A 72,089-nucleotide genomic window follows, 5' to 3' on the forward strand; every position below is an offset into this window, starting at 1 on the left:
TCCCAAGTTCCTCTTCTTCTTCTTCTCATTTCTCATGAATAATTTGACTAAAGTTCAGGAAACCGTGAAACCTTCAAAACAAGAGCACCCCATGTGTTTCAGTGTGTGTGTGTGTGTGTGTGTGTGTGTGTGTGTGTTGATAAGCATGAACACTCATTGCTCACCTCTCTGGCATTGTGTCTCTCTCCATCTCTGAATCTTTCAGCATCTCCAGGTCTCTTTGCCACTCCATAGTAGGTCTTTATGACTGTGTCTCCCTTATCTCTCCTGCTATCTTTGTGTTTCTCTTCATCCCTTTGCATATTTTCCCATCTTCTTCCTTTCTGTTTTTCTGTGTCTGTGTCTGATTCTCCCTTTGCCTCTCTCCATCTGTCTCCATCTTATCTGTTTTTTCACTGTATTCATTCAAATAGTAGGGCTTCTTTCTGTCCACCATCCTGGCCATCCCTATTCTCCTTCCCTGGACCTTGAAAATTTTTCTTGAAGCAACAGAAAATTGTCAGACTGGAAGCTTTCTGTCAGTGGCTAAGATTGATTCTTTGTGCACATGTCTTGAAAGGGTTGGAGTCCTACCCTTTCTCCCTAACTTTGGGCCTGGCCCTCTCCTGTCAACCTTTCTGAGGTTCAGACTCTCCTTTCCCTGCCCTGCCCCACCCCACCCCTGCCACACATACATTGGGCAAACCAGGTATTGCTGACCAGTAAGAACAGGAGTGTCCCTGGGGCTGGAACTGCCTTAAATGGGCCCTATGTCCTGGGTGGGGATGATGCAGCCGCTCTGAGCCAATTAAGGAGAAGCCTGTTTCCTTTGTATATTTCTTACAATAAACATCAACCCAAACTGGTCCTGTTGTCTGAATTGGACAAGGAAAGAGAAATGGGAAGCAGTGCATATGAGAGGGGAGGGATAAAAGGGTAACAGGGAAGATGGGGATAAGATCATTAATTTAAAGCTGAAAGGCCATCATCCAGTCTAACCCCTATTTTACAAATACATACCCAGGGAAAATAATTGATTTTCCCAAGCTCACACAAATAAATAGCAAAAAGGAGATGTGGATTTAGATCTTTTGGTCCCAAACCCAGTGTTCTTTTCCTTACAACACATAAATCAGAAGAGGGCAAAGATTTAAAAAAAAAAAAAAAAAAAAAAAAAAAAAAAGGGCAGTGAGTCAGTACAGTGCTTAGGGTGCTGAGTCTGGAGTCAAGAAGACTCGTCTTGATGAGTTCAGATCAAAACTTATTAGCTGTGTGCTCCCTGGTAAGTCATTTCCCCCTATTACCCTTAGTTTCCTCATCTGTTAAATGAGCTGGAGAAGGAAATGGCAGACTATTCAGACTAATAGTATTTCTGCCCAAAAAAATCCCAAATGGAGTCACAAAGAGTAAGACATGACTGAAAAATCAAAGGAGGGTGGAGGAAAAAGGCAAAGACTGTAGCCATATGACCAAGCCAGAAAAGACCAGGGTTCAACTTCTATTCCTTGACCATCCCTTCTAAGAAAGGTAGTGTAGTAGTATAGTGTTAGATCTGGAATCAGGGATCAATCAATCAATAAACACTTAAAATGTGTTTAAATCCTGCTTCTGATGCATGTTAGCAATGGGTCCCCAGATAAATCACAACCTCTAATTAAATTACAGCTTTAAAAAAAATGACCACTCTGTGGGACAGCTCCTGCTTTCATCCCTAGAGTATGGTGGATATTGACTAATACTTGTTGAGTGAATAACTAAATCCCCTCCTCCTGCCTGTGTCATATCTGTATGGCCCCTCAGGTTTAGATGTCCTTCCCGTGTAAATCTCTGTTTGTATTTAAACCCAGTCTCCCAGATAAACTGAGCACCTTTTCTGTCCAAAGCCCTGGGAATAGGAAGGGGAAAATCAGAGGAAGGAAGATCCGATAAGGTTCCTCCTAGCCCTCTGGGACAATTGTACCCCTTTCAACTTTTTTTAGGCTCCACCCCATTTATCCCCCAGCCCTATAGAGGAAATAAGCATTCTCACCCTAGGGGACCACATAGATCATTAAAAACATCAAATCACATATCCATCCTCCCAGTTTCAGGTCCTAAATAGAATTTAAGAAATCTGCTTTGATTTGGAGATAGTGCAAATTTGATGGAAAAGCTAATAAGTTTGGAAGTCAGACTGATTTTTCTTGTCCATATCTCAATTTCATTGCCTGTAAAAGGAGGGGATAAGGCTAAGTATTCTCAAAAATGCTTTTTATTACTAAATTCTGTGTTCCAGCCTAACTAGTAGCACCTTCTCTCTTCTTAACTCCCTTATTTCAATATCTTTAGCTCAGTCTCTAATTCCATTTCTACCCCTATAAGGGAAGGAGAGTCAGATTGTAAGGAAAGGTGATACTAAAGGGACTGCAGAGGGGAGGAGGATTGACATTAGACTGGGGAGGTGGAGAGGGCGGGGTACTATGTTGTTGTGTTAAGGCACAGAGGGAACAGCATGATCCCCTGTGTAATAAATAACCCGTTATCCAGAACCAGGCAGGGCTGAGCTGGAGAGTGTCCCCAGAGCTCCCCTCTGGGGCCCAGGAAGCGATCAGCCCCATGTGAATAGGAATGAAGCTACAAAGGGCACATCTGCATTATGATCACAGACCTCCACTTGGCCCAGGATGGGGGGGATAAGGGGAGGGGGAAGGACAGGAGGGGGTGTGGGGAAAGAGATGAGCTGGAAGATAAAATGATTTCTCATGGAACAGAGATTTCTAGGGCCTAGAGATTTCATTTGACAAGATAGGAAATAGAATGCCCAAGAACCCTCTCCCATCCTCCTTACTGTACTACTGTTAAACAAATAATCTAGCCCAAAATACAATTACATCCCAAATCTTCTTCACTTGTACTCCCAGCTTTGAAGTCTGAAAAGAGTCTTTAGGTCTTTAGCCCAGGAAAATGGGGATCTCCTTCCCCCAGGAAAATGGAGATCTGTGATAAATCAGAGTCCCCCAAAGTAAAGCACAGTGCCGCTATTAGAGTCTGCAGGCTTGAAGGTAACGAGATACAGGGCACTATTGCTCTCCTTGCCCTGTCCTGATCTGCCCTGTCCTCCCTTCCTTCCCCCACCCCAATCCCCATACACGTGCGCACACACAAACACGTCAAGCCAGCCAGGAGTCCTTGTAAAGACCCCAGGTCATTGAGCTCACGCCTATTTTGTTTGTAATCCCCAGGCTGTTCCGTGGGCTGAACAGCTGACACCTTTACGGGGAAATGTTATTTTGTTTTGCCCAAGAACATCTGTAAACACCCAGGAACATCTGGAACAGCCTGGAACCCATAGTTCTGATGATGATGCTTGTTATTCCCTAGGTTTCAAAGATAGGGAGGGGACAAGGGGAAGAAGAGGAGAGAAGGGGAGAAGGGTGAGGAGTCCTGAATTTGGGTGAGAGCTTTGGTTAGCAAAGGTCCACTGTACAGAGAGTTCCTGCTCTTGGTACCAAAATATTGAGACACAAAACAGGGTCACATCTAGTGTCCTCACAATTCTTGTCTTTTTTTTTTCCTTCCTTTCTTTCTTTTTTCTTTGATCCCTGAGGTTTGAATCTCTTTTTAGGACTGTTTTTATTATTATTTTATTTGTTTGTTTTTTGCTCAGGAGTAGGTGTATTTGACTGCATACTGTCAGACATGCACAAACTTCCTTGGCAGATATACAAAAGAGCTGTGTCACTGCAAACTCACTATGTGAGTCTTGGATCCCAGATTTTATATGAAGTCTAGGAAAACATATTTCCCTTCTCTACTAGGAAAAAAATCTGTTTCTTCAGCACTGAGTTCCCCTCATATACTTTTTGTTTTTTTTTTCATATTTTAAATACTTCTCTGGTTTCCATTTTTTTTGTTTGTTTTTTACTATAATTGCAGTTATCGCCAATATTGTTTCCTCTTAGAAATTATTATGGTTTTTAGAAAGAGGATGAAGGGAAGAGGGAAGACTTAAGGATACATTTGCAGTTATCCCCAATATTGTTTCCTTATAGAAATTACTATGGTTTTTAGAAAGAGGATGAAGGGAATAAGGAAGACTTGAGGGCATATCTGCAGATAACCTCAATGTTGTTTCCTCTTAGAAATTATTATGGTTCTTAGAAAAAGGATAAAGGGAATGAGGGAAGACTTGAGGCAATTGTGTCAGGATAAAAGAGAAATAGACCAAAATCCAACTTATATTCCTTTCCCACTTTTCTTAGAGAGAAAATGCAGTGTCAGAGATAGTAATGCACCTGAAATCAGCAATCAATCAGTCAATCAACAAACATTTATTCAAAGTCTACTATACTCCAAAGCCTACAATGAACACTACAAAGGTAATGTAAATTGCATTTTTAAAAAACCAAATAGTCACATAAACTCAAAAGATTTTTTTTAAGTAGTTGTAGTCATATTAAAGTCTAAACAGTCAGTTGGTCAATAAGCTTTTAAGTGACTGTTTTGTGCCATATACTGTGCTAAACTCTAGGAATTAAAAACTCTAGGGGAAAAAAAAAGACCTGTCCTCAAGGAGCTAACAATATTAAAGGAGGAGATAATGTGCCAATGACTTTGTACAAACAGCATATATAAAAGATAAATAATAAATAATCAACAAGGAGCAGGCAGTAGAATTAAGAGGAATGGAGAAACACCTTCATAGAAGGATCTTAACAAAAATTAAAACCAGAGTTCTAAGAAGAATATTTTCAGTTGATCTGGTCCTATCATATGTTCAATTAAGTGTTTTGTTCTTTTTTTTTTAATAGCTTTTTATTTACAAGTTATATGCATGGGTGATTTTACAGCATTGACAATTGCTAGACCTTTTGTTCCAATGTTTCCCCTCCTTCCCCCACCCCTTCCCCTAGATGGCAGGATGACCAGTACATGTTAAACATATTAAAGTACAAATTAAATACAAAAAAAGTATACCTGACCAAACCATTATTTTGCTGTACAAAAAGAATTGGACTCTGAAATAGTGTACAATTAGCCTGTGAAGGAAATCTAAAATGCAGGCAGGCAAAAATATAGGGATTGGGAATTCAATGTAATGGTTCTTAGTCATCTCCCAGAGTTCTTTCTCTGGGCGTAGCTGGTTCAGTTCATTGCTGCTCCATTGGAACTGATTTGGCTCATCTCCTTGCTGAGGATGGCCAGGTCCATCAGAATTGGTCATCATATAGTATTGTTGTTGAAGTATATAATGATCTCCTGGCCCTGCTCATTTCACTCAGCATCAGTTCATGTAAGTCTCTCCAGGCCTTTCTGAAATCATCCTGTTGGTCATTTCTTACCGAACAATAAGATTCATATACCACAATTTATTCAGCCATTCTCCAGTTGATGGGCATCCACTCAGTTTCCAGTTTCTGACCACTACAAAGAGGGCTGCCACAAACAATAGTGCACATACAGGTCCCTTTCCCTTCTTTATGATCTCTTTGGGATATAAGCCCAGTAGTAAAGTGTTTTGTTCTTAATAAGTTCTCTGGCAAGCAAGGAAATAAAATCTAAGAAGGTTATATTTTTTGTTGAAAAAACTTTATTATTGGACTAGTGGTGGTTTATTAAAAGATTTTTTAAAAAGCAAGAGTAAATTAGTTAAATGTTGGAAATACAGAATACAAAACTTCAAATTTGCTATAGCCCTACTAAAAATTAAAAATTTTAAAATCTTGATACCATGGTGATTAAACCTCTCTTTAGAGTTGTCCTGTTTATTTTTCCAATATCTGACTGCAGACTTCAGTTCAATGAAAAAATTCTTATTCCAAAAGAAATAATGTTTGCTAAGGATTTTCTTTCCAGGGACTTTCTGAGGTGACTAGCACATGTATTATCACCTGCTTTTAAGTCATTTGTCAATCATGTCTGACTCTTCATGATCCCATTTGGGGTTTTCTTGGCAAAGATGATTTGCCATTTTCTTCTCCAGCTCATTTTACAGTTGAAGAAATTGAGGCAAATAGGGTGAAATGACTCTTTCAGGGTCACACAGAAAGTAAATGTGCAAGGACCAATTTGAACTAAGGACTTCTTGATTCCAGGTCTGGCACTCTATCCACCAAACCACCTAGCTAACCTTATCTCATACTACTCCTCTTCATTTTTCAGCCAAACTGGATTATTCCTTTTTATCTTTTTTCCACAGGAGAATTCCTTCTGCTACTTTCCTCTCCATTCTTTTACTCATGCCATCCCCTGGGCTTGGAATTGATGTCTCTCCTTTTTCTGTCTTTTGATGTCCCAAGGCCCTTCCTTCAAAGTCAAAGACACTGAGTTCTTAAAGATTATCCTGATACCTCCCTCTCTCCAAGTGAAATAATTTATCCCTCTTTATTTTTCCTATAGTGCTTTGCCTGCTTACTTTCTCAATAAGCAGAGGAGGGGTTGAAGGGAAGAACTAAAATTTTGTTTAAATATTTAAAATAAGTAAAATAAATAGATTATAGCGCTTTGCCTGGGCCTCTACTTTACACTTATTCAAAAGTATCCCCTAAAAGGTTACTAATTTTTTTTTGGCTTAGACTCTCACTCTCAAGTAAAATTCAAAGGAAATTTGAATAAAATTTAGGCCTAGTTTATCGAAGTTTCCCTCAGGTGTAGAAAAAAGAAGATCCTTAAGTTCTGAATAGGCAGTTAATCTACAATATGAGTATTGAGTACTAGACAGTCTTCATTTCAACCACCACAGGAAAAAAAATCAATAATATAAAAAGTACTCACAGGTACCCATGAACAAAGGCAGAAATATAAAGCGCCCAAATAATTCATTAGATTTTTTTCAGACTGTTCCACCCCTACCCACCCTAATACCCAAGAAAAAGATACTTTAGAGTTACTTAGTAAATATACCCTACTGGCCTTCCACCTGTTTAAGGTATACAGCCTAACTATCTCAAGGCAACATTATAGCAAGGTTCAGACCTCTTGGCCCTCGATAAGGTGGTTTTAGTCCTCCAAATTCAGGGGACTTATGGAGAATTCTCTTCTTTCTCCAAGGCACATTTAGTCAAGAGGCCAGTATCCAGTTCTCTAACTCAGGAACTTTCTTGCTTGTAAACTTTAGAATGGAAGAGCCATTTAGATTAAGATTATCTACAAGGTCATCACCAAAACTAAAAACGTGCATTCTCAGGATTGTTCATTTCTGACTTGTAGGGAAGAAGACAGCCAGGAAGTAGAGGCCCAAGGAGTGCTCTATCAAATCTAACTGGTCAAATACAGACCGCTCATTTGTAAACAAGCAGAAAGATGAATTTGACCCTCACAAAGGGCTTGTGGTGAACCTCTTCCTCAAGTAAACAATAACGGCTCGATTCATCTGTTAGCTAAAAATCAGATTTGTTAGTAAAAATTTTTCTTAGGATAGTGGGCTCCTTCACTTAACATGCTTCCCTTCTCAGCAAACTGAATGACTATCCAAGGAAGGCAGCCTCAGACATGTGGAACAAATATTAGATTCAAATGATCTACAGAACTATCTTCCTTCTTACCATTTTCATCCCTGTACAGAAACCTATCATTACTCTCTATTTCATGTTCTAGCAAATCCACTTCATTGACTGCCATTTGAAGTCATCAACTGCACTCCCCTTCCCCTTTATCTCCCCTCACTCTCCAACTGTGGGCTTCTATTTAAGACAATCTACTCCCATTCTGCCTCCATTCCATGCCATGGTTCTTGTCTTCCTCTTTTCCATCCTATCCACTCTACACTTCAAGTAGAGTTGCCCTTGCCTTCTCTCCTAGACAGCTTAATCCCAGTTCAAAATTCCTTCCCCCCATGACTAACTCCAGTCTGCTTTCAACGTTCCATTGTTGTTTTTATTATTATTATTGAAGATGGAAGATATTCTGAGAATCACCAGCAAGGGACAGACAATAGTTTGCAATTTCCCAAATTAATCCCATCCTTGGGCCCCACCTCCTCTATCCCCAAAATAACAGGAGGGGCCAGCCTCTTATTTAATAAATAAAAAACTGAAGCCAAAAAATGTGACTTTTCTCAAGATCAATAACCAGCTCAAACCCTGGTCTTCTTTGCAAATCCATTCTCTTTCTATTACTATTGATTAAGCTATGGGGCAGTAATCAAAGATGGGAAGAAAAAAAAAGTTTCTTCCATGAAATAGGTTGGTAAATATTTAACAATCAGCTCTCCAGAAGAAGAAGTAAAATATGCTCAACATACTTTTAAGTTTCATTTGTATTAAAGTTTTCCCTATTACTTTTTCCAAGTCTGTACAATCAATTCAACAATAAACCAAACCCTTATTTGTAGCATTTGCTGATTTCCAAGGCCTAAAGGTTCCCACTGAAAATTTAACAATTGACTCTCCTGACCAAATTCAACCTGACTCTAGCACATCTTTGATTTCACCCCAAGTCTGAGTAGCAAGGAGCAGACAATAGAGTTTGCAGCTTCCCAAGTTAATCCCATCCTTGGGCCCCACCTCCTCTACCCCAGAAATAACAGGAGGGGCCAGTCTGTCCCCTGAGTCTAGATTTGCATGGCAGGAAGAGGCCTAGTGGGGTGGGGAATCCAGGCTCCCTAGCAAGCTGTAGCACTTCCCTCCAAGGAGCCACAGCCATGGAGGTCAAGACTTGGGCCAAGGACAGAATCTATTTGACCATGGTTGGGCTGGGACTGCCTACCATCTCCAAAGAAGGGCTTGTGCTGCTTCTGTTACTCTCAGGTACTCAGAGAGGCTGGCTTTGGCCGCCTTCCACTCTCCCCTTTTCTTGCTCTTTCTCTGTCTAGATTACAAGAATAGTGCACATTTAACAAGGGCTTTTTTAGCCTCCTGAGAATTTTTTTTTCTTACATTCTTTCTTGTGAGAGAAGTCAGATCTTTCTTTATGTGTCTGGGTTTTTCTCTGTCTTTGCCTTTCTGTATCTTCATAGATCATTCTGTCCCCATCACGGTTTTTGTCTACGTGTTTTTGCTTTTTTTTTTGGGGGGGGGGTTGTTTTTCCTGTCTTTATCTTTGTTTCTCACTTTCAATGTCTGTGTTATTTCTCTCTTGGCCTCTTTCACTTTCTGTGTCTCTCTTTGTCTCTCCTACTTTTTACGTCTAAATCTTTGTGTTTTTCTATATCTTTAAAAATGGAAGAATGGAATCAGAAGGTGTATAACTAAGGGTCTTTCCAGTTTACTTAAGTCTGGGACTCTGTCTCTGCCCTGCTGTGTGTGTCTCAGTGTCTCTCTGTCTGTCTCTGTGTTCTGTCTCTGCCTATCTATTTCTGTCTCTCTCTCTCTCTCTCTCTCTCTTTCTTCTTGTCTCTCTATGTCTTGTCTATATCTTTATCCCTCATGTTAACTCATGTTAATCTTATCTCTGACTCTGGGTAGAGTTTGTATAATCCATGAATCAGTCAATGAGCATTTCCTAAACTATGTGTCAGGCTCTATGCTGAGGTCTGGAAATACAAAGAAAAAGCAAAATAGGCCCAGGTTTCAAGGGGCTTACAGTTCAAATGGGGAAGACAGCATGTACATAAATAGGTATTACATAAAAGACATAGAGAGAAAATACAAGGTTACTTAGAGAGAAAGGCAGTATCAGCTGGGAGGAGGGCAAAGGCAAAGAGAGGAGAGATGAGATGCTGTGTATGGGGAACAGCAAGCAGATTGACATAGATGTATTGTAAAATATATTGAAAAGAATAATTTGTAATAAGAATAGAAATGTAGCAAGGGCCATATTCTAAAGAACTTTAGATGCCAGATAGTTTATATTTGATCCTAGAGATATTAAGGAGCCATTGAAGTTTACTGAGTAGGGATATGACATGATCTACCCTGGACTTTGGGGAAATCCCTTTGGCAGCTATGGAGAGAATGGATTGGAGTGAAGAAACTTGAGATAGGACACCAGTTAGGAAAGTCATTACAATAATCCAAGGGAAAAGTCATAAGGGCCTGAATTAGGATGGTAGTTATGTGAATAATGATAAGGGGATATGCAAGAAAGATGTTTGGAAATATAAACAATAAGATTTGGCAACAAATTGTGAGAGAGTGAAGGCAAGAAGTTGCAGATGATGTCTAAGTTGTGAACCTATATATCAGAAGAACAATAGTGCCCTTGAAAGAAGTATATAAGTTCAAAAGAGAGGGGGGTTTTGTGGGGAAAAGAAAATGAATTCGGTTTTGGACATATTGAATCTGAGTTTTCCTATAGGATGAGTTTGAAATATCCAGTGGGCAACTGATGATGAAGGCCTTGAGCTTAAGAGAGAGACTAAGGAGATTAGGTAATTTCCAGATCTGATGCCTGCAGTAGGAGCCCTGTGAAGGGTGAAGAGAAAAAAGTGAGGAAAATGGAAATTTTGCTAATTTGGAGTCTGCTGAAAGAGGAGAGAATGCTTTTATAAACAAGGAAGTAGAATGTAGACCCCCTCCTATGTGTTCTGTATATTAACTCAAGAAAAAAAAAAGGGCGCTGTCCCCTCACTTTCCTTTTTTGTAAAAACAAGAGGCTTAGACTAAAAATCTCTTGAGTCCTCTCCAGTGCTAAGGTTTGAAAATCTAAAATTCAGTGTTTTAAGGTTTCTTTCATCTTTGATGTTCTGCTTGTCATCTAGGGGAGGGGGTGGAAGGTGGGAGGGAAAAATCGGAACAGAAGTGAGTGCAAGGGATAATGTTGTAAAAAAAATTACCCTGTCATGGGTTATGTCAATAAAAAGTTATTATAATAATAAAAAAATGGAAAAAAAGAAAAAAATACTCCAACATATTAAAAAGTAAGTAGCTGCTTTCAATTATAATATCCGGCTAAAGGAGGATTAAAGTGGCCCCACATTAAATGGATATTCATACCTCAAGTTCTTCAAATAAAAATCAGAAACATCCTTGATTTTCTATAATTTTCATATTTTGGAGGCAAAGGGAACCACAAGCTCTTCCCTATTTCTCATCCCTCTTCTTTTCCCTATTCCTATCTTCTTTTTATTTCTCTACTCCGCTTCCTAGCATGCCCTCCTCTCCATCTGTTGAACTTCAGCTATGGGAAATATAGAAGAATCAATTGAAGTGATAGGTCATGGGAGAGTTATTGGGGGAAAGAAATAATTGTGCAATTAGGTAGTGCTGTGGGTAAAGCACCAGCCCTGGAGTCCCACTTTCAAATCCTATCTCATGCATTTGACACTTAAGACTTGCATGACTCTAGTTAAGTTACTTTATGCTGATGGAAGAGAGGAAGGAAGGAAGGAAGGAAGGAAGGAAGGAAGGAAGGAAGGAAGGAAGGAAGGAAGGAGGGAGAGATGAAAGGAGGGAGGGAAGGAAGAAGAGAGAGAAGGAGGGAGGGAAGGAGGAAAGGAAAGAAGGAAGGAAGGAAAGGAGAAAAGGAAAAAGGGAAGAAGGAAGGGAGGGAGAGAGGGAGGAAGGCAGGGACGGGAAGGAGGGAGGGAGGAAAAGAAGTGAGGGAGTAAAGGGAGGAAGGGAAGGAAGAAAAGGAAGGAAGGAAAGAAGAAAGGAGGGAGGGAAGGAAGGAAAGAAGAAAGGAGGTAAGGAAAGAAAGAAAGAAAGAAGGAAGGAAGGAGAGAGGGAAGGAAAGAAGAAAGGAGGGAAAGAAAGAAGGAAGGAAGGAAGGAAGGAAGGAAGAATTGCATCAATGGGAATGATTAGAGTTTGGACAAACTAGGAAAGTCAGATGCTTCCTATACTATAGGATCCCCTGATGTTCTTTTGGCGCCAATACTATCTTTTGTTATCTTGTCCACCTGACTCTCTTCTTCTCTCTGTCCCATGTTCCTCAGCAGGTGAGATGATCCTGGGAGCCCAAACAATTGATGGTATTGATATCCGTGATTCCAGAGGTTAGTAGCTCTGTCCTTTCTCAGGGAACTGTATCTGAGTCATTGAGGGAGGGATAGTAGGGAGACTGGGGGTGAATGGAGGGAGAGATACCTTCAGCATATCTTGTTTGAAAAGCTCTGGAGAGAGGGGAGGGGCTAACCTTTCCCTGTTTCTGCATTTCCTTGGCATCCCTGATAAATTAATTTCTCTGTATTTTCATGTCTCCAGGATCTTCTGACCAAATCTTAACTAAATCTTCACTGTCTCTCCCATGTTATCACTCATCATCAATAGCAATTATTGGCAATTATTTACTGAGAGCAAGCAATGGTCAAGACCACACTAGGAGCAAAGGAGCATATAAATTTAAACCCAACAATCATTTGCCACATGTCTACTATGTGCCAGACACTTGGAGATAAAAAGACAAACATGAAAACCAGTTCTTACTTTCAATGACCTTTCATGTTAATCTCATACAAAGAAGTAAAGATAATGGACTCTGACCTCAAAAGGCTTGTCATCCAGGTGCAGAGACAGGACACACAGAAAGATAAAAAGTAATGCAGAAAAGTACAGAGATTTGTGTGCCACAGAAGAAGGGTCATTGTGGGCCCAGAGGTCATGTCAGGCTCAACAGAGAAGCTGAATAGGGCCTTATGCAAATGAAGGTGTAAGAGAACCAATTTGAGCATAGACCCAGAGGCCAGAATACATAGTGTCCAATAACCCAAAAAGCAATGGTGGGAGATGAAATTGCAAATGTATATTTGAATCTGATTGTGGAGGGCTTTGAATGACAGATTATGCAGTTTGAACTTTGGATTGACAATAAAGAGCAAGTTCCAGCTTTTGGAATTTGAGGGGCAACTATATTAGCTGGTTCGTTGCGTTGTTCTTTAAAAGAAAAGAAAATTAATCAAGTACTCTTAATCATTTAAATACCTACATCTGTCAGAAAATGTCTCTCTAAAGAGAGTATAAAATGCTATCATAAAAGCTAGCTATTGTTTTTATTATTAAATCAATATCCATGCAAGGGAGGGAAAATGAGAAGTGGCTTATTCACAAAACTTAGGTACACATATGAAATTTATTAAAGACATTCCTAACTGCAGGGATTTTTAACCTAGGGTACATGAACTTAAAAAAAAAATGGATAACTATATCAATATAAAAGATTCCTATGTGTTTTATGTTGTACTTTTAAAACATTATTATGAGACGGGGACAATTGATTTCACCAAATTGTCAAAAAGGTCCATGAATTGAAAAAAGGTGGAAAAAATCTTTGCTTTTCAGCCAATTGAAGCTTTAAGAGGACTGAAGAAAGGACCTGCACAAATCTCCAAATCATTTTATTGTTCAGTCATGTCTGACTCTTAGTAACTTCATGGGATTTACTCGGCAAAGATACTGGAGTGGTTGGCCCTTTTCTTCTCTAGCTCATTTTACAGTTAAGAAACTGAGGCACAGGGTTAAGTGATTTGCCCAAAGTCACATAGCTAATGTCTGAGACTAAATTTGAATTCAGGAAGATGACTTTAGATGACTCATTGTATTTACTGAGCCACCTAGCAGTCCTGCTAACTCATTTTGGACTGTAACTCATGGAGGAAGAATAGGATAAGCCACAAAGAAAGCTTTCTAGTTTTACCCTTTTGTACAGGAAAAATCTAATATGTGTTAAAGATATCCCCTCATTTATTCTCAATTCTGAGGGGTTCTGGGCAGTGGTTGTTTGGGAAGTAAAAGTTTTATCTATTACTTTTACGCCCAGATCTAATATTTGGAATCTTTGAGCATTATGATTGAAGAGCAAAAAAGAAAATAAAGACCATAAACTCTTGAAGGGAAGGGCTTAATTTATTCTCTGCATTAGAATCTCCACTTCTACAAGAAATGCTTTCTGATATCCTATAAAGTAGGATTTTCTTTAAGATTATCATCAATCATTCTGTTAATAGCCTGTTTGTACATAGTTTTTTGTGTGTCATTTTTCTCTTTAGACTGTGAGCTCTTTAAGAGCAGGAATTGGGGATTTTTGTTTGTTTGTTTTGGGGAGGTAGCCTATTTTTGAATATCTACACTTAGCATGGTGCTTGGCAGTTAGCAGACATTTTATAAGTGGCTGTGGATTGATTAATTCACTCTTAAGATTGGCTTTGGACAAGTTCTCATAGAACAAGAGAACTTGGTTCTCATAGTCTTGATAAGACTTTTAGAAACTCTTACCTGCTCAGGTATCACACAAAGAACAAAGAAATCAAAATTTGCACATGGACTGAATTTATTATTTAACCCCTAATTCTTCTAAGTCAGTCAGTTCATACTCTAAAGCAGGGTTCCTTAACCATTTTTGTGTCATGGACCCTTTTAACTATCTACTATAGCCTGTGAACCCCTTCTCAGCATCATATTTGAAAATGAATTACATAAAATATAGAATTACAAAAGAAACCAGTTGTGTTGAAATAGTTATCAAAATATTTTTAAAAACAAGTTCATGACTTAATATTCAGTCAAGACCTTTTTCCCCTTACATTTTATTTTATTTTTAAATTAACAAGCATTTTTCTCCCTCTTATTTCTTCCCCTCCCTTCAATTTAATATAAAAAAGAAAACCCTAAGTACAGATATACAGTCAAACTAAATAAATTCCTACATGCTCAAGTCCAAAATGGATGCTCTGTCTCCAGCCTCTACTAATTAGGAGGGGAGCAGCATATTTCAACATAGATGCTCCAGAGACATCTTTACAAGCTTGTTGTTATCATATAATTTGTTCTCTTGTTCCACTCACTTCACTGTGAATGTTTTTCAGATTTCTATAAATCTGTCCCCTTCATCATTTGTTACACCATGATATTATTCCATTACATTCATGTACCATAACTTCTTAGTCATTTTCCCCTCACTTTGTTTCCAGTTCTTGGCCAATCAAAATTTGGTTTTTGTTTAATACTTTATATATAAAGGTGACTTTCATTTATGAAATGGATCAGCCAACAATTATTGGAGGGCTAGAATAACAGCAGAGGAATGTCATAATTAGAATATTATAATAATAAAAATAATAGCAGATTGCTATAAAGATTATAAATGTTTTTAGGTTTTATAAAGTTTTTGATTTTAGTAGTGCTTTACTTTTAAATAACCCAATATGATCACTTTGTTATCCCCATTTAATAGATGAAAAAATTGAGGTTCAGAGAAATTATTTGCCCATTATTACACAACTATTTAAGAAGAAAAAAGTTACCGGACAAAGGAAGACCCCTTAATCAGAAATGCTGTTGCCATAATCCAAACAAGAGATGTTGGAAGCATCAGGATAGCATCAGGGAAGATGGAAAGGATAGGACTTATACAAAAAATATAATGTTAGTCTGCTAACCCATGTGATAAGCACATGACACTTATCTATATGAACTGCTGTACAAAAGATCCTGAGTGAATGTCAATCTATTCATTATACATTTACCCCGGTTTAGATGCTAGAGACTGGCTCAGGGCTTGGTGATCAATGACTAGAAGAGCAATAAGTGTCCAAGGGAATTCTACTCTTGTTTGGTTTCTGTCACCTCTCCCTCCTCTGTCTCCTATCTCCATTGTGCCTCCACGCCTCTTCCTATTCTTCAGGCCATTGTTTGTGTGGATGGGGACAGTACAGGGCTGGCCCCTGGATCTGTAGAGCTGAAGGCTGAGAGGTTTACGCCTTTAAGACTTTGGACTAGAGAAACTTAGGGTCTGATTTTGATTTTCACAGCGAGTTCATGCAAAGAGATCTCGCAGCATCCACGTTTTGTTGCCAAAAAGAGAGACAGCCTCTTTGAAGTGACCTGCCATGTAAGCCATTCTGGTGAAGTGAGCTGGCTGCTGAAGCAGGAGTCAGATCCTGACCCGCGGGTTCTAAAACTTGACAATGAACGGCTGAAGAATTTTAGGAGTAACAACACTGTCACTCTCGTAATCCAAAAAGTACAATTTGAGGACAATGGCATCTATTACTGTCAACAAGCTTGTGTGGAGAATCCTGAAAAGATGTACCAGGGCTGCGGCACTGAGCTCCGAGTCATGGGTATGTTTGGGGATAAGCTCGGGTCCAGAGCATTTTTATTCAACCCTCCAGACAGCTCCCTGTCTAAGCACTACCACTGAGAAAAGCATGCCAGCTCTCCAGTTGGCATCCAGGGTGGATAAAATGTGTCCAGATGGTTCTGGGAACTTGTCACTGGTAACTGACCCATGTAAGCTCTCTTTGCCACAGTAGATTTAGCCTAGCATTCACACTAAGCCATTGACTGACCCTTTGCCTGGTCTCCCCTGTGGCTGATGATATACACATTTGCTGGTATTTGGCGAAACTGAGGGTGGGAGGCTGTTTCTGACCCAGAAATGAGTGAAGATGATTGGTTCAAATGGGAATTAACTGCCCACCCAGTTAACCTAGACTCAATAAGAATTGCTAATGTGTATATAATGCTTTGAGGTTTACAAAGCACTTTGGGATCACAATTTTAGAACTGGAACTTTAAAGGCTAACAAGTCACAAGTTAGGAAACTGAGAGATTCCAAAGTTAAGCAACTTATTCAGGATCTTATAGAGAGCTAGTATCTGAAGCAGGATTTATTTGAATCTCACAGTTCTGTGAAATATGAGCCATTATTATCTCTATTTTGCAGAGGAGAAAAATGAATGGGCAGAGGTTAAATTACTTGCCCAGGATCAACAGCAAGTAATTCTAATTCAGTCATTCCTAACTCTAAGCCTAGCTCTTTATCCACTTTCCCACTTATAAGCTGGCTGATGATAAAAGAGAGGGGGACCCTCAGAGATGGTAAGGCATAGGACAAAGGAAGATCTGCTAAGAGACTACCATTTCTGTCTCTAAATAGTTGAGCTTTGTGATATCCCCTTCCTCTCAGCACCTTCCCACATTGTCTCTCACCATAGGGTACAGCACCGTGGCCCAGCTAAAGCGGAGGAACACTCTGAAAGATGCCATCATTATGATCCAGACCTTACTCATTATTGTCTTCATCACCGTCCCTATTTTCCTGTTGTTAGATAAGGTGACTGGGGAGAGGAGGAGGGGAGGGAAAAAAATAGGTGAACAAGATAAAAGAGAGCCTGCTGGATCACACTGGCTTAAAGCAGTGTGAGAGGCAACATCTTGCATCGATTTTCCCCTCTATATCCCTGCCGCAGCTCCTCTTATTTCTTCATCCCCCACCCCCTTTCTCAATCTCATCCCCACCTTACTTCCCCTTAATCTGTCTTTCCTCACTCACTTCCATCCTGAACAGCTATCTCTCCCTCACCTACTTCATCCTCAGATCCATCTGTTCTTCTCCTTTATCACTCCCATCCTAACATTCTTCTCCTACCCTCTTCCATTTTGGACCCCCCTCCATTCACCCATTTCATCCTCTGACCTTTTTGTCCCTCACCCACTTCCATCCTGAACAGCCATCTTATCCCTTCCCTCTCCTATTTCCATCCTGGATCCACCTCTCCCTCACCCATTTATCCTTAGATTTTTCTGGCCCTCATTCTCTTCCATGCTGAAGATCCATCTCCCCTTTCCATCCTCAGGCCCCTATCTTCCTCATCTACCCTCATCCTAAGACCCACTGGTTTCTCCCCATTCCCATTCCTATACCCAGGTCCTTTTCCCCTTCCATTACATGTTAAACCTGGTTATAAAATAACAGTAAGAGGAGATAGAGGAGCCCAGACTAAGCTTCTCCTTCTGTCTCTTGCAGGATGATAGCAAGGTGGCCCTGGAGGATGATCACACTTATGAGGTAAGAAAGAGAGGCAGTTACGAGAGCTGGTGGTGGTGGTTGTAGACAGTGAGTGCAGACTCGCTTTATGTTTATACTATAGCGCTGCTCCTAACTTTGTACAATTCTTGAAATCCTTAGGGTCTGGAAATTGACCAAACAGCTACTTATGAGGACATCGTGACACTTCGAACGGGAGAAGTAAAATGGTCAGTGGGTGAGCACCCAGGCCAAGAGTGAAGGTTCCCCACCTGACAATTCTTCCTTCACTCCCCATCCCTCCATCAACCTCCTGGAGGCAGCTCATCCAGCAAATAAGCTTCATGGACCTGCTCTGGTTTCCAACCTATTACTCCTTTTCCTCTGCCCATAACTGTCCTGCCTCCAATCCCTCTCAACTCACAACCATCTCCAGAGGAGTGGAAACCTGTAGTGCTTAGTAGAGCACAAGATTTAGGGGAATTTGTCTCCCTAAAACTCTGGGAATTGGCTGGGGGAGAAGGAGATAGAGTAGAGGGAGACACAGACTTGATGGGGAAAAGGAAAGTAAAACAAAGGGAAACAGATTTGGAGTCTGGTGAGGAAAAATGGAAAGAATCTATAAATCTGACTCGGAGTGATCTAGGAGACCAGGTCACACTTGGCCCCTACAGCACGGCTCCTCCAGCCCAAAGCAAACAAGGACCAGGATCGACTCTGAAACTCAGACGGCCAACTGACTCAATCCAAATTAGGGACTGTGGAGATATATCCCCTTCTCCCATCTCCAAGGGTTTGTTGGGCCCTTCCTGGTCTCCTGTGCATAACTTCTGATGTAATAAACTGTGTGTTTTGAGAAAACACATGGGGACTTGTAGAATCTCATGGATATGCCTCCTCCCACATCTCTCTCTCTCTCTGTTTCTGTCTTTCTGTCTCTCTCCCTCTCTCTCTCCTTCCTTTCCTTCCTTTCTCCTTCCCTTTTTCCCTCCCTCTCTTCCTCCCTCCTTCCTTCCTTCCTTCTCTCTCTCTCTCTCTCTCTCTCTCTCTCCAAATATATATATATATATATGTATATGTATATATATATATGTGTGTGTGTGTGTGTGTGTAAGTTTATATATATATATATGTACATTTATTTTTGCCTATAAGGATATGCTTGTATTTGCTAGTGTAAACTTGTGTCTACAGCTATACTGACCAACAGCTAAACTTTTCTCCTCATCTCTCTACCTACTTCTCCAAGTGTCCCTAATCTAGTTTTATATCTTCATGTTCTCCTTCTAGATCCTGCCTGCCCTAGATCACCACCATTTCCCTTCACATGTTCTCTCTCCCCTCCTGTCTAGTCCTAGTCTTAGCAAAGGAGGCCATAACTTGGGCAAATCAATCACTGACAATCACTAACTTGCAGTAAAGCCAAACCTACTCATTTTCCAATCTATATTGCTTTATTGAGTTCCTGCAATAATACCTGGAGATACCTCTCAATTCACAAAGTAGGCAGACACTGCTGTCCCAAGTTTGAGGTACATTGTGCGAACCTGTTGACTAAATCCATAGTTCACAAGTGCTCACCAATATTAGTAATTAGTCACAGAGCATTTAAGGCATTTAATGAAATGGCATTATAAGACAAGTTATACACATTTCCCCCCACAGATTTAGGATACTTTCTCCCATAAACAAGCATTCTATTAATGGGCAGAGTAGACTTGCCTGGAAGGGTATACATGTATGACCAGAATACATGTTTGGAAGAGTAATTCACACCTCTGACCATCTAGCTTGAGACTAAGGACTTTTGCTAATAGGTTATTCTTCCTTATAAAAAGAGAAAGCCACCTTAATAACTCTCTTAAGAAAAAAATCCTCCTCAAACAAAGGATCAGTAACAGAGCTGGGTTTGGTAAGTGGAAAAATCCTTCTGACTTTTGTCTTTACAGAGTGGACTGTTTCTTTTCAGAATTTTGGATAGAAAGTATTTCATCTTCACCAGAGATTCTTTGTCTCAGATGTCAAGCTCTGTGGTAATAGAATATTCCAAGTTTGTTAATAGACTGAGACAATCTTTTCTTTGGACTAAATATCCATGGGCAACTTAACTCTAGGTCATGGTGGGCAATACATGTATCTCCTAATTTTAATCTCTGATTCTATTATCTATATCTAGCCATTCTCTATGTAAAGCTACTCATCTAGAAACTATTATGCAGTTCTGGAGTTTGAGGTTCCCCAGTTTTTTTTCAACTCCAAGTCCCCTTCTGTCTTTTCCATTCTCCAGTGTAAATGAAGAGATAGAGAAGATCATAAAGACAAAGTTAAGCTCAAGGGGAAAAGCTATTTTCTCTTCTACCTGCTTAACTGTTCCTAGCTCTGTGTAAATACAATATGCAGGAAAACTTAAAAAAAAAAAACTTTGATCTCACCCTTAAATTAATATATGTTGAGTGCTAGGATAGGTTCTCTATATAGTGCTTGCCCTCAAGAAGTTAATACTCTAGTTGAGAAAATCATAGAATTTCCCACTTTTCTGCCTATTTGAATCCTACCCAGAATTCAAATTCAACAGAATATTTTACCTCTGAACCTACTTTATTCTTCTTCCCCCTCAACCCCCCACAAACGAGAATTTAAACCATACTTCTTAGCATGGTACAATGGAAAAAAAGCATTGAATCTGGTGTCAGATACCTTGAGTTCAAACGCCACTTCTAATACATGCTGCTTGTATGATATTAGACCAATTACTAATTTCCTCTTTAGTTTCCTCTGTTTAGAATAATTCATGGTTTCTGAGGTATCTTCCATGTCTTGACCTATGATCTTATGAGAACCAGTTCCTTGATTATCTTCAGTTTTCATTGAACTCCTTTCATCTCTTCCAGGGCTCCTCAAACTACAGCTGCAGGCCAGATGCAGCAGCTGAGGACATTTATCCCCCTCACTCAGGGCTATGAAGTTTCTTTATTTAAAGGCCCATAAAACAAAGGTTTTGTTTTTAGCATAGTCCAGCCCTCCAACAGTCTGAGGGACAGTGAACTGTCCCCCTATTTAAAAAGTTTGAGGACCCCTGAGATAGAAAACTCATTAAGGACAAAGATTGTAGGTAGAACCTCTCTGTATGTATCCCCACAAGCAACTAACTTATAGGATTGGGCACACAAGGTAGACTATGGTACACTAACAGGTACACAACAAAGAGATGTTGTGCTCTCAGATCACTCACACAATGGAAAAACCACAGAGTGAATGAAGTAGGTTCACAACCTGAGGATGCAGTAGGGGGGGAAAATGTTGGATCTGCAGTCAGATGCACTGAATTCAAATTCTGCATCTTCCTTCCATTTCTTATCTATGTAACCCCGGGCAAGTCCCTTTGTCTCTCTAGACCTGTTTCTTCATCTATAAAACAAGGGAGTTGGACTAGAATATCCTCTAGAAGTCCCTTCCAGATGTAAAGCCATGATTCAAATTGATATCCTACAAATGGGAATCTATGAATGCCAAGGTAATGCAACAAAGAAGAATATTCTGAGTAGGGCTTCCTCATGGAAGCTTTGAGACTGATTCTTGTGTGTGTGTGTGTGTGTGTGTGTGTGGTGGGGGGAGGAGGCAAACAGGTATAAGTGACTAGCCCAGGGTCACAAAGTAAAAATCAGGTTGGATTTGAATTCAGGTCCTCCTAAGGACCAATGCTGTATCCACTGTACCACCTAGAGCCTGATTCTGAAGGTGAGATGGGACAAGATTTGGATCATAGGGCAGAGAGACTTGGGGATGGAGTATGGAAAGTCTTGAGAATTCCTAGCCCAAGGAGTCAAACAGACCAGGATGGTTATACTGTGGGTTCATATTAAGGGACTGGTTGCTAGTTTGGCTTTGCCAGCTTGAGGACAGAGTGACTATGTCCAAGCATAATCCTGAGCTCTTGGCTGCTGTCCCATCATCTCCTCAAACTCTTTGAGTTATCAGAGAGAACTACCATCTTTAGATTTTTGTCTCCACTGAGCTGAAGCCTGGCCTTTCCTGCTACTTTGCATAGCACAGCTAAATCTGGTCTCCACCCTCCACCCTGGGACACCGAGCAGCAGGCAGAGGGAAGTCCTTGTGGGACAAGGCTTGCTATATGCTCCTCTTCTCCTCTCCCCCTGGCACATAGTAGGCACTTAAAATACTTGTTGACCATTTGATTGATTGAAGTTAAGGTGTTGCCTAGATGAGCTCCTGAGTTTCCTTCTGGTACTAAGATCAATGATATGGAGGAGGATGAGGAGGAATTCTAGGATCACACCTCAAGGATTTGTGAATTCATCACTCTAGACATCTCTTCTACTATTGCCAACTTCAGGCAATTTAGTTGATGATCTTCAGGAGCCACTGTTATTGAAAAATTCATCCCCTTAGTATTATTGTTCTATAAAAAAAAACTATGAACAAGCTGATTATAGAAAGGCTTGGAAAGATTTACATGAACTGAAGCTGAGCTGAAACAAGAAGAACCAGGAATATATTGTACACAAAAACAGCAAAAATGTGAGATGATTAACTATGGAAGACTTGGTTCTTCTCAGTAGTTCAGTTATCCAAAGCAATCCCAATAGACTTTGGACAGATGTCATCTGCATCCAGAAAAAGAACTAAGGAGACTGAATATAAATCAATACATGCTATGTTCACTTCTTTTTTCTGTTTTTTTTTTTCTCTTTCCCATGGTTTCTCCCTTTTGCTATGATTTTTCTTTCCCAACATAATTCATAAAACAATGTATATTAAAAATAAATTTTAAAAAAGAAGGGAAAAAAAGAAAAGTTCATCCCCTTGTAGTCATGCTTAGTGATGAGCTTTTTCCAACTTAGTTGGCTGGTCTTCAAAATACACACAATCCATCACCGTGCTTCTACCCAAAGGTTTTCTATCTTTTGGTAGGACCTATATAACCTCAGAGATCCCAGGCTCTCTTCCACTACAAAGATAAGTGATCGAAATGATTTGTAATATGATTTCATGGTCTCCTGATTTTAGCGGGGCTTCTGTTCTAATAATAAATCAGTAGTCCTAAATCTTCTGGCTTTGAAGTCTGCCTGAGGAAACTCAAATGCCCAATCTGTCTAATTCTGAATAGAACACTCCTCAGTCAGATAGCTTTTGGCCTCAGGATAGTCCCACAAATCAAACTCCCAAAACAATAATAAATAGACCACTCCTCAATTCATTGCTGACTGATAATATGGTCAGTGATAATCTGATCAATGAGAAACAAATTCTGGAGATCACTCCTCTGTCCTACCTATGAGCCATAGAATTATCATGTCAGTGATAGAAAGCTGGATAAATGTATCTCTTTGCTTCTGTTTCTTTGCTGAATTCTGTTGGAATTCAGTCCACTTGTAATTGTGTTACAATTACTATTTACCCCTTGAGTAGGAAATGGGTTCAAGTCTGCAAATTCTTTTGAGACACCTCGTGACACTGGTCTGTGACCTCAAACTTTTGGGGTCCCCTTCCCAATCTCAACAGGAGAAATGAAGTGAATTTTCTTTACAATGTTATTATTATATAAATGGTTTTCTTAATTCTGCTCACATCACTCCACTGGTATATTCAAGTCTTCCCCCATCACTTTCATCATTTCTTCTAATATGATGGCATTCTATTACATTTATATGTCACTATTTAGCCATTTCCCAAAAGAGGGGCCACCTTTAGTTTTTATCTCTTTACCAAAGCAAAAAGCTACTGTAAGTATATAGGTATCTAATAATTGCTACTTGACTGAGTATTTTTTTTTAATCTCTTTGGGACACAGACCCAGTAATAGTATGATTTTTCAAAACAACAAAACTAATTATTTTATAGGGTGTTAATATTTAAGACATCAATTAATCACAAATGCCTCCTAATCCAAAAACTCTGTTTTACTACATGACTTCTCCGAGGTCAGCCTCAAAGACTAAGAGATTGTGCTTCTGGGCAGAATTTCCCAAAGTTCAAATCACCAGTGCTTTCTCCTGCTATTCTGCCACTCCTCCAAATGCAAATCCTGTAGATTTCCCCTAACACCCTGGCACATGCTCCATTGCCCTTTGGGGGAGTCCAGCCCTGTCCCTCAGGGGCTGCTACTCTAAGGACAAACTACTTTCTACTCTCCTCCCCCTAGACTTCCCGCTCTGCTAATTGCAGGTGCTGCTATTGCTACTGGTTCTGCTTATATGATATTTTTCTCTTTCTTTTTTTTGCAAAGTCTGAGGTTAGAAGAAAAAAAACCCAAAACAAAACATGAAAAGCTGCTGTTGTTATGGTCAGTCACCTGTTGTCAATTTTTGTCATTCAGCCATGTTCCGACTCTTCATGATCCTATTTTAGAGGCTTTCTTGATAAAGATACTGGAGTGGTTTACTATTCCTTCTCCAGCTCATTTTACAGATGAGGAAACTGAGGCAGAGTTAAATGACTTGCCCAAGGTCACACACATAGCTAGTAAGTGTTTGGACGCATATTTGATGAATCTTCCTGATTCCAAGCCAATGCTTTATTCACTGTTCCACCTAGCTGCTTACTTAGCATGAGATAAGGACTTAAATACTTTTTTAGTCATTCATTAAATTATAGACTTAAGCAATTCTAGGGAATAAAAAAGCTATAAATATTAAGTACAATCCCAGTCCCCAAAGGAGACTTCTTTTAAGTGGAAAGCAATGGAGAGAGAGGAGGAGTTGGGGAAAGTGGGAGAGCTCCAAATTCTTCTGGACTTTCAAACTCTCAATTGCTTTGAGCACTTCTGGCTTCCAATTTCTAGAGAGAGAATTGACCAACGCCACTTCAGGTTGCTGAAGGAAGACTCTGGGAAGAAATGGCCTTGACCAAATCTCTCAAAACTAGACAGACGTGCCCAAAGTAGTACTGTTGTTATGGGGTGGTGGTGATGGTACTGAAGTACCATTGGAGAAGAGGACCAATGATGTCATGAGGATGATATCTTGACTTGCACTTGAATTGGATTTAAGCATTGGTAGTTTGAAGAGGGCTGAAGAGACTAGAACTTGGATTTTCACCAGCTCCTTCTCCTACCCCCCATTGCTCTCTGTCAAAGAGGAGATTCTCATACCTGTTAAGGGACAGTTCAATTCCCCAAGAACCTCCACAGCTGTGGATTATAACATCTGAAGGGGTTTCAGGACAGCCTTTGCTGACACAGGTGTTGCAGACTGGGAATGAGATAAATTGGAGAAAGAGGGAAGAGGAGAGAGGTCAGACAATGCAACAGTCTCTCAGTCTCCTTGTATCATCCTCTCACAAGAGGAGATCCATTCTGGGTTGGATCTCCAGTAGCCACTGTCAGATGGCTCCTGTGCATTCTAACACTACCAAAGGGGTTTATACAGACTCTACCTACTTCAAGGATCCTTAACCTGGGATTTGATAAGTTGTGAACCTTTAAAAAATAGTTTGATAACCATATATTTCAATATGATTGGTTTCCTTTGTAATTCTATGTGTTTTATTTTATGCATCTATATCATAATTCTGAGAAAGGGTCTTTGGGCTCTGTCAGACTGCTAAAGAGATCGGTGACACAAAAAAAGGTTAAGAACTTAATGCTGATCCCACCTCCTCTGTTCATGCATTCAGAAGCTTACGGAAGTAGAATCAGTGTATTCAAACTATCTCATGGCTCCTCTATCTTGCTTGACATTATTATATATGCATTTTTCCTTGTATTGACCTATGTGTCAATAATGTGTAGACTTGTCATGCTCAGCATCATACAGTATTATATTAAGTTTGGAGACATAGTGGGAAATACTTCAGAGAAGGCTGAAGGACATAGGAGCCAAAGTATAGCAGTAGATGACATAGTCCTAGAGTATTGCATTTGGAATCAGAAAAACCTAATTTCAAATCCTGTCTCAGACACTAGCCATGTACTCCTGGGCAAGTCATTTGCCCTATATCTCTGTTTCCTTATCTGTAACCACTCTGTGGCTCAGTTTCCTTAATTGTAAAATTGGGATGATATTAACATCTACCTCCTAAGCTTATCTGTGTCTCAGTTTTCTCAATGGTAAGATCAGAATGATAATAGCACCTGCCTCCCAAGGTTGTTGCAAGGATTAAATTTGAAGAAACTTATGAACTGCTTTGCAAACTTAAAGTGGTATAAAAATGCTAGCTCTCATCATAGACAGTGCAGCATATAGAATGTTGTACCTGGAGTCAAGAAGACCTGAGTTTTTAATACTGCCTCAAACATTTACTGGCTATGTGACTCTGAGAAAGTCATTTAATCTCTGTCTGCCTCAGTTTACTCATCTGTTATAACAAAACCTACCTTCAAGGTTTTATGAAAATCAAATGAGATAATAACTGTCAAGTGTTTAGCACAGTGCCTGGACCAAAGCAAAGTATTATATAAATGTGAGCTATTTATTATGTTTATTGGTTCTGGTCTGGCTATGGGAGCTAAGTGTGAGCTGGGTCCAGTGATGAAATTGGTTCTCTTTTCACAATGGAGAGATCCTCATATTCATAGGATCATAGATTTAGAGTCGAAAGGAATCTGGGAGATCAACAAGTCCAACTCCATCTTTTTACAGATGAGAAAACTCCCCAAGATCACACAGCTAGTAAGTATCAAAGACAGGATTTGAACTTGGGTCTCCCAGATTCTACATCTCACATCCTGTCCACTGAACCACTTGGTTACCTCTACCACTGTCTAGTTCATCTCTACCACTAACTAGCTTAGGCAAGTCATTTGCCTTTATTCCTCTTTTTCCCTTTCTATAAAATCAGAATAGTCTAACAGAAAAACAGTTTTCAGATGAAGAAATTAAAGCTATCTATATTCATATAAAAATGCTCTGAATCACCTTTGATTAGAGAAATGTAAATTGAAACAGTTCCCAGGTACCACCTCATACCTATCAGATTGGCTAATATGACAGAAAATGAAAATGATAAACATTGGAGAGGATGTAGGAAAACTTGTACACCAATGCACTGTTGGTAGAGTTATGAATGATCCAACTGTTCTGGAGAGCAATTTAGAAGCATGCCCAAAGAGCTATTAAACTGTGCATACCTCTTGACCTGACAATACCACTAGTAAGTCTGTATCCCAAAGAGAACATAAAAATGGGGAAAGGCCTCACATGTACAAAAATATGTATAGCATCTCCTTCTGTGATGGCTAAGACTTGGAAATTGAGGGGATGCTCATCATTTGGGAAATGGCTGAAAAAGTTGTGGTATATGATGATTGTGATGGAATATTATTGTTCTATAAGAAATGATAAGCAGGATGATTTCAGAAAAACCTGGAAAGACTTACATGAACTGATGCTGAATGAGATGAGCAGAACCAGATGAGCAGAATATTGTAAATAGTAACAGCAACATTGTAGATGATCAACTATAATAAACTTGGTTTTCAGCAATACAATGATAAAGACTCGTGATGGAAAATGCTCTCCACATCCAGAGAAAGAACTGTAGAGTCTGAATGGAGATTGAAACATACTATGAAAAGAGTATGTTCACTTGCTTATTTTTAGTTTTTTTTGCTTTCTTGTTTTGATTCTTTTTTTCACAACATGACTAATGTGGAAAGATTTTACATGATTGTACATGTATAATATATCAGATTACTTGCTGTCTTGAAATGGGAAGAGGGAAAGGAGAGAGGAAGAAAAAATTTGGAACTCAAAATCTTACAAAAATGAATATTGAAAACTATGTAATTGGAAATATGTAATTGGAAAAAATAAAATATCATTAAGTGCAAAAACTCACTGTAATAATTGTTAAAAAATAAATAAAAATTTTAAGATGAAAGAATTAAAACTAAATGCTCCCTAATTCTCTTCTAGCTCTTAGCCTAGAATCTATGAATTGTCAGATAAAAGATTATGAACCATTTTGTCTCTCTGTTATACATTGTCAGTCTGCTCCCCAGAATGACTGAACTAATTTATGATAATATCAACAAAGAAGCATCCATGTTTTCTCACAGTCCAGCATTACTTCCTAAACTCACAGCCTTCTAGAGATGGAAGGGACTTTGGGATTCAATGCAATACAAATCTCTCATTCGCAGAGAAGGAAAGTGAGGATACAGTGAGAAGAGGTGACTTGTCCAATAATTAGTAGCCAATATTTGAATCCAGGCTTCCAGTTTCCCAATTTAGGATGTTTTCCGTTATAACACACTGCTACTTGCTTTGTGCCATTTCCTAAAATTGGTTAACATGTATTTAACTGAGATCAGAATTCACTGGGATAATTTCTCTTTTTAAAAAAATTAGAAGTTCCTTGAGAGTACAGACTATGTTTTATTCATCTTTGTAAGTCCAATACTTGGTACATAGTAGAATGTAATAAATGCTTATTGTCCATTGAGTTCATCTACTGCAGTCAGCCTCCATTTTAATTAGAGATTGATGTAAAAGAGGCCAAGGGTCAAAGACTTGAGTTCTTTCTGAACTCTTTGTGCTGACAGTGTGTTCCATGGCCACAGACTGTTCCCTTGGCCTCAAAGACAGAAAGATTATGTTCAGAAAAACTCCAACTATGCATGAGTCTGAACCAAGTAGCTAGCAATGAAAGAGTATGGTATGGTAGAAAAAGCATTGTACTTGGAGTCAGGAAAAGCTGTATTCATATCCTCTTTCTGAAGCTAGATTATGATTCTAAGCAAGTTATTTAATTTCTGTCCTAGATGACCTTTAAGACCCTATTTAATTCTGATTCTATGATCTTGAAGGAAGCTCCAGTGACTGGGCAGAAAATGTTTGGACAAGCTTTGGTGTAGAAAAGTGTAAAGAAATTAATTTAGGGAAAATACAGATAAATTAAGTTAAAGGATGATGGACTCTGAGCTTGCTGTTATTATCCAAAAAAGAACTTTGGGAATCATTATTGACTAGTAGAACAGTATTCAAGACTGTGCTAGGAGAAAAGATGTCCTGGGGTCAGTCATAATGAATCTGGTACCCAGGGTAAGTGCAGAACATAGAATGGGGGAGGAAGGTTGAGGAGAAATAAACCAGAGAAAGAGCAAACTGCATAGGGAAGGAAGGGATGGGCTGGGGGCAAGATCACCTAGAGTGTAGAAAGACCTCAAGACCCCACCCTTGACACACTAGGGCTGGGCACACCTGGCCCAAGATTTATTCATGCCTGTCTAGCAATCAACCTTAACCTTCATTTTGCCACAGATGGCTTTGTCATACAACCCCTTTGGGGTCCAGTACAATTGAGCCAGTGGATGGTGGGTCTATTCCCCATAGAGACCAACTTATGTTCCTACATTATGGACTATACCTACCGACAGCCCTATCCCTGGTAGGAAGTAATGGGGGATGTGACAGACTGATGGTTTACATTTGGTGGGAAATAGGAATGGTAGGAAATAGGTAAGAAGCATTTATCTCCCTCAGCTCTAAGGTTCCACAAGAATACTGAATGGGGTAGTTAAGTAGCAATGGTGGAGCAAAAGAACCAAGAAACTTAAGGCTAGCAAAGAAACTGTACCCTTCTAATTATCGGTGCCCTGGGGCAAAGTCCAGATTGCCTCCATCAAGGCTACCTATGTGGCTATGCACAAATCATTTACCTCTCAGAGCTTCAGGTTTTTTTATCTGATAAATGGAGATAAAAAAGAACTTGCACTGCTTGCGTCAAAGAATTGTTTCTTTTTAATCCTTTAAGAACTTTTGAATCCTGAAGTAAATCAAAGCTGAGTTGAGGAACAAAGAGCTTTAATTGAGATAACAGGTAGCAAACCTGCCACTGTGGGGGATGTTTCATGAGTACAGAGTACAACGAATTTTCCACACTAGAAGTCCATAGGAAAGTCTTTCATATTCTAGGAGGGAAGGGGGAAGAGACAGCACAAGGTAAGTAAAGTGAGTAGCACGGTCTGGTCAGAAGATCCCAGCCACCCCAGACAATCTGAGCAAAAGGAATCACTTCATTCTAGCTGTTTTGCCCTTCATGCCATGAATTCCGATGGAAGAGAGCAAGGACATCATAGGTCTAGATCCAGCTTGAGCTGGGTTCCTCAGGCAAAGCAAGATCTTAGGATAGGACTTGAAGATAGGACTCAGCTCAGCCTAAATGATACTATCTTTTGGAGAAAGCCACTGACATTCTGACATTGCTAGTCATTTAGGGAATGGTATGTAACATTATATTTAATATTAACAATGTCTGTTCTTGTATGAACAATTTTCTGTCTGTTCTGTATGAACAACATTCCCATAGTTCCCATTTAGTTACTACTAAATACTATTTTATTAAATAGCGCAAATGTCAGAGACAGGAAAAGAATTCAAACAGGAAAAGAATTCAAATCTTCTAGGATAAAATCTAGAAGATTTGAATTCTATTCCTGTCTCTGACATTTGTTAGTTATAGACCTGGACAAATCATTTAACTTGTCAATACTCCAGATAATTATCTAAGAGAATTCTCTCAGGAGACTTCAGTAGAAGGAGTTTTACCATTCTATACTGGAGTTCAACTACTCCTAGGAGGAATAGGCGAAATTACAAATGTGGACCAAAAACAACAAGCACCACAACAATTATCAGGTCTCTCAGTTCACCTCCTGTCCCTTCTTTATTTCTACCATGTCCCAGCTGCTTTCTCACTCTGGAATATGCCTCTTGCCTTTTAGTTCTCTTCTCTGATTGGCAAATTCTTTTTTCAACCTAATTCAATAAACAGTTATTAAATGACTACTCTGTGCCAGACACTGTACTAAGTGCTGGGAGTACAAATAATAAAATGACAATTCCTCTCTTCAAGGAGCTTACAATCTAATGAGGAAAAACATCACACAATATGAAGCTGAACTGTATCCCAAAGAGGTCAGAGGAAAAGAAAAAGGACCTGCATGTACAAAAATATTTGTAGGAGCTCCAAAGAATTGGAAATTGAGAGAATACCCATCAATTGGGGAATGGCTGAAAAAGTTGTGGTATAGGATTAGGCTGGAATATTACTGTGTATAGGAAATGACAAGCAGGATAGTTTCAGAAAAACCTGGGAAGTCTTATATGAACTGATCTAAAGTGAAGTGAGCAGAACCAGGAGAACACTGTGCCTAGTAACAGCAATGTTGTATTATGATCAGCTGTGAATGGTTTAGCTATTCTGATAAATACAATGATCCAAGATAATTCCAAAGGACTCATTAAAAAAAAAAGCTATCTATATTCACAGAGAGTATAATGGACTAAGTATAAATTGAAGCATACTTTCCCACCCCCACTTACTTTAAAATCTTCTTGCTTTTTTTTTTTTTTTGCATGTGCAACATGACCAATATGGACATGTTTTGTATTAACTTCATTGATATAATATTTCTTGCTTTCTCAGTGGATGGAGGGGAAGCTGCAAGGATGGAGAGAACTGAGAGCTCACATTTTTAAAAAATGAATATTAAAATAAAATGTAATTTTTTTTTATTTGTTGAGGCAATTGGGATTAAGTGACTTGCCAGGGTCACACAGCCAGGAAATGTTAAGTGTCTGAGGTCAAATTTGAACTTGGGTCCTCCTGACTTCAGGGCTGGTGCTCTATCCATCACACCAACTAGCTGCCCCATAAAATGTAATTTTAAAAAATTAAAGCAAGGAACAGAAAAAAAAAAAAAAGTAAGCTCCTTGAGGATAGGGACTATCACTCTTTTTTCCTTTGTAGTTTCAATACCTACTACAGTACCTAGAATATAGAAGGTATTTTTAAAGTGTTTCTTTAATTAAAAAAAAAAAATAGGAAGCTGAAAGAGAAAGGTAAGGAAATGAAAGTGGGTGGGGAGACATCTTAATTTAAAAGAAGTACCTGGATCAGCTCTGATAACTCCATCCCTCTACTAGCTTCACTCCTTACTTTCTGGACTTCACCATGTCTAACTTGAATATCTTTCCTCCATACACCTCCAAGAATTCCTTGCACAAGTCCCCCAATTGCCTTCCCCCCACCACATATGATTTATCATTTGTCATTCTTACTACTTGTGTGAATTTAGGCAGCAAGTTCCAACCTCCCTGGGTCTCAGTTTCCTCATCTTTAAAATGAGAGGGCGGGAGGGTATATGTGAATATGATGACTTCTCACGTTCTGTCCAGCTCTAGATCTATGATCCTATGACACATAAGACAGACTGACTAAAATCAATAAAAGGAGTTTATATTGAAACCATGAAAAGCATGTTAGAAACATCTGATTATGTTAGAACTAAGGAGAGCCTAAGGGGAGTCGATTAAGGAAACCCCAATTTTACCTAATAAGGACATTTCCCCCAAAGTGGTCAAGAATTAAAATATAAACAACTTCAAGCAATATTGAAATAAATTAATGGATGATGGAATAGTGCCGAGAGAAACAGTATGTTCTAAGGTAGTCATCAGAGAGAATAACTGAGATCTTAACATCTAGAGCCAATATCCTAGTCTTGACAAATCATGGATCTGACCTAGGCTATCAATTCCAAAGTTTGTAAGAACTTTAGATGGCTGTTTTCCACACATGGATCACATGGATGGTTCAGTACAATCCTACTCCAGCTATTAGCAACTGAGGGTAAGAAACAATGAACTCCCAAATCTATTCAAAATGTTCCTGGGTACATTTCTTGCTGTTTTGGGGAGGGGAGAAATGAGGAGGGAAGAGAGAAAAAAAATTGGAATTGAATCTTTTATAAAAGTGAATGTTGAAAACTATCTTTACATATAATTGAAAAAATAAAATACTTTAAAATGGGGAAATTTTTAATTAAAAAAATGTTCCTATATATAAGAGAAATAAATTGTCAAACATCTGCTCTGGGTGCCATTCCAAAGTATCAATCTTTTCTCCCCATTCAGTTCCTTCATTCTCAGTTCTGGACAGTTGTCTGAACACAATCTAGATCTCTAAATTCCCTGATCTGTGACTCTGAAGGGAGCTGTTGTCCCTCCAGAATCCTTCTCCTTCCAAGACTGATTGACAATTTCACCTTATTTCGGGGTTTAACCTAATGGCTTCCTCATCAGATTCTCATCCATAGTTCCTCCTCCTCTTCTTCCTAACTCTCCCCTCCTCCTTATGCCACACCTTACATAACTCAGGCTCTATCTATAGTTTTTTTTTTAATTTTTTAATTTAATTTTTAATTAATGAAATAAAAATAATTTCCATAACATAGTAGAATAATAAAAGGATGATTGTATATGTAACTGCAAAACTATTGTGTGTATACAATTTTCTGTTCCTTTTAATTACAATAAATTTATCATGTAAATTTCTTTTTTTCCCTTTTTTTTCTTTCCTTTCCCCTCCAAGCAATATCACTATGAGATCTATTTCCAGGCTTGGAAGCTCTAATATCACCTGAAGCTCTAATAAAAAAAATCAAATAGTTCTGTGCTAGATTGTAGGTAGGTGAGATCCTAGTTCAGCTCTTACCTCTGAGACTTACTGTGTGGTGTTGAACAGGTCATTCTATTTCAGATCCTCAATTCCTTATTTATAAAATGGATAAAAAAGAGCCTTCTTACCCATGTAGACTATTTTACCCAGATATTGTGAGGTTTAAATGAGATAATATTTGCAAAGTGCTTTGCAAACCTAAAAGTGCTATGTAAATAATAAAATGTCACCATCATCTCATCATCATCTTTATCAACACAACCACCATAATTATCACCATTATGAAGTTTTAAGTCTTGTCTCTGCTACATACCACTTATGTGAGCCAATTCTTTAACACCAAAAATTGCATAGCAAGTGCTGATTTAATCAGCAACTAAGGTGGGCGAGTGAATAGAGCTTTTGGCCTGAAGTCAGGAAAACCTGAATTCAAATTTGACCTTAGACTCTTACTATCTGTGTGACCCTGAGAAAGCCATTTCACCTTGTTTGCCTCAGTTTCTGTATCTCTAAAAATGAACTGGAGAAGGAAATGGCAAATCATTCTGGTGTCTTTGCCAAGAAAATCCCAGATGGGATCATGAAGAGGCATCAAAACTGAAATAACTGAATAACAACAGCTGGTTCGATCTGGTTTGATAGAGGGAGTTTCTTCATCAGAAGTTCACAATACCAATGAAATCACAGGTTGTTTCCAACAAAAAGTTTTTACTATGTGCCCAAAAGAGTCATCCTATATAGCAAATAAATGTTCCCCACCATTAAAATAACATATTCAAGACTATCCCTGCCTCTCTTTAAAATATTCTCCTTCCACTGAATTACTCATCTGTGCTTTCTTATCTGTAAAAACAGGGGACTGGAATAGTGGATCTTTCAGGTCCCTTCCACCTCTGACATTCTGTGATTCCATGGCTTTTTTTTCTCTATGGATACTCTTTATTTCCATATAAATCTATTTCCTTGATAAAATGGGATTTTACAGAAGGGGGTAAAGAAGATATATAACATTTGCCCAAATCTTCTGGGCGACCTTCCTGATTCACTGGTTTCATAAAAAGAAAGCAACCTGTCCTCCTCAACACCCCAAAGTTGGATTAGGCCTGAGACAGCATGGAAACCTTGCCCCTAAACACAGAGAGGCTGTCTATTTTCTTTCCTTCTAGAGGAAAAAGAAGGATTTGCCTCTACCACCACTCCCCACACCCCAAATTCTGTCTTTAAAAGCTCCCAAATCAAGAGTCTTTGAAACCTAAAGGATATATGGCTCATAGAAAAAGATTATTTGAAATAGTGCTCTCCAGTGGTTATCTAGCAGGCCCCAAACTCAAAGAAGGCATTAGGACCTGGTTAGGGAAGTTGTAAGGGGCAAAGAACAGTGGAGAACTGGTCTTCCTTCCCTGAACAACCTTTTGATGATTGATGGCCAACATAGACCTCTTCTCTGTGCTGTCAGAGGGGAGTACAATGTGGATAAAAAGTATTCAGAAGTACTCTAATAAGATATTATCCAAACTTTTTCTCCATAATACTAGGTCTACAACCTTATGATATCAGAGCATTGAAGGACCACTGCTGTTACCCACCACCACCACCACCACCAAAAAAAAAAAAAAAAAAGAACAAAGATGAAAAATTTTTTTCATGGTACCCACCGAACATGACCCATTTCTTTCCCAGATAAATGCTGAGAATGTGCCTATAGGGGCTGCCCTTCTCCATTTCAACTCCCCCCCAATTTCTTTAGCCCTAAATCCCTTCTATCTGTTTCCCTGCCTGGATATTTTCTTTGCATTTGTCCAAATACTCTGGATGCAGGGAGAACACAGAGTCCTCAGGCTAAGGCAGGTGGGGCAGACACAGACTCAATGTTCATGTTGAAGGGAGGTGGGAGGGGGGAGGCAGGTGAGGAGGCTCTAAAGGTTGGGTACAGAGGGGGGGAGAATGACACCCCAGAATGGGATGAAGGAGCTATGAAACAGAATCTGAGTGGGAGGATTCAGCCTTTCTGCCTTTAAATTATCCATCAGTTCAGCCCCCAGTGGTACTGAGCAATGCATAATGGAGGAGAAAGGTGGGGGAGATGAGGGGGGACTAGGGTATAAGGAGGTGCTGAAGGGGAGCAGTTCCAGAGACCTAGGACTCAGCCACCTACATCAACCAGGATCCTGTGACCAGATTGTCCAGCAGAGATGGCTCCAGGTACTCTACCCTGATATCTCAAAGACCATCATCCATTCCCCTGTCCCCTTTCTTCCCTCTTGGACCAATAGTTTTTATATTCTTGTCAGAAATCTTTCCTTCTTTTTTTTAGCTTCTATTCCACCTGCTTCAGTTTCATCCCTTTCACTCTCATTCTAACCTTTTTGGGGAAAGAAAACAACAGGTCCCCATCCTCTTTCTGTGCCCAAAGACAACAGAGAATCTTATCTAGTTCCCAAATGGGTGGTGAAAAAGACGGGAAACCTAATGAAGGGACTAGCTAGGACTGAAACAGAGGGAAGATCCATGGGGATGACCTTCAGGGGGATTCCCAGGAAGCAGAATCAAAAAGGACAAATAGAGTCTTGGTTTCTAAAAACAGGTAAAAATTTCTTTTAAGTCTTTTCTTGGTTCAGAAGTTTAACATTTGAAACATTTCCTGATCCTAGTAGAGGATCCAAGTATGTGGGATGAGATGCTAAGTGCTAGTTTAGACCATCAATTGGCAAAAATGGAGGTTAGGAAGGGGAAATCATGGGGAAATGAAAATTAAGGATCCAGATTTGAGGGCTGGATTCCAAGTTAATCATCCAGCTACCATTAGCAGAAAAGAAGAGGTTCTTAAGGGAGCAGGATAGGCACTAGTGAAGCTAGTTATAGAATAGAGAAATTCTTCCTTTCTTTTTCCAGGTACCCGAGTCTCCCTGTTGCTCCTCATCACTTTCACCTTGCTGGGGCCACAGAGAGCTGGTGCCTTCCCAGCCATGCCTCTGTCCAGCCTCTTTGCCAACGCCGTACTTCGTGCTCAGCATTTGCACCAGCTAGTTGCTGACACATACAAGGAGTTTGTGAGTCCATGAGGGATGGGGATTTGGGTAAAGGGGAATTGGAGCAGAGCAAAGACAAGGTATTAGAGGATTTTTAAGGAGGTCTGTAAAAAACTTTAATTCAATATGAAAGGGAATAAGAAACTACCATAGTCCTATGAGCAGTGTTCCTTGAAGAAGATGATTCTTAGTATAATAGGTTGATTGAAGAAAGAACACTAAAGTGAGAAAGAGTAAGTAGGAATATATGACAATAGCCCAGGTGTGCAGGAGTAAGGACCTGGGCTAAGATGGTGGTAGCAAGAATGTAGAGAAAAGGTAAATTCAAGAAATGTCATTCAGGAAGAACTAGAAAGACTTGGTGGTGGCTGACTGGATGGGTGGGGAAGTCAAAGAAAAATATCAAAGATGGCTCCAAAATGGTGAGTATTGGAGAGATGAGATGGGGAGTTATTTAAATTCAACTTGGACATTCACATAAATATATATATATATATATATATATATATATATAAGCAATTGGGCATAAGTACTGAGTGGGATTCAAAATGGTGACATGATCAGAGTTTGGGGAGGTGGAGAGAAGACAGGAGTGGGAATTGGAGAGTGCTTCTTAGAAGAGGCATATCGGATCTGACCTCAGTCCTGACTTTGGCCACTCATTACCTTTGTTCGGCTATTTACACAGGAACGGACCTACATTCCAGAGGCACAGAGACATTCCATCCAGAGTACCCAGACAGCTTTCTGTTTCTCTGAGACCATCCCAGCTCCCACTGGCAAGGATGAGGCCCAGCAAAGATCTGTGAGTGACTCCCCCTTCCCACCCACCCCCAGCCTCTTGTCACACTCCAAGTGAGACAAAGAACCTGAATTGTCTGTCCTCCCTAAGCGCAATCCTGCCAATGCTCCAAGAAGTCTGAGCAGCCTCCATTTTCCTCTCTTCCCTTTATCCACAAAATTAGAATTGTTTCTCTAGCTCTCTCATTGCAAATCAAGAAGACTCAGGTTCCAGGGTATTAGAACAACTACCCAGGGAAAGAGCAAGTGCCCAGGACAGATTAATTTAGTGCTTTGTGCATAATAGAATCTTAATTTCTTAAATTTATTTTTATTCTGAACTTACACCAATTAAAATAAGCAAAACAAAAAAGGGGAAAAAACTGAAATTTTTAGTCTCTTTATTAGCCCTAATAAACATGTTTTGAATTGAATTAACTCTTTCCTGGTTCTAGAGTTCCCTTTAAATGCTCCTGCTCACAATTTCCTCTCTTTCTTTCCTTGTTCTCCATCCCCAGGATGTGGAATTGCTCCGTTTTTCCCTTCTCCTTATCCAATCTTGGCTCAGCCCTGTGCAGTTTCTCAGCAGGGTCTTTACCAACAGCCTAGTCTTCGGCACTTCAGACCGGGTCTATGAGAAGCTGAGGGATCTGGAAGAAGGGATCCAGGCTCTCATGCAGGTGAGATTGGAGGGAAGCTCTGATTTAAACCAAAAGGCAAGCTACTTTGCTAAAGTCACTCCCAGTAGTCCCTGCCTTAGGTCTAGGATCCTTTCTAGCTTGATCATGCATGGCAGGGAAGAAAAAGGAAGACGGAGAAAGTAAGGGAGGAAGAAGGGAAGAAGGAAGACTACCAACTCTCTTTTCTTTCAGAAAAGTCTAAATCTAAGGCCTTTTTTGATTAATAAATAAACCATTCTCTTTTTTTTCTTTCCTTCTTCATTTGAACCAACGATTCCACTTCCGTTTTATTTTCTTAATTTTTAAGCTCAGGAGGGGAGTGAAGAAGGAAGAGGTGAGATGGAAAAGCTTCCACCTTAACGTTCTTACCCTTTCTTTTTAGGAACTGGAAGATGGAAGTTCAAGGGGTGGCCTGGTCCTTAAGACAACCTATGACAAATTTGACACGAACCTACGAAGTGATGAGGCACTGCTCAAGAATTATGGGCTGCTCTCCTGCTTCAAGAAGGACCTGCACAAAGCTGAGACCTACCTCCGGGTCATGAAGTGCCGCCGTTTTGTGGAGAGCAGCTGTGCTTTCTGACGGCCGTTGGCTGCACCCTCACCCATGGCACTGCCTCTTCTTGGAAGATGACAGGGCCACCCCCAAATAACATACCTTTCCACTGAGAAAATAAAATTGCATAAACCTGACAGTGTGCATTTTGCTACATCATTGGGGTAGGATGAGGTGGGATAATGGTAGTTAAATGGGAATGATCTAAGAGCCTACATGTGTCAAAGGCAGAGTATACCAGCTTTTCCAACTTCTAAAATGGATTGAAGTCTGGGTTGCCTGTTTGGAACTCAGGAAAAAGTTCTTTATTCCTTTCCTATTTTCCCTATTTCTGCCACAGCATTCTCCTAACACCATTCCTAAACACCTATTTCCTGGATGACCTAAGTCTCATTTGCCCAATCAGTCACAGGTCTAGGGATTTCCCCCATCCCAACTCAGTCATCTTCATTCCTAAGATCCTCAGATAAGGGGCAAAAGAAAGAAAAGAACAGAACATAAAGGAGAAAAGGCCAGAAGTTGAGGAGTCCGTGAGCTATAAAAGCAGGATAGTAATCACCTACGATGTTATATGTTAGGAAAAAAAAGTTCTAAGAATAGTGATCACAGTCTTTCCTTTTGTATTGAAGGGGAAAATTAAGCAAGAACTCAACTTAGTCCAAAACAATCAGAATAGGGTCATGATTTTCTCTGTGCAAAGACTTCCCAATGTTGAAACTCACTCCACCAATGTGTATCAGCAGCTCTTCTGTAATCTATGGGTTTAGAGAATTACCTTGGTCACTGAGAAGTTTTGTAGATTTAGAACTAGAAGGGACCTCAAAGACCATTTAGTCCAAATCCCTTTCCCTCATTTTACAGATGGGAAACTGAGGACCAAAGAAGTTACATGATTTATCTAAAATCATACAGACAGGAAAGATGGGACATTAGCCCAGGTCTCCTAATTGCAAATCCAAAGCCATATTACATTATCTCAATAGGTTATGCGATTTGCCAGAATCAGTATTTGTCAGAGACAGGACCTGAATCCAGATTTTCCTCCTTCCAAAGCCAAATCTCGATCCCTTTATCGTATGCTGACAGATTAGGATATGAACGAGTAGGCTTAGGCAGTCCACAACCATAGCCTGTATTTAGGGCCACAGACAAGGCAGTCACAGGGGATGAAGTTTGCTCTAAGACCAAAAAGGTAGGCTCAGCTTTGATTATTTTTAATAATATTTTATTTTTCAAAAATATTAGCAAAGATAGTTTTTAACATTCACCTTTACAAAATTTTGTCTTCCAAATTTTCCTCCCTTCCTCTTCCCCAAGACAGCAATCTACTATAGCAAATGGTTAACCATTTGCAATTCCTCTAAATATATTTCCATATTCATCATGCTATGCAAGATAAATCAGATCAAAAGGGAAAAAACCACAAGAAAAGGAAAAAAACAAGCAAACAGCAACAACATAGTGAAAATACTATGCTTTGATCCACATTTGGTCTTCATAGTTGTCTCATTAGATGCCAATGGCACTTTCCTTCCCAATTCTATTGGAATTACCTTTAATCATTGTGCTGTACTGTACATTGTACTGTAACATTGTACATTGAAAAAAACCAAGTGCATCACAGTTGAGCATCACGTAATTTTGTTGTTACTTTGTATAATGTTCTCTTAGTTCTTCAGCTTTGGTTTTTTAATATACTGTGGAGAGTTGTTAATTTTCTTTCTTGCTTCCTGATAGAGTTGTCCCAGTTTAAAAATTAGGAAAAACTAGGAGAAGAAGAATCCTATCTTTTATTCATTTATCTCAAAGATGCTTTTCCTATTGAAAGACATGGGCTTACTTTGTTTTATCTAGAACTATTCCTTTTGAAACAGAATTGATTAATGAGATTCTTCAACTCACTAAAACGTTGGTTTTTTTCCACCAGATTCTAGCCTTTGTTTTGGATATCTACTTCCTTGGTAATTGTTCTTTTGATCCCATGCTAGATTTTTAAAGAAAAATAAATATAAAAAGAAAAATGCTTTCCCTTCATTTTCATTTAATTTAAAAGGACAATGATCAACTCTAAATAGTCCCTCGTGTTTCTGTAAGTCTATAAGTTAATAATTACACATAAACTAGAAAATTTGACTTTTTAAAGGAACCCTGACATGGTATCAGAGAAGAGATGAGAAAATGGATACTTTTCTCCCATCCTTAAAAAGGTGGGAAACTATAGGTTTGGAATATTGTATATGCTATCAAGTTTGGTTAATGGGTTTCCTTTGTTTTGCTGTTTTTTTTCTTTCTTATTTTTTTAGTGTTATAAGAGATGGCTTGCTGGGCAGGAGAGGAAAGAAGGATATTCAGAAATAAAGGTAATATAAATGTTGTGGAAAGTTATATGAGCACTTTCCAAGGAATTGGACATTCAAAGTCCCACATCACACAGTCCAGTCCCACATCATTGATAGAATATTCCAGTCGTGGTCTGACCAAGAAAGAGTGCAAAGAGACTGACGGCTCCCTCATTCCAGACACTATGCCTCTATTAATTCAGCTTTGTATGGAATAAACTTTTTTTGCTATTTTGTTCACCTCTGCCATTGATTCCATTTTCTCCCATTTCCTTACGAATATTCCCCTCTGCATTCAACTCCTCTCTTTTTAATCTTTAATCTTTCCTTAACTAAAGACTCACTCTCTGATGCCTACATACAAGACTAAATCTCCCTCATCCTTTTAAAAAACCTAGCTCTTTTTTAAAAAACCTAGTTGACCTCTCAACTTCTCATCTCTTCTTCTTTTCAAAGCAGAACTCCTAAAAAGATGTTTTCTATCCTCCTACATTGTACTCTGGCTCACCTCTCCATAATTTCTCAGTCCTTCACAACTTGGCTTCTAGCCTCATTACAAATGAAACTGCTCTCTTCAAAGTTTTAACTTATTTCTCAATTCCCAAATCCTATAGTATTTCCTGAATCCTCATCCTTCTTGACCTCTTTATAGCATAAGACATTGCCGACCACCTCTATTTCTAGATCCTCTCTCCTCTCTGGATTTTCATGACACTGATCATTTAGCTTTCCTTTTCCCAGATTGAGGGGAGGCAATCAGAATTAAATGACTTGCCCAGGGTAATAAGTGTCTAAGGACAGATTTAAATTCAGGTGTTCCTGATTCCAGGGCTGGTACTCTATCCACTGTACTATCTATCTGCCCCGACTCCTACCTTCTTTATAATTCCTTCTCAGATTCCTATGCTCGATCATCATACAAGTCCAGCCTTGTATAGTGAATATACTCTAAAGATTTGTCATGAGCCTTCTTTCCTCTCTTAACCTTTTATTTCTGTGATCTCATCAGTTCTTATGGGTACTGTTAACATTTTTGTGCAGATGAATTCAAGATTCATACATCCACTTCTGGTTTCTGTCCTTAGTTCTCAAATTGCTAACCATCTGTAAGACCTTTCCAAATGGATATCCTATAGGCATCTCTGACTCAGTATTGCCAAAATGAAACTCATCACCTTTCCCCACCAAACTCATCCTCTTCCGAACTTCAGTCAATGAGACTATCGTTCTTCTATTTTTATCGATGGGACTACCATTATTCTAGTCACTTAGGTTCACAATTTCATAGTTACCCTCAAGTCTTCACTCTCCCTCACCTCCTGTAACCAGTCAGTTGCCTAATCTTGACAGTTCTACAACCACAACTTCTCTTCAATCCATCCATTTCATCATTTATATGGCCACCACCCTAGTTCAGAACTCATCATTTCTCATCTGGACTAGATGGCAGTCTGCCTCAAGTTTTTTATTAATTCAATCTATCCTCTGCATAATTGCCAGCAAATTTGGTTTCACGTTCTTTTGCCAAGCTTATACAAATGTAACATTTCCCCACACTTTGCTTTCACCCAATAATGACTCCAAATTCCCAACCTAGCTCAGCTAGGCAAGATTTCTTTCTCCCAAAGTGGATTCCCTTTCCTGTTTCCCCAATCTTCCTGTATGTAAGCATTAACTAAAATACAACATACAACTTAGAATTTCTATAGACCAGGGCAGCCAGGTGACACAGTGAGTAGAACACCAACCCTAAAGTCAGGAGGACCTGAGTTCAAATCTGGTCTCAGACACTTAACACTTCCTAGTTGTGTGACGCTGGGAAAGTCACTTAATTCTAATTGCCTCAGCAAAAAGCAAAAAAAAATTCTATAGACCAATGGGGTTTAATCATGCATTAAAAGTATAGATCGAGTCCTCTCACCTTTTGATAATGGACAGCAGTGTGGTCAGAATAATCTGGAATGTCTTCTATTTGGTATCCTAAGATGTCATTCTTTGTCAGATTTCTTGAAGATTGGAAATGATGGCATGATCCCATGGGACTATCTGGAAAGGTGGTTTGAACTTGAGAATAGAAAAAGTGAACACAATTCATGAGATCTAGCAATACTGGACAATACTATTAGAAGCAACAAGTCATTTGGGGATGCTTGGAATTATTGGAGTAGACAGAAGGAGTGTTCATAGGCATATATATGGGCTCTCTCTTGATTGTTCTTCCAGTCCTTGAGGACAAAAGGAAGGACTTCAGTCTGAGTGTCTACCATTTCCTTCTTCAGCTCATTTTACAGATAAGGAAACTGAGGCAGGGTTAAGTGACTTGCCCAGAGTCACACAGCTAGGAAGGGTTTATGTCCCGATTCCCAGTCCAGTGCTGTATCCATTGATTAGCAGCTTCATATACCTTAGCAAGATTGTTTGTAAGCACTCCAATTTGTGGTTCTAATGCTCTTATAAATAGACTCAAGGAATTTTGAGCACAGAGACTGCTACTAAACAAGCAAAGTCTTACAATTTCCCTTTCAATTTTCTGTTCATAATAGTAGACATAGATATACATATCTGGAATAAATTCCTTTTAAAAATCTTGAAACTGTTATAAATAAATTGGAAGAGCATAGGATAGTTTACCTCTCAGACCTGTGGAAGAGGAAGAAATTTATGACCAAAGAAGAAATAGAGATCACTATTGACTACAAAATAGAAAATTTTGATTATATCAAATTGAAAAGTTTTTGTACAAACAAAACTAATGCAGGCAAGATTAGAAGGGAAACAATAAACTCGGAAAACATTTTTACAGTCAAAGGTTCTGATAAAGGACTCATTTCCAAAATATATAGGGAATTGACTCTAATTTATAAGAAATGAAGCCATTCTCCAATTGATAAATGGTCAAAGGATATGAACAGACAATATTCAGATGATGAAATTGAAACTATTACCACTCATATGAAAGAGTGTTCCAAATCACTATTGATCAGAGAAATGCAAATTAAGACAACTCTGAGATACCACCACACACCTGTCAGATTGGCCAGAATGACAGGGAAACATAACGCAGAATGTTGGAGGGGATGTGGGAAAACAGGAACACTGATACATTGTTGGTGGAATTGTGAACACGTCCAGCCATTCTGGAGAGCAATTTGGAACTATGCTCAAAAAGTTATCAAACTGTGCATATCCTTTGATCCAGCAGTGTTTCTACTGGGCTTATACCCCAAAGAGATACTAAAGAAGGGAAAGGGACCTGTATGTGCCAAAATGTTTGTGGCAGCCCTGTTTGTAGTGGCTAGAAGCTGGAAAATGAATGGATGCCCATCAATTGGAGAATGGTTGAGTAAATTATGGTATATGAATGTTATAGAATATTATTGTTCTGTAAGAAACGACCAGCAGGATGAATACAGAGAGGATTGGAGAGACTTACATGAACTGATGCTAAGTGAAATGAGCAGAACCAGGAGATCATTATATACCTCAACAATGATACTGTATGGGGATGTATTCTGATGGAAGTGGATTTCTTCGACAAAGAGAAGATCTAACTTAGTTTCAGTTGATCAAGGATGGACAGAAACAGCTACACCCAAAGAAAGAACACTAGGAAATGAATGTAAACTGCTTGCATTTTTGTTCTTCTTCCCGGGTTATTTATACCTTCTAAATCCAATTCTCCCTGAGCAACAAGAGAACTGTTTGGTTCTGCGCACATATATTGTATCCAAGATTTACTGTAACCTATTTAACATGTATAGGACTACTTGCCATCTGGGGGAGGGGGTGGAGGGAGGGAGAGGAAAAATTGGAATAGAAGTGAGTACAAGGGATAATGTTGTAAAAAATTACCCTGGCATGGGTTCTGTCAATAAAAAGTTATTTAAAAAAAAAAGAAAAAAGAAAGCAAAGGGTAAAATTTCAGCTTAGACTTGAATGTTGTATATTTAAAATCAGGATTCTTGGTGAAACACATTTGGGAAATAATTGTTTCGGGGATCCCTTTAAATTCAGAAACTTTAGGATGCTGTGATATTTACTGGATTTATGATCAAAATATTTGTATATATTTTATAGTATTAGGAAAATATATTAAATTACTAAAGTTTAGAAAAAAATCTTGAAGCTGTATTAGTCATTCTTCAAAGGGAAGTTTTAATTCAGCGAATCATTACAAAGGACCTATTTTACAAGGACAACATTTAGAATTAGAAAAGACTATCTATATGTTTACAAAATTCTCCACAGTGGTAAAAGAGCTGCTGGTTTCACTTTTGAAGGCTTCCTCAATCTTGAACCTGAACTACTAGGCTAGTCTGAGTTAGGCATGGCCTACAACATTTGGCATGGGTAGTAGTATTAGAAAGGAATATCTTCATTGAAGAGAGAGAAGGCTATATAGAAACGGGAACCCCACAGGACCTCCTTGCTTCTGGCTCAACTCCTGGTAGCCTTAGCCTCCTATTATAAGGATTTCCCCATTAACCTAGAAAGGATTAGAGAGCAAATTGTCTACTGGAGACAGATGGAAATATGCTCTGTAACTCTTAAGAAGTGTGTCAAAAAAAAAAAAAAAGAAAGAAAGAAAGAAAGAAAAAAACTGTGTCGTACAATCAATTCTGACAAACGTGACTCTTTCCAACAATGAGATGAATGATGCCAGTTCCGATGATCTTGTGATAAAGAGAGAGAGCACCCAGAGAGAAGACTGTGGGAACTGAGTGTGGATCACAACATAACATTCACATTCTTTTTGATGTTGTTTGCATTTTTCTCACTCATTTACTTGCTTTTTTTTTATCTGATTTCTCTTATGCAGCAAGAGAATCATATAAATATGTTTATACATATTGGATTTAACATATATTTTAACATGTTTAACATAATATTGAATTGCTTGCCATCTGGGGGAGGGGGTGGCAGGAAGGAGGAGAAATCTGAAACATAAGGCTCTGCAAGGGTCAGTGTTGTCAAATTATCCATGCATATGTTTTGAAAATAAAAATCTTTATTAAAAAAAGAACTGTGTCATAAAAGATGATAAATATTGTAAGGTATCATTTGTTGAATTTGCATCATTTTTAAATTTGGGGGTGGCAACCCACCAAGTATGATAGACCTGGCTGCTGGAATTTGGAGATTGTTTAAGAATTCTTCAGAAAGAATTGCTTAAGACTTGTAAAATGACATTCAGGAGGCCAAATGGTACTGTGCAATATTGACTTAATTGGAACTTTGGTGCAAGGCAAGTGAAAAGATAATGTTTGGTCATAACAGAGATTTGTTGATGAGAGAGGCTAGGAAATGAATGCTGCTCTTTCCATAATTCTCTTTCTTTCAAGAGTTCAAGGCCCTTGTAGAGTGCATTCCGAGATGGTTAAGGACAAAGGGATAATGACAGCCCCCATGGCAATACTTGGCTGGCATGGAGGGGTAAAACATGGATCCCAGCAATAGCAATACCACTGGCAATGCTTGCACCTCATCCTAGAGAGAGCATTCAATCCTTGGCAGAGGAGGGCATCGCTTAGCTCAAAACAGAAGGTCCTTTTGGTTGGCAAAGGGGTCAACACTCATGTTAATATTCAGTCAGCATAAGAGGACATTATTATGCCTTGTCTCAGGGAGGAAGACAAATGCAAAATCTTTTTGTCATTCAAAGTCTTCCATAACCTCCCACCTCTCCTAATCCTTATCAGTTCTTATACCCCTCCATGATCCAGTGACAGGGGCCTTCTTATTATTCTTTGCACAACTAACTCTATTTCCTGACTCTGTACAGTGTCATTAATTGTCCCCCATCCCTAAGAATTTCCCCCTACTCATCTCTTACTCCAGATTTCCCTGACTTTCTTAAAGTCTCATCTTTTACAGAAAGTCTTTCCCAATCCTACTTAATGCTAGTGTCTTCCCTCTGTTGATTATTTCCAATTTATCCTGCATATAGCATTTTTTTATATATAGCTGTTTACATATTGTCTTCCTCATTCAACTGTAAGCTCCTCTAAGACAGGGATTGTCTTTTGCCTTTTATTTTACCCCTACTATCTGGCACAAAGTTAACACTTAATAAATGTTTACTGATTGACTGGTTGACTGTTTTATAATTTTTCCATTCTTGGACAGGGAAGAAATTACTAGTCCATGTACCATACTTTTCAGTTTTAATAGTAACTTCTAAAATGAGAAAAACATCACCCTCTCTTTTCAATTGGAATCTGTGATTCCAAGAATTCTGTAATATTAATGGTCTAGAATATCTGATAAGTTCTCTTCAAGTATATTTCCTTTCACTCTCCTTGACATTCTATCATGGTGATTCTAGGCCTGAAAAAAAAATGTCTTTAACTGAGATGTGTTGCAAAAAAAAAAAAAAATTGAAAATGTTATTATATATAACAGAGATCTAGCCAATGACAGCCCAGACCTGAGAAGCATTCGTAATACTTTCTGCCTGTTGCAATACCCCATATGGAAACTTCCTTAAATGTGCAATGGAGGGCCCTACTCTTCAATTCAGAGTATGCACAATTCTATGACTATTTCCTCTCTGGTGAGTGTATTGTAAAGAGGTATCATTTGAATCACTGCTGGGACAGAACTGGATGTCCAACCAACCCCCCTCCACTAACTGGACAAATTAACCTCAACTTCCCTCCCTCCTTCTTTCCTTTCTTCCCCTTCCCTTTTCACCCTCCCACCCTCTCTCTCTCACTATCTCTTGCTCACTTGCTCTCTATTTCTCTCTGTGTGTCTCTCTTTGTCTCTTTCTCTCTATATATCTCTCTGTCTTTGTCTCTCCTGTGTCTTTGTGTCTGCCTCTCAGTTTCTTCTTGGTTGTGTTCAATGAGTGGATGCTTGGGTTTTTGAATTGGGAACACACCTGCCTCAGTTTCCTCAACTGCAAAAATAATAACTTCTACATCCTAGGGTTGTTGTGAGCATCAAATGAGTTAATGTTTGTAAATTGTCTGGCACATAGCAGGCACTTAATAAATGCGTGTTCCCTTCCCCTTGCTTTTTCCCCTTTACCTGGAATTGCCATGAAACTGCTAAGTACATGGCATTCTAGGCAAACCTATGTCTGGGGTGGGGCTTGTCTCCTGTTTGTATATTCTTTCTTTTGGAACAGGGTCTTGTGAAATTTTGAAAAGTTGAAAGAGACAGTTGTCAGAGGTCCAGAAAATGGACTCTATACCACAATTTGCTGGCAGCTGAGCCAGATGAGTCACTAACTAGGAAAGTCGCACGTATTTGAGCATTCCTTCTTTGTCCTATCTCCCAAAGCAATACTGGGGGACAAGGATTACATCTATCTACCATCCACAAGTATTAGTAATCTAGGAATATAATTTTTTTTGGGGGGTGAATCAGCAATAATTACATTTTACTTAGTTTACTCTCTGGCCACTTACCAAAAACCACACACACGCAAAATCTTGGATAGTGAGCAAACACATTTACGCAAGCAAATAGTAAACAAAACTCAGGGAAGTTGTCCAAATTAGAGTACATGTTAGAAAACACCAGACTAAATGATCCCTTTGACTTAAGAGTAACATATTTCAGCCCCTTCTAGGTAAGAACAACCTCACTAGGAAGTCAAATCCACTCTTGGCAGTCTTTGGGAGTTCAGGTGCTTGAGATCCCTGGAGACATGATGGGGGAGGGAGAGTGACTGGCTCTCTCACATTTCTGCTCTCTGATCTTGTCTCTCAAATTCCCTTTTCTTTCCCCTTAGGTTCTCCACATATATCTAGTATCACTGCTAATAGTCTCTCACTCAATTGGAAATCATATTTCTCTCTCTCCCTCTCTCTCTCTCTCTCTCTCTCTCTCTCTGTATATATATATATATATATATATATATATACACTTGAAGTATCACACGGCTGTCCTTAGAACTGTCCAAAGCCTTAGCTAGCATGAAATTATATATACACAAAGGTATTAAAGGTAAAGTGTGATCAATTATTATTTAAAGATTCAATAAAATATTCCCTTTTAGTACATTAATTTTAAGGAGTTAGTTGAAATTTCCCAGTCACCTATAATTTCTCTACAAACATTATTCAGTTGTTTGGTCAATTTTTAGTCATATCTGACTTTCTATGACCCCATTTGGGGTTTTCATGGCAAAGATATTGGAATAATTGGCCATTTCTTTCTCCATCTCATTTTATGGATGAGGAAACTGAAGCAAACAGTATAAAGTGATTTACCTAGGATCACTGTTTAAGGGCACATTTGAATTCAGATCTTCCTGACTCCAGGTTTGACACTTTATCACTGCACCACTTAGCTGTCTGCAAAATTATTAGCTAACCAGCAAAATTATTAGCAACATACAAATTTTGAAGAGAAATGCAAACACAGCTATTCCACATAGAATATAGAAACCATAGATCCCAGATAGAATCAAATGACCCTAACACAGAAATGTCAAGTCAAGTCATCAGATCTTTATTTAAATGCCTATTATGTATTAGGCACTGTGTGCTAAGTGATGGAGAAACAAAGAAAGGCAAAAATATGATCCCATCTCTCAAGGAACTCACAGCCTAATGGAGAAAACAGCATGCAGACAAGGGAGATACAGGATAAATTGGAAATAATCCCAGAGAGAAGGCACTAACTTTGAGAAGGACCAGGGAAGGTTTCTTACAGAAAGTGTGATTTTTAGCTAAGACTCTCAGCCAGCTTTGCTACCTCCAACCAAATGGGTGTCACCCAAAAAAACAACATTGAATAGCTAGCAGACACTTTTATCCTAGCAAAGAGTAAACACAAACCAGAGAAGGAAGACTGTAGGCAGAGACAAGGAGGGTCAGTGCAGGCATGAGGGACAAGCAGTGAAAATACATAGGGAGGACATGGAACATCTTGTTCAAGGAACAGCACGGAAGATAGTATCACTGAAGGAGATTGGAAAAGCAGGAAGGAGCCATGGAATGAAGAACTTTAAAAACCAAACCAAGAATTTTACATTTAATTCTGAAGATTATAGAGAGTCATTGGGTATTATTGAAGAGCATGAGGGAGGGTGTGGATAAGGGTTTACAGGTGTGAACTGTGCTTTAGTCAGATCACTTTGAGAGTTGAATGAAGGATGAAATGAAAAAGGAAGGCATGATGAGGTGAGGTGATGAGGACCTGTGTTATAGTGGTGACAGTGTCAGAGGAGAATAGGAGGCATAGAGGAGGGATGCTGCAAGGGTATCAGACTTTAGCTACAGATTAAATCCAAGGAGAGAGGAGTCAGGAGGAAGAAAGGGAAGACTAGAAAGAGAAACAGACAGAAAGAGAGAGAGAGACAAAGAGAGAAATCGGCAGAAACAGAGACAGAAAATGAGAAGAAAGTTCAGAAAGGCAACTAGTTTGGGATCCTGGGTCATTAGGAGGATGGTGGTTCCTCAACAGCAATAGAGAAGTTAAAGAGAAAAAAAATCCCTTCCAACATGTCCATAAAGTTGTTACTTTTTTTCCAACATGCTTTGTAAAATCATAGATACTTTGGGTTGGTTAGGCATATACCTTACCAACAAAGGGATATAAGGTATATATTTTAATAACATTGTACAGTGCCATTTACTCCAACAAGGCTGAATATAGTTCCCATTTTTCTCATCTTAGGCCACAGAATAGCTCTGAATATAAATTGGTCTTATCTTTATCTAAAGTTCAATGTAGATGTTTAATATGGAAATTTTTTCACATAATTTTGCATATATAATAAATGTTGTACTATTTGCTATTTTCTCATGGGTAAAGGAAAAAAGAGAATTTGGCAATGAAATTTTTTTAAATGTCAGATAAATAAATATCACAATTCCCTCCTCAAAAAACATTTAATGTAAGCTATTAAACATAAAATTTGAAAGAATTTCCAGTGTGCACTGCAGGTTAAGCAAATTTACACCATAGCAAAATGCCTTTTAGTTTCTTTTTTATTGAGTGTATTATTTTTTAAATTCAGTATTTACTTTTCCCCAGTTATATATAAAAATAATTTTAACATTCATTTTTAAAACTTTGACTTTCAGATTCTCTCCCCTTCTCCCCTCTTACCGCCGCTGAGAATGCAAGCAATTCAATATAACTTATACATATATATGTAGTTATGCAAAACATTTCCATAATAGTCATATTGTGAAACAAAACATAGATCCAAACAAAACAAAACAAAACCTTCAAGAAAAATAAAGAAAGTAAAAACAAGTGTGCTTCAATCTGTATTGACACTATCAGCTTTTTCTTGGACTATGAATAGCATTTTTATCATAAGTCCCTCAAAGTTGTCTTGGATCATTATACTACTGAAATATCACTGTTATTTTGTACATAGTACATTTCACTTTGTATCAGTTTATGGAAAGTCTTTCAAGGTTCTTCTGAGAGCATCCTGATAATCATTTCTTAAAGCACAATAGTATTCTATCATAATCATATACCAGATTTTGTTCAGCATTCCCCAATTGATTCAAAACAACATTACAATAACTATCATTTTAACCATTCTTTAAGTTTTACAAAGCAGTTTACAAATACCAAGTTTTATCCTTTCAACTGCCCTGGGAAGGTGGTGTTATTATTTTCCCCATTTTATTGATGAGGAAACTGAGGCATTAGCCAAGTGACTTGCCTAGGTTTATACTTAGTGAATCTAAATGCAGCACTTTAGATATGCACACAGTTGTTGATATTGTTATTGAGTTGTTTCAATCACATCCAACTCTCCATGACCTGGTTTTCTTGGCTGGAATGGTTTTTACCATATCCTTCTCCAGATCATTTTATAGATGAAGGAACTGAGGCAAATAATGATAAGTAACTTTTCCCAGTCACACAACTGGTAAGTGTCTGAGGCTAGATTTGAACTCAAGAAAATGAATCTTCTTGATTTCATTTCCAACACTCTGTCCACTGCACCCTCTAGCCATCCATTAGTAGAATTGCATGTTACATATAGATCACATGCCACAATTTGATAACCCACGTGTAAGCCAGAGAAATATTTTCCACATTTAATGCACAAATGTTTATCCTAATCAAGATAAGAAGTATAATTTATTATCGAGATTTTAGGAAACATAGTAGCTAAATATAACTCTAAGTAATGTAAAGAAGTTAGGAATAGGTTCTAAGTGAGCTTTATCACATATGGGACTCCCCAACCCCACCTAATGATGTCACCCTATCTAATTGTCCACAATTATGCTCAGCCTCAAAAGTATAAAAGCAATAAATAACAAAAGCAGAGGTAGGTCTATTTGAGGGGAGAATGCAGGTGCTTAGAATAAACATGAAAAACAGTTAACAAAAATATTCTCACAACTCATCACCAAATCATTTATATACATTATTAGCAATTTCTCACAAAGATTCCTTCTCTCACATGTGAAATTCCCAACTGGGGAATGATGTTCAAAGTTATGGAATCACCAAAAATATTAACTAATGAATACTCCTTTCAGTTATTTAGCATATTGAGGTTTACAAAGCACTTTTGCTACAACTCTAAGAGGTATGTACAAGTATTGTGTTTTATAGATGAAGAAAACAAAAAAGAAAGAAAGAAAGATTAAGTAATTTGGGCAGGTCATATAACTAGTTGTGTATTCAGGTGTTTTCACAGGAAGCGCAGGATGCTTGAGATCTGTGACTACTAGGAAAAATCTTAAGGATGCACTAAAGTAGTCATAGGATGCTCCAGAATCTCCAACACAGGACCATTCCTAAACCATGGGCAAAAAGCATAGCTTCCTTAAAGATTTCCTACTTCCTCTAGAAGCATTTCCCACACTTTTACTAATACATATAAATAGCTCTTCTATAGATTGGCTCTAATAGAAATACTATCCTTTAGCTTCTGGACCCAACTCTGGCCATTTTGAAAATATATATGTTCCAACTTTGTTAAGGTCTGGATTGTAAGTTTCACTTTTTGTAGAGGTGGGAAACTCTGGGTATGGAAGACTGCATACACTATTAATTTAGGAGTCATCTTAGACTTCTCCCTATCTCTCAGAACCTCTCATTTCCTACCCCATCCAATCTGTTGCCAAAATCTGTCAATTTTATCTTTGCACTATCTCTCATATGTCCCTTTATCTACTTTAACACTGATACTACTCTGCCAAGGCCCGCATCACCTCACAAAACTTTTCTTCTTATATATCTTAGTGGAGAGAAAGATTTAAAGGGAAATGAAGATGATATAAAAATGAAAGATATCAATTGAAATAAAAAATAATAATAACTGTGACATGGTTTAGCCTAGCACAAAAAAACTGAAAAGAAAAAAAAACATTAAAAGTCAACTCAAATGATTCAAACCAGTTTCAATTGTTTGGTGATGAAGAGAGTCACAACCTAGAGAGAGGACTGTGGGAACTGAGTATGGTTCACAACATAGAATTTTCACTTTTTTTGTTGTTGTTGTTTGCTTGCCTTTTATTTTGCTCCTCATTTTTCTCCTGGTTTGATTTGATTTTTCTTGTGTGGCAAGATAATTGTATAAATATTTATGCATATTAAAAAAACTTAGGACCGATTCAAGTCAACGCAAGAATCTCGGGGTGAAACTTAAATTCTGTCCAGGTGGGATTCAGATTCCAGTGTATCATGACTGTTGAGGAAAGTCAGATTTTTCAGCATGATTGTTGGCAACATCTAGAGAAGATGCCAAGAAAGCATCTGACCATGCATGAGCCTGGGTTTTTTGGGATGGAGTTAAGAAAGATGTGAGGGTGAAGTGATTATAAAAGTATTGAGTCTCAGTTTCAACTGGTAGGAGCTCTCATGGAAACAGCCAAAAGATAAGAGTTGCTAAGCTGTGTTGGGCTTGGATGCAAGAATCTTCCTGAAATTATCAATGCACATGTTTTAAAAATAAAAAGCTTTAATTAAAAAAAAAAAAAAGGAAAGGAAAAAAATGATGTGGTTCAAGCCAATTCTAATAGACTTGTGATACAGAGAGCCATCTGCATCCATTGTGATGGAGAGAGAGGACTATGGGGACTGAATATGGATCACAACATAGCATTTTCACTTCATTTGTTGTTGTTTACCTGCTTGCTTTTTTCTTCTCGATCTGATTTTTCTTATGCAGCATGAAAAATGTAGAAATATTTAGAAGAATTGAACATATTTAACATATATTGGATTACTTGCTATATATGGGAAGGAGAAAATGGGGAGGGAGGGAGAAAACTTTGGAACACAAAGTTTTGCAAGGGTGAATGCTAAAAATTATGCATGTGTTTTGAAAAATAAAAAACTGTTATTATGAAAAATAAATAATAATAAAAATTTCTGAGTTCATAGTTAGTCTCAGACAATTACTAGCATTATGACTCTGGGTAAGTCATTTAACAGTGTTTGCTTTAGTTTCCTCAAATATAAAATGAACTAGAGAAAGAAATGGCAAATCACTCTAATATTTCTTCCAAGAAAACCCAAAGTAATCTGAAATGATTTAACAACAATAAGGTGGCATTATGGATAGAGTGCTCAAATATAGTCTCAGACATTTACCATATAATCCTGAGCAAGTCACTTCACCTTAGTTTTTCCATCTGTAAAAGGGGGACGATATCACCTACTCACAGAGTTATTGTTAAATGTTAGCTATTATTATTATCAAATTAGTTCTCTACTGGGAAAGCAATACTTGGGTAAAAAGTGACCTTTGGGAATTGTAAAATGAACGGATGCCCATGAATTGGGAAATGGCTGAATAAGTCATGGAATATGAATAAAATATTATTGTTCAATAAGAAATGATGAGCAAGCTTATTTCAGAAAAGCCTGGAAAGACTTAACTAGAACTGATTCTGAGTGTAGTGACCAGAACCAAGAGAACACTGTACATAGTGACAGTAAGATCAAGTGATGATCAAGTATGATAGACTTAGCTTTTCTCAGCAATTAAGTGACCCAAGACAATTTCAATAGACTTGGGAAGGAAAATGCTACTTACATACAAAGAAAGAACTATGGAGATTGAATGTGGATCAAAGCATATTGTTTTCACCTTTTTGTTTGTATGTTTGTTTGCTTTTTCTTTCTTGGGATTTTCCCTTGTTCTGATTTTTCTTTTACAACATAATTAATATGGAAATATATTTAAAATGATTGTACATGTATATCTTACATCAGATTGCTTGCTCTTTTGTTTAAGGGGAAGATAAGGGAGAGGGGAAAAATTTGGAACGAAAAATCTTACAAAAATGAATGTTGAAAACTATCTTTACATGTAATTGGAAAAATACAATAGTATTGAATTTTTTAAGTGACCTTTGGATCCATCTGTAAAAACAGATGCAGAAAAAATGCCAAAGCAAGTGAAAATTTAGACTTTATCAACAACAACTGGGCTTTATTTCTCTGTAGTTTTAAATTGTAGTGTTATTATTACTTCTGAGTTTGCTTCAATCTAAGCAATTTAATTAAAATGCTGATTAAATGCATTTTTGGCTATCCTGATGAGGGAATGCAAGGTCAAAGAACTGAGTTATGAGTTATATGCTTATCCATAGATTTAAACATGAAACCTAGGAAGGCACAAAGTAGCAAAGCATAAGTGGGAGAGGAGATTACTAAATCCTTCGTAGGAAAGAAAGCAGGGCTAAGGCATTTCAAGATTAGAGTGCCATCTGGTGGTTCACACAACAAAATCACCCTGAACAAATAAAAGTAATTTCACAGAGATGGGAGATTGATAGACCGTGCAAAGGCAGGATGTGAGAAGTAATGCTAAGTTTGGGGAGCAACAAATAGGCCAAATTTAGCAATTCTATGAAAGATGGCGTGTCAGGCTAAGTTTTACAAATATTATCTTTTATCCTCACAACAATCCTCAGAGTTAGACCTTATTATTATCCCCATTTTATAGATAAGGAAACTAAGGCATATCCAGAGTTATATACTTAGTAGGTAACTGAAACTGGATTTGAATTCATGTCTTCCTGATTCTAAAATAGCATAGAAGGAAAACCACTAAGACTTCCCCATTGATTGGAAGTGGGTAATAAGGAAGAGGGAAGTTAAAGTATATTCCAATGTTAGGAAATTGAATAACTACAGTATTGCCCTTAACAGAAATATGGAATTTTGTAAGAGGGATAAGTTGAGGAAAAAAGATGATGCATTCTGTTTTAGCTATATGGAATTTGAGATGTTAACAGAACACCTAGGTAGACCTGTCCAGTCTGTAGTTGGTAATATGGAATTAGAAAATGTACTGGATTTTCTTTCTTTCTTTTTTTCTTTCTCCTTTCTTTCTTTCTTTTTAATTCTGCTTAATACAAAGTAAATTTGACTTATTTGATTATGATATATATATATAAACTTACACTTTAAATTCAATTAAACTCAGTATTTATTGAGCATATAAGTGCTATATAAATAATTTCTCTGAAACTTTAATTTTTTCATGTGTAGGGGATATGAATATAATTACTAAACAATAATATTTTGATTAATCTGAATTAAGCAGCAGTTTAGTATGCTTTTACTTAACATTATTGTAGGTATTGTATATTTGTTTTCCCAGTTCTACTTCCTTTACTCTGCATTGGTTCTTCCATATCTTCCTACATTTCTCTGAATTCCCAATTTTTTGGCTTTACTAAATAACAATGTTTCATTAAATTTATATATGACAATTTGTTTAATCAATGAGTGTCTACTTTGTTTCCATTTTTTTTTTTGTTTTCACAAAGAATGATGTCATGAATATTTTCTTATATATGGGATTTTTTTTTCTTCTTTTCATTGACTTTTAACTTGGGAAGCATTAGGGGGCTAGGCAAAAGTAATATATATGCCCAATAATGACTTGACTGGATTAAAGAGTAATTAAGCAACTTTTCTCATGTTATTTCAAATTGTTTTTCCCAATAGTTAAACCAATTCAGATCAATGTATTAGTATATCTGCCTTTTCACAATCCCTTTAAAATTGACTAATTCTGTCTTTACCAAATAAGTGGTTGTGAGGTGAAATATCAGAACTGTTTTAAATTGTATTTCTCTTCTTAGTGATTTGAAGCATTTATTATATGATTATTGATAGCTTAAATTTTTTGCTTTTTGAAAATTGTTTATATTGTAGGATTCCGGGAAGATGGCAGGGTAGATCGGTAAATTTCAAACTCTCCAGATTTTCCCCACAAACAGAACAAATTTGTGCTTCAGAGCAAACATAGGTGAAAAATCAAGACTTGGGTCGGTACAGGAGTCTTTCTTCCTGGTACAACCCAAATTCTGAAGAAAGATCCTAGGCCAGGAATTAATTAGTGTGAAGGGCAAAACCTCTCTGGGCTAGCTCCACAGAAACATCAAGTGGGAAGCTGTGGGGTTAACTGGGTTTGGCTGGAGTCTTAGTAGGAACCACAGAAACTTTCACCTCCTGCACAGCATGTTGAATCAGTATCTGAGTCTGGAACAACTGAGGAAACCTAATCAGCTGATTAGGAACAACAGGCCCACCTGTGCTGCAGAGATCCAGCCTTGGGCAAGAAAGAACCAGCATCCCTGAGTGCAGAGGCAATGGGGCAGGGATTTCTGTGGGCTGTGGGCACTTGCTGAAGGGTAAAGCTCTTGATTTGGGATTCCAGGTCAGAGAAGGGAGTTGTAGTAAAGCTAAAGACATTGGAAGTGCTTACACTAATACTTCTTATTTTTTAAATTTTTTTTTGTTTTATAAATAAAAAGCTTTAATTAAAAAAACAAAAACAATATCCTTCCAAAATCATACTCTAGTCATGGGTCTCATTCCACCAGTGATACCTATGAAGTCACTTTTATCTCCTCTTACTAGTTTAATTTTGTTTCTTACTCATACTTTATAAATTTTTGTATAGACATCTGAAATAATGGATTTTAAGCTAGCTCCTTTCTTTAGATTTTTGTCTGCTGTGCATTTCTGGGCATCTTTTCTATAAAAAAAAAAAAATGACACTTGTTAAAGTACTATGTAAATGCTCTAGGTATTAATATTATGATTAATAATAATGCCATTGTTATTATTCTGCAATTCTTCTCCCTACATTAGTTAGTATTTATTATATCAATCTCAGTAACTTTAAGTAGTTTTCTTTCTTTCCTGTCTTTTCAATTTAAAGCTCTAAGATTAAAGATGCAAGATTCCAGGCAAATTACTAATACTTCTTATTTAAAAAAAAAAAAAAAAAAAACTGGTGAAGAAGAAAGGACCCTATCATAGAAATATACTATGGGAATTGGGAAGACTAGGATGCCTCTTTAAAGAAGACATTAAAGAGTAACATTTGGCAATTCTATGGAAGATGGAGTGTCAGGCTAAGTTTTACAAATATTATCTTTTATCCTCACAACAATCCTCAGAGGTAGACCTCAAAGAGGCCCCAAAGAGTAACATGAAATGGTTCCCTGCCCAGGGAGAATTTATCAAAGAACTCAAAAAATTGACATTCAACAAACTTGTAAATTGACTTTGTCTAAGATCAGTGATTACTAGCTTCACTTTTTCCCTCCCTAATAAATTCTACTCCTGATTCTTCTTGTAGTGTTTGTGTATATATCTTCTTTCCTATCCCTGTTAACTCTTCTACTTTAATTGTACTCCTTAATTTGCCTAGCTATTACTTAACCTCCCCCAACCATGGATCCCTCCCTTGTCTTCTTCCCTCACCCTTTGTTTCTCTGTCCATCTATCCCTACCCCCTTATTTCTTTACAGATTTTGGAGGGTGCTATATCCTTTACAATATATATGTAGTGTTGCCTATTTAACTCATTCCCGATTCTGAACTACAAGCTCTCCTTCCTCCTCTAATATCTCTAGGTGTATTCTTCCTCTATACCTTATTTGTACAACATAATTACTATTTTTACTTTTCCTAAGTTATTTGGCTTTTTAGAGTAAGATCATATTCAACTCTGCCCCAGTCTTTCTTTTGAACTACTCAATTGTTGATGTCCATCTTAAGCATATGGTATTCATTTCCATGAAATTTATCTTTTATATTGGCCTTTATATGTTAAATTTTCTATTGAGTTCAGGTTTGTTTGAAAATTTACAAGCTTGTTGAATGTCAATTTTTTTCATTTAATATTATGGATAATTTTGCTGGATAGTATATTTTTGGCCACAGGCCTAGTTCTTTTGATTGCTGGTATGATTCCAGGACTTGCTGTCTTTTATGTGGCTGCTGCTAAGTTTCATACAATTCTAATCATAACTCTAGCATATTTGAATTTTTTTTCTTGTTTCTTGCAAAATTTTCTCTTTGATCTGGAGATTTAAAAATTTAGCAATAATATTCCTGTGTGTTTTCCACAAAAGATCTCTTTGAGGTGATGATTGGTGGATTTTTTTCTGTTTCTAGTTTCCCTTCTTGTTCTATCAGTCTTGGATTATGTCTTGCATTGTTGTCTCAAAGTTCTTTTTTTGGTCACAGCTTTCAGGTAGTCCAGTTATTCTTAAATTTTCTTTTTTTGATCTCTCCTCCAGATTTGTTGTTTTTCTTGTGTTTCAAATTCTGTTCTATTTTTTCCTTGCTTATAATCTATTTATTTCTTGGTTTCTTATTGGTTCACTAACTTCCCCTTGCCCAGTTCTATATTGAAAAATCTATTTTATATGTCAGCTATCGTAATATTGTTTTAGATGCATGTTGACACATGGCTAAATATGTGTGTGTATATATATATATATATATATATATATATGTCTGAGCATATGTAGATATGTGTGCATGTTGCTCTATTTATGTGTATACATAGATATATGACCATGTGAGTGGGTCTGTGGGTGGGTATGGATTTAGACAGGGTGTATGTGGGTGTGCATGAGTGTATATGTAAATGTATCTATCTTTCTATCTCTATCTATAGGCATGGATATAGTTATAGAAATAGATATATCTGTGCTTAACTATAGCTTAATTAATAGGAGAGATAAAAAAAAGAAAAAAACAAAAAAGATGAACACTCATGAATATAATTTCTTCTGCTATTATATATCTTTTCTTGAAGTGGAAATTTATTATTATTACATATTTGGAATCTTCCCTGATGTTCTGCTGGGCACATAACAATATTCTATTTCATTTTGTTTTGTTTTCCTTTTAAACACATTTTTAAACAGAAAAATAAAATTATTCATATCCTTACTGCGACATATTTAACATATATAAGACTGCTTGCCATCTAGGGGAGGGGATGGAGGGAGAGGGGAAAAATCAGAACAGAAGTGAGTGCAAGGGATAATGTTGTAAAAAATTACCCTGGCATGGGTTCTGTCAATAAAAAGTTATTATAATAAAAAAATAAAATAAAAATTAAAAAAAATTTTTCAAAATTTAAAAAAATTATTCATATCCCAAATAGTTCTCACAAGAATTCAAATAGTTAACATAATATGAAAGATAGCTCAAAATCACTAAGAGAAATATAAATAAAAAGAATTCTGAGATTTCACTTCATACTCATCAAACATGACAAAAGAGGGAAATAATGCTAAAAGGACTGTGGAAAAAAAAAATAGGCAAACCAGTGCACTAGTGACACAACTTTGAATTGATCTTAAATCAAAATTCCTCCCTAAGCATATACCCAAAAGAGACTTAAAAAAAAATGGGGGCACTATGTAAATCAATCAATCAGTTAATCAACATTTATTAAGAGCCTAGTATGTGCCAGGCACTATTCTAAACACTGGAGCTAGAAGAAGAAGAATATCTTTTATTCCCTGCCTTCAAAAAGCTTTCAATCTTGGGGGAGCAATATGCAAACAGATATACACAAAGCAAGTTATTTGTAGGGTAAATAAGAAATAATTAACAGAGGGAAGAAGACACTGGAATTAAGAGTGGATTAGGGAAGACTTCCTGTAGAAGATGGGTTTGTTGGCACTTAAAAGAAAACCAAGGATATTAATAGAACAGAAAAGGAAAGTTCCAGGTATTGACATATGCCCAGATATAAGAAACAGAGTGTCTTGTTTGTGGAACAGCCAGCAGGTCAATGTCAATATGTATTAGGAAATCAGATAGTTAGAAGATTGGAAAGATAGGAAGGAAGGAGCTAGGTTATAAAGGGCTTTGATAGTCAAACAGCATTTTGTGTGCATCAAAATATTCATAATAGTAGCATGTTTTGTGGTAGAAAAAAATGAAACCAAAATAACATCTATTGATTGGGGAATAACTAAACCAATTATAGTGTATGAATGTATTGGAACATCACAGTACTATGAAAAACTAGGAAAATGAAGAATTCAGAAAAGCATGGGAAAAAAACTTTTCATGATTTGATGCAGAATAAATTAAACAGAATCAGGAAAAACAATATACAATAACTGTAACTATATAAATCAGAAACTCACATTGTGATTATAATAACCAATTTTACCTTAAGAAGAATTGAGAAAATGTTTCTCTTTCCTTTCTCTGCAAAGCTAGAGACTCTAAGAATGGAATATTGTATTGTCTATATCATCAAACATTATTAATAATGCCAAATGATTTTGCTGAATTGCTTTTTTAATCTTTATAAACTTTGTTACAAGAGCTGACCTGGTAATTAGAAAAGGGGAGAAAGATCAATAAAATATGATTTTGTAAAAGGGAGAAAAATGTTCAAATCCATTTGACTGCATTTAAAATATTTATGCCAATTTTTTATTATCTAAGTTATAAAATAATATTTATTTTCTTATTCTAGCAGCATTGTTTCCATTTATGCAAAAGTATTTGAATTTTATATAATCCAAATTACCTTTTTTTGTCACTTATTATCTTTGGTTATAAATGGTTATAAATTTCAGCCATGATCATAGATGTGAAAGTGTTTAATTTTATTCTCTACTTTTTTTTGGTCAGTGATGTGATTTACTTAATAAAGACTAATTATACATTTAGTGCTGATTTTGACACATGGTGTAAGCTATTGATCTAATCTACTTTCTGCTAAGGTGCTTTCCAATTTTCCCAGTTCTTCTTATCAATTAGGGAATCCTTTCTCTATTAACTTGGGTTTGGATTTTGCCTAACACTAGACTAGTCTTCTCATTTTATAGTACATCAAGTTTTGAACCAAAAATAATATCACTCAACTTAATAAGGCTTATTAATTAGTCTTGGCTTTAAATATCTTTTAATATTAACTGTCCTCTCAAAGAATGAATATTTAATATTGTTGAATATATTCAAACATAATTACTATTTTTACTTTTCCTAAGTTGTTTGGCTTCTTAGAGTAAGATCATATTCAACTCTGCCCAGTCTTTCTTTTGAACTACTCAATTGTTGATGTCCATCTTAAACATATGGTATTCATTTCCATGAAATTAATCTTTTATATTGGCCTTTATATGTTAAATTTTCTATTGAGTTCAGGTTTGTTTGAAAATTTACAAGTTTGTTGAATGTCAATTTTTTTCATTTAATATTATGGATAATTTTGCTGGATAATATATTTTTGGCCACAGGCCTAGTTTTTTTGATTGCTATATTGAATAGAGTATTGGGCTGATAGTCAGGAAAACCTGAGTTTAAATCCAGCCTCATTTAACCTCTATCTGTCTCAGTTTCCTTATCCATAAAATGGAGATCATAGCAAAGATCAAATGAAATACTATTTGTAAAGTGCTTGGCACATAAGTTTTTAATAAATAGTTGTCCCCCTCTCCCATCATGGATTTCCAATTAGATTGCAAGTTCTTTGAGAGCAAAGGACACAATGATTTTTGTTTTTTAATGGCATTTTAACACTTCTCACACAGCAAGCTATATGTAGGATAAATAAGAAATAATTAACAGAGGGAAGAAGATACTGGAATTAAGAGGGATTGGGAAAGGCTTTTTAAGGGTGGGTTTTTAAGGGAACTAAGTAAATTTTACTGACTGATTTCCCTTAACAGTGTGATGCTACTTTCTTTCTAACTCACATTTTTTATTCATAGTTATTTCTCTATAGGGACCACTAAGTGGCAGAGTGGATAGAGCACTGTGTCTAGAGTTAGGAAGAACTGAATTCAAATCTAGCCTCAGACACTTACCGTCTATATGACTGAACAAGTCACTTCTCCCCATTTGCCTCAGTTTCCTCATCTGTTAAATGAACTGGAAAAGGAAATGGAAAACCACCGAAGTATCTTTGACAAAAAAACTCAAAATATGGTCAAAAAGAGTCAGATAGGACTGAAAGAATTTAATAACATCCCTATTATCTTCTATTATTAATGTCCTTGTGGGGAATGGGCAGGAGACAGGAAAAGTCTTGGAAAATTCCAAAGACTAGAGAGAACAAGAACCCCAACTGTCTTTATGATTACTGGCCTTTAATTTGATGTTGCAATCACTTCTCAGAATCTATTTTTGTTTGCAATGCAGAATCACAGAATTCATTGTTTTTAATGTAGGCTCTCCCACATTACCATTTTAGTGAGCATTGCTATGGAAATGTGAGGTACCAAAAATAAACATGTCAACCACCCAGATTTTTACCCAGAATTCACAGGACTGGTGGGTTTGACCTGGGTTATTGGAAGAGTTCTCTTTGAAGAATAATTTCAGGAGAACCTATTTTGGCCCTGGGACTCCTGTAGGTTGCTGATGCCAATGACAGTGATGGAAAATTAGTGATACCAATGGAAGCCAACAACACACATATCCTTGAAGCCTTCCTTTCCTCCTCCAACTCCAGGAGCCCAGCTGCACTTCATGACTTGTCCAAACTATTCATTTCTTGTTTCCCTCTCTCCCTTGGAAGAAGGGAGAAGTTAATAGAAGTCTATTTTGCTCCCTAAAGCAAGGGCAGAGGCTGGAAATATTCTAAAATGAATTCTTCCAGAACTATTTACTCTCATCAGGCAGATGGGCTAATCAGCACAGAGGCTGAACCTGAAGTGAGGAAGATCTGAGTTCAATGGCTTTAGATATTAACTAGCTATATGATCCTGGACAAGTCACTTAATCACTATTTACTTCAGTTTCCTTTGTCTATAATATAGGGATGATAATAATAGCATCTACATCCCAGGATCAAATGACATAATAATTTTAAAACTCTTAGCATGTTGCCTAACACATAATAAGTACTATATTAATGTTAGCTATTATTATTAGTAATTACTTCTTTTGTTCATATTTGTATTTCTATTGATATTTTCGATCCAAATTTATTTTATTTAAAGAAACAGAATAAGAAAAAAGAAAAACCGAAAAGGAATACAAAACAAAATGAAACAAAAACAAAACAAAAAAGAACATTGTCATGTGCCCAGCAGAACACCAAGGAGGATTCAAAATATATAACAACAAATACCATTTCAAGAAAGTATATATATATATATATTAGAGGAAGAAATTATATTCATCTTTTTTTTACTTCCTTGTAAATTGTTTTTTTTTTCTCTGCTATGCACTTTTTTTACTTTATTCTTTTATTCTCCCCTCCACCTTCAAACAGGCTATAGTTAAGAAAGGATATATTTATGTATACATATGTAGATAGACACACACATATTTTTCCTATCCTTGATGACCCTTTGTTTTAATTCTGCACCTAATTTGCCTTCCAATTACTTAACTTCTCCCCACCCATGAATCCCTCTCTTGTCTTCTTCCCTTACACGCTGCTATTCCTCCTCCCAAATTTCTTTAGACACCCACGCACACACACACACATACACATATACACATATATATACATACATATATATGTGTGTGTGTGTGTGTGTATATATATATAGTTGCCTACTTAACCTATTCCAAATGTGAGTAGATTTTCAAAACTGTGAGCTCTCCTCCCCCCTCTACTGCCTCTGTGTTTATTCTTCCTTTGTATCTCATTTATATGACATAATTACTATTTTTGCTTTAACTTTTCCCCAATCTTTCTTTTGAGTTGTATTGTTAATGTCAATCTTAAACATATGCTATAAATTTCCTATGTAAAAATAACCATAAACAATTTATCCATGTTGAGTTCCTTGAAATTAATCTTTGATATTGACTCTTAATATGTAAAATTTTCTATTAAGTTCAGATTTAGTTGATAAAAAATCCTGAAAATCTACAAGTTCATTGAATGTCCATTTTTTTCTCATTCAATATTTAATAATTTTGCTGGATAGGATATTTTTGGCCACAAGCCTAGTTTTTTTGATTGTCAGTAGATAGGATTCCAGGACCTGTGATCTTTTATTATGGCTGCTGAGTCCTATATAATTCTAATTGTAGTTCCAGCATATTTGAATTTTTTTCCTTGTTTCTTGCAAAATGTTCTCTTTGACCTGGAGATTCTTGAAATTTGACAGTAATGTTCCTATATGTTTTCCAAAAAAAAATCTCACTGAATTAATTATTTGTGGGCTTTTTCTATTTCTATTTTTCCTTCATGTTCTATCACTCCAGGACATTTTTCTTGGATTATTTCTTACATTATTGTGTCTAGGCCCTTTTTTTTGGTCTCAACTTTCAGGCAGTCTAATTATTCTTATATTTTTTCTTCTTGATTTGTTCTCCAAATCTGTTGTATTTCTTATAAGATGTTTCACATTCTGTTCTATTTTTTCATTCTTTACAATCTGCTTGTTATTTCTTGGTCTCTCATAGTGTCAAAGGCTTGCCCTTGCCCAATTCTAATTTTCAAAGAGTTATTTTCATCTTTGGGACTGTATCTCCTTTTCAAGTTGGTTAACTTTTTCCCCATAATCTTGTTTTTCTTGGGTCATTTTTATTTTTGTTTTTTATTTTTTCCTCCATCTCTCTCATTTGATTTTTAAGTTCTTTTTTGAGTTCTTTTATACATTTTCTTTGGGCCGGGAACCATTTCACATTTTGGGATAGAAGCTCTTTTTTACTTAAGTATGAAGATCCTATGAAGATGAACCCTGGTCTTGCCTATTCCCATAGTATGTTTCCATGATGGGGTTCTTTCTTTTTGTGGTTCTTTTTTTTTTTTTTTTTTTTAATAAGAGGTATTAGTGTAAACATCTCTGATTCTAGGATGGGGGTATGGTGCCTCTAGCTTCCCTTCAGCTCTCCCCTCTGACCAGGAACCCCAAACCAAGAGCTCTACCCTCCAACAAGTGCCCACAGCCCAGAGCATCTCTGCCCCATTGCCTCTGCACTCACTGGGGATTAATTCCTTCTCATCCAGGGCCAAGTCCTGCAGCACAACTGGGCTTGGTATTCCTAATTAGCCAAGGTTCCCTCTGTCTTCCCAGATTTAGGCCCAGATTCCACAAGCAGTTTAAGAGGTGAGAGTTTCTGTGGTTTTGCTGATGCTCCGGCCACACCCAATTGAGGAGCTAGCCTGGAGGTATTTGTTAATCCCTGGCCTGGGGTCTTTCTTCAGATCTCAGGTTGTATTGAGAGGACCCTAGTTCTACCCCCAAGTCTTCTTGATTTTTCTCAAATCTTTGTTTGCCCTGAGGCTCAAATTTGTTTTGTATGTGCCATCTTCCCAAAATCCTCCTCCTCTATTGACATTAAAAAAAAAAATCTGTTGGCTAGCAAAATCCTAACTGGAGTGATTAATAATTCTTGGAAAAGAGTGAAAGAAAGCAAGAGGTTTTCTCTCCTTAAAGGAGAGAATATGTAATGTTATAATAAATCACAGATGATTTAATATGGTAAAATAATAACAAAGTATTAAACTAACTATAAAATTGCCTCCACAACTGGCGATCCTTTTGTGAAGTGTGAACTCCTTTTTCTAATGGAAAGGGTACAAAATTTGGACAGTCTTTGCTGTGCTTGAGACAATTAAGACATGGAGAAAGTTTATGAATCCTAGATTAGGCACCAGAAATGTAGGAAGAGCCATGTTCCTGAGAGATAATCATTCTTGAAGGGAAGTAAAGGTTTTCCAAAAGGAAAACCTCTGCCCAACCCCACATAGTTCATGTTACTGAGAAAAATGGTTATTAATAACTAATAATTTAGGGTGATTCAAAGTACCTTTTCTCTATTTCAAGACTTCAGTTTCTGAAGATTGTACTTATCTCTACTATCCAACCCCATCCAATCTTACAAGGAATCTCTAGTCTAAGATGTATTCCATTCAGTCAAGTTTGGATGAGTACAGACACTTTATTTATTGCCCAAAGGTGGGGGGTGGTCTGAGTAAAGACATAATCTCCATCTAAGGGTAACATGATGTCATCCTCAGGCCTTCACTGGTTTAAACCCTATTCTCTTTGTAAAGTCCACCTCTCATTAATTGTTGAGTTGATTGCCAATCTGAGAAATACTACTCTTTCTAGAGCATAAAAACTGTGAGCCCATCACCATAAGGGTCTTTGATCTTTTATTAAAATCTGGCATTATTAATAAAATGAATGTTACCTAGTAATTATGTCTCAATCACCACATCGCTTTGAAGCAATAGATAAGAAACATTACATACATCAAGGATACAAGTACAGCTGCATCTTCATTTTCAAAAAGCTACTGAAAACCAAACAGTTCTTTCTTCATTCACACATAGATATGACTCCTTTAAAATTGGAAAGGACTTCTTTTAGTAGGCCTTCCTATAGGCCTACTAAACTTGACATCATTTGACAATGATAATCTAACCTCTGACAATGTTCAACTTCATTATCAATGTGTATATCCCTGGAAATTATACTGCCAGAGTAAGTGAACATATCCACAATATTAAAAATTTCTCCATTCGCTGTTACAATGGTTCCACATATGGATGGTATGGTGCTGAAAACAGTACAAGTAGCAGAGAATTGATCCATATTTTGTTAGTCTCAGCTTCAGAAGCTGCATTGAATGCACAATCATTTGCAAACAAAAAAGCATGCACCAACACTCCCTCCACTTTAATTTTGGCTTGTAGCCTTTTCAGGTTGTAGAACTTTTATTTTATCATCAGTACAGTAGCTGATCTTGATGTCATGTTCATCTTCATTGAAGGAGTTTAACAACATAGTTGAAAACATCCTGCTAAAAAAATGGGAGCAAGTACACAGTGTTGATTCATTCCATTGATTCTGGGAAAGAGTGAAAACATCTCTCCATTATCCAGAACCTACCTAAGCATGTCATCATATCATTCTCCAGTATATCAATCTGATGACAGATGAACTTCTCTAAACAACCAAATTTTGACATAATTTTCCATAAGCACTCATAATTGAAAGTATCAAAGGCCTTGGCCAAATCTACAAAAGCTTAGGGACCTCTGTTATGTTTGCATCATTTCCTCTTGAGTTTTCTGGCTATAAACACCATTATCAACTGTTCCTCAATTCTTTCTGAAAACATAGTGACTCTCAGATAGATGAACCTCTTCCAGGTGAAGAATCAGTCTATTAAGGAGGACTCTGGCAAGAACCTTGCCACATTAAAAATAAGATTGATATATATTTTGCCAGAGTCAAATAGTTGTTTGGGAGCTCCATAGGAAAGTGTGGGAGAGAAGAGGTAGACTGACTACCAAGTTAAAAATCTTCATAGTCATTGTGATGATCTCATTGTATGGCTGTGAAATCTAGACAGCATATCAACATTATGCCAGGAAATTGAATCACTTCCATTTGAATTGTCTTTGGAAGATTCTGAAGATCACCTGGCAGGATAGGACACTATTCATTGAGGTCCTTTCTCAAACTAAACTACCAAGCATTCCAACTCTACTAGAGAGCACAGCTCTGATGGGTTGGCCACATGGTGGTCAGAAAAAGAACAAGCATCATTCTCCAAGTTCTCAGCAGCCTTGGGACTCTATTTTTCACTCTCTTCTGCCTCTCTAAATGGAGATTAGAGCAACTCCACTTAAGAAGGGAGTTCAATTCAGAACATCTCAACAGGATTACTTTGTGTTCTCCTCCATTGAATTATAAACTCCTGGAGGGCAGGGACTGGCTTTTCCTTTTTTCCCCTCCCATATTTGTATCCTTAGCCCTTAACATCATATCTGACACATTAGTAGTCATTTTATAAATGTGTTTTGACTATTACTTATCTTCACAAAACACAGGACTGACCATGTCTTTATTCAATAAATTTCAATGTCTATTACTTACAGGATCAAATATAAAATTCTTGTAAAGTCCTTCATAACCAAGTCATGACATACCTTTCCAGTCTTCATTCATCTTGTTTTGAAAGAGTACAAACAAATAAATCCCTGGAGCAGAGATGACCTTGAGGCTGACTTGGGAGAGACTGCATGGTATTTTTGGCAGTGGAAATGGAAACAAGACTGAAGTCACTGGTCCTGAGGAACAGTTAAACATCTGGGATCATAGATGGACATGGAAGAGGGTGAGCAATTGGTATCTGCCTCCCCACAATCTTCAAAATCTCTAAGACATTTCATCTCCAGTCTCCATACCTTTGCACTGGCCACTTCCCATTCCTGAAATACTTCCTTCCCCAATTCTACTCATTTCTGTTAAAGGACCACCATGCTTCCAGTCCTCCCCCAAAGTCCCCAGATTTATAGTCACACAACCAGAAAGAGTCTGACGTAGGATAATAAACATTAAAGTTATATTCAAAGGAAGTTAAATGATTTAAGTATAATAAAGTTAGTAAGTTAACAAGTGTTTATGGTGTAATTTGAACCTGGATCTTACTAAATCCAGGACAACCCTTAGCCACTACACTGTGCTTATCTTCCCAGAGAAGATCTTTGACAAGAACTGGAAAAAGAAAAATACATAGTTGTGAGGGTTTTTTTTTGTTTGTTTGTTTGTTTGTTTTAGGGTTGTTTTATTTTTTGGGTGGAGACTCAAACCATTGTTTTGTTTAACTAAATATCTGTTAATGGGAGGTTTTTCTTTTGGGTTTTTTTTTTTTTTTTTTTTTTGGAACATTAGATAATAATTTGAAAAAGGAGAAGAGTGTCACTGAAATTTTTTAAAAATTATCTTTAATGGAAAATGGAGGGAGATTCAAAATGAGACAGACACAAAGTTTTAGACCTATTGTTGAATTTACCATATACCTGAAAACCTGCACATAATAGATTTTGTTTCATTAAACATCTTACACTACAAGATTTCAAATATACAGTGTGTGGTTCAGACAGCATTTAATAAAAAGACTGGAGAAATATCTAGAAGCAAAACGAAGTTTATTATACGTTCTCAAGAATTCGGGCGTCCCACCCATCGAGCAGACAATCGAAGGGAGGAAGCACCGTAGGGCGCAGGGTCAACACTTTTTATCCCTAACGCAAATACCCCCTCCCACCACTGACCCTCATCCTTATTGGCTGAGGATCTTACATTCTAAACTCGGGAACTACCCAAGAAATTGAACTTGACCAATAAGTACATAGTTGCCCATATTTGACCTAACAGAAAGACACTGATGTCATAGGAGGATAACAAGGGGATTTAAGTGTGCCCTTAGGGGATAGCAGGGAGGGAACTTAAGTATGCCCTTCAGGCAGTCCTTCAGGCCTACTCAAACTTTGAAATAGATGAAGCTTTACTTGATTTTCACAACTGTCTTGAAAGATCTCACCTCATCTCGTTCAGTAGTCAACAACTATAAAATGCCATATCATAAAGAAAAATTGGTGAAAAATGGAATGGATTAAGAATTTTTCATAGTTATACCTATGAGAACTATAAATAATAAGTAGAGATCCTAAAAGATAAAGCATAATTTCCATTAAATAAAACTGAAAAACTTTTACATGAACAAAATGCATCCAAGATAATGAAGAGAAATCATTGCTTGAAAAAAAAAATCTTGGCATCAAATATTTCTAATAAGGACCTGATATTCAAGATATATTCCAATTACTGTTCTATAAGAAACAATCAGCAGGATGATTTCAGAGAGGCTTGGAGAGACTTACATGAACTGATGCTAATGAAATGTCAGAATCAGGAGATCATTATATACAGCAACAAGAAGATTATACAATGAAAAATTCTGATGGACGTGGGTGGCTCTTTTCAAAAATGAAATAATCCAGATCAGTTCCAATGATCTTGTGATCAAGAGAGCCATCTATATCCAGAGAGAGGATTGTAGGAACTGAGTGTGGATCACAACATAGCATTTTCACTCTTTTTGTTATTGTTTGCTTGCATTTTATTTTCTTTCTCGATTTTTCTTGTGCAGAAAGATAATTGTGTGTGTATGTATATATGTATATATATGTGTGTGCATGTATATATACACACATATATTGAATTTAACATATATTTTACTATGTTTGGCATAAATTGGATTACTTGCCATCTAGGGGAGGGGGTGGAGAGAATGGCAGGTAGGAAGAGGGAATTGGAACGCAAGGTTTTGCAAGGGTTAATGTTGAAAAATTATCCATGCATGTATTTTGAAAATTAAAAAGCTTTAATTTATAAGCAAATTAGAAGAACATAGGATAGTTTACTTCTCAGATCTGTAGAGAAGGAAGGAATTTGTGTCCAAAGAAGAACTGGAACTCATAATTGAACACCAGATAGATAATTTTGATTATATTAAGTTAAAAAGTTTTTGTACAAACAAAACTAATGCAGACAATATCAGAAGGGAAGCAATAGATTAGGAAATCATTTTTACATTTAAGGGTTCTAATAAAGGTCTTATTTCTAAAATTCATAAGAATTCAAGCCATCCTCCAATTGATAAATGGTGAAAGGATATGAAAAGACAATTTTCAGATGAAGAAATTAAAATTATTTCTAATCATATGAGAAGGTGCTCTAAATCACTACTGATCGGAGAAATGCAAATTAAGACACCTCTCAAATTGACTAAGATGACAGGAAAAGACAAGGATGAATGTTGGAGGGGCTATGGGAAAACTTGACACTAAAACATTGTTGATGGAGTTGTGAACGGATCCAGCCATTCTGCAGAGCAATTTGGAACTATGTTCAAAAAATTATCTACTTGTGCATACCCTTTGACCCAGCAGTGTTTCTATTGGGCCTATCTTAAAAGAAATCTTAAAGGAAGGAAAGGGATGCACATATGCAAAAATGTTTATGGCAGCCCTTTTCATAGTGGCAAGAAATTGTAAACTGAGTGGATGCCCAGCAGTTGGAGAATGGCTGAATAAGTTAAGGTATATAAATGTTATGGAATATTATTGTTTTATAAGAAATGATCAGGAGGATGATTTTGGAGAGATCTGGAGAGACTTGCATGAAATGATGTTAAGTGAAATGAGCAGAGCAGGAGATCATTGTACATAGCAACATCAATATTATACAATGATCAATTCTAATGAAAGTGATTCTTTCCAACAATGAGATGACTGATGCTAGTTCCAGTGATCTTGTGGTGAAGAGAGCTTTCTACACCCAGAGAGAGGACTGTGGGAACTGAATATAGATCACAACATAACATTCTCTTTCTTTTTGTTGTTGTTCACTTGCATTTTATTTTCTTACTCATTTACATTCTTTTTTTATCTGATTTTTCTTGTACAACAAGAGAATTGTATAAATATATTTATACATAAAAAAGCTTTAATTTAAAAAATAAAAGTGGAAAAAAGAGATATAGTCCAAAGATAGGTATACAAAACAAAATATTCACAGAGCCACTGTGAACCATGCCTGATTTCAATTGGTCCCACTGTTCAAGTCTGGGGTTGAAACAATGAAACAACTTCTAGATGATCTAGGAGTTAATAAAAGAAAGTAAATTTAACAATAGCATGGAAAGATATTCAGCCAGGATGTAGCATTGATTGAAATGGACCCAGCTTCCC

The 72,089-nt window shown here is 37.4% G+C and overlaps 3 protein-coding genes across 4 annotated transcripts in view; all 3 read left to right on the top strand.

Annotated features, from left to right (window-relative positions):
• Positions 1-831, top strand: part of SCN4A (sodium voltage-gated channel alpha subunit 4) — a 59,162-nt gene extending 58,331 nt beyond the window's left edge. Inside the window, exon 25 of the mRNA XM_003768454.3 lies at positions 1-831. This exon is cut by the window's left edge and continues 2,822 nt beyond it. The gene's annotated coding sequence lies outside the window, so the exon portion shown is untranslated.
• A 7,695-nt stretch (positions 832-8,526) lies between these two features.
• Positions 8,527-18,444, top strand: CD79B (CD79b molecule). Of its 2 annotated transcripts, none has more exons than XM_031965886.1 (6): positions 8,527-8,705; positions 11,777-11,833; positions 15,584-15,895; positions 16,772-16,890; positions 17,584-17,625; positions 17,746-18,444. In XM_031965886.1, the coding sequence occupies exons 1-6, from the start codon at positions 8,600-8,602 to the stop codon at positions 17,842-17,844; spliced, it is 735 nt and encodes a 244-aa protein (XP_031821746.1). In that variant the 5' UTR covers positions 8,527-8,599; the 3' UTR covers positions 17,845-18,444. The 2 variants fall into 2 exon arrangements, with proteins under 2 accessions (XP_031821746.1, XP_031821745.1); XM_031965885.1 differs by having other exon boundaries at positions 8,528-8,705; positions 11,774-11,833.
• A 16,694-nt stretch (positions 18,445-35,138) lies between these two features.
• On the top strand, positions 35,139-38,185 carry LOC100922992 (somatotropin). The gene is made up of 5 exons (XM_003768453.2): positions 35,139-35,208; positions 35,899-36,056; positions 36,724-36,840; positions 37,334-37,495; positions 37,878-38,185. Exons 1-5 carry the CDS (start codon positions 35,199-35,201, stop codon positions 38,076-38,078), a joined length of 648 nt encoding a protein of 215 aa, XP_003768501.1. The 5' UTR covers positions 35,139-35,198; the 3' UTR covers positions 38,079-38,185.
• The last annotated feature ends 33,904 nt before the right edge of the window (positions 38,186-72,089 follow it).

The sequence above is a fragment of the Sarcophilus harrisii genome, chromosome 4 (genome assembly GCF_902635505.1).
Source record: "Sarcophilus harrisii chromosome 4, mSarHar1.11, whole genome shotgun sequence".
Classification (NCBI taxonomy): Eukaryota; Metazoa; Chordata; class Mammalia; order Dasyuromorphia; family Dasyuridae; genus Sarcophilus; species Sarcophilus harrisii.

What these genes read in the sequence shown, in the direction of transcription:
- LOC100922992 (XM_003768453.2), top strand. An exon ending in ATGAGGCCCAGCAAAGATCT is followed by an intron (nt 36,841 to 37,333) that starts GTGAGTGACTCC and finishes CTCCATCCCCAG; the next exon opens with GATGTGGAATTGCTCCGTTT. An exon ending in GGATCCAGGCTCTCATGCAG is followed by an intron (nt 37,496 to 37,877) that starts GTGAGATTGGAG and finishes CTTTCTTTTTAG; the next exon opens with GAACTGGAAGATGGAAGTTC.
- CD79B (XM_031965885.1), top strand. Translation starts at nt 8,600, where the DNA reads ATGGAGGTCAAGACTTGGGCCAAGGACAGAATCTATTTGACCATGGTT. An exon ending in CACTGAGCTCCGAGTCATGG is followed by an intron (nt 15,896 to 16,771) that starts GTATGTTTGGGG and finishes CTCTCACCATAG; the next exon opens with GGTACAGCACCGTGGCCCAG. An exon ending in AGGATGATCACACTTATGAG is followed by an intron (nt 17,626 to 17,745) that starts GTAAGAAAGAGA and finishes TGAAATCCTTAG; the next exon opens with GGTCTGGAAATTGACCAAAC.